Below are 72089 nucleotides of genomic sequence, written 5' to 3' on the forward strand. Positions count from 1 at the left end.
TGAGTTAAATTTTCTTGTACCTTTGGACTATATCATGTTGTGCTTATGTACTTAAAATAAGTAGCAACTCATTATCTGTTGAATATGCCTTAGAGGCTGTTTTAAAAGGAAAATGAAATTGAAGTGCTATGCATAGGGTATCTAATCAATTGCAAAATAACTATATTTTCTAATGTTCTCGTCAAGATTTTAAAATTTAACTTTAGGTTGAATCTTTGGTCTTCCACATATTTGAGACATGCATGCTATAGTAAACGAATGCAAAAACATTTCATTCTGTTTCTTTCCCATCTGCATCTTCAGTTGTGGATCTCTTAGTCTTATGCATGCATAGGTTATACAAAGGAAAGAAGTTTATTTATATGTTTTCTTTTGTTTAAATTCGTGGTTTGTGAGAGGGGATGGTGGTTCTTAGGAGGGGGAGGGGGATAGCTAGCTAATCACTTAAGTAATGAACTTGGGGCATTTAAGTGAATCTTCTAATTCGATTTTTGAGCTTAGATTTTCCTTTTTTTTCTCTTTAAAAGGGGTGGAAAACAATGATTATGGCAAAAGAAAGTGGTAGAATTATAACCAAAATTTTACATGCTGAGTTTCTGCCTATTTTACAATGAAACAGACAGAACCTTAACAGAAACTAAAAGTCACAAGCAAATCAACTTAACTTTTGAATGCAATTACTGAGTATTTGAAGGACTTCAGAAATTGTAATTATTTATCCATTCATGGTAGTTGCCATTTCGATGGAAAGTAATAGAGGGGCCAACAATGACAAGAAACAAAAGGTCGGTTTAAACCTAAGATGATGGTAAAGGAAGAGGATTGTAATAATTTGTGAAAGATGAGCAGATATGTTAATTAGCTTGATCATCTAATCAAAAGAAGGAATATTACTATATAGTTGGGCTTTGAAGGAAATATTAATATAAAAACAAGAAGGGAAATATCCATGGACATGCTAATAATGGCAAAGAGGCATTAGAGATAGTTGATTGTATGATGTGATCAATGTTTTTCAGGCACTATGTCTGGTGCCGCTTTTCTACACTATATGATCTTATTCTATATTATGCTTTGTTATTTTATATTATATTATAATATATCAATAATATCATAAATTTGGCTAGTGCCTAGCTTTGTTAGGTCTCCTAGGTGCATACCTGGTTGCCCAGGTGCTCTCCTTGAAGCTCTTATTTAAGTGCTTCCAGAAATTGTGTATATTTGAATTTTGAAAAATGGTAACAGCTAACTAAAGGGATTAGAAGTGACTTGCCTAAATATGTGCATCAGAATTTCCAAATTTTCATACATTCCAATTTCCAGGTTAACTCAATTCTAGATGGAGAATGGTGTTAAAGTCGTGTAGATGCAAAATATCCCCCCCAACTATACTCTGACTTTTTTTCAGTCAAGTTTTTCATTTCTGAGATCCTTTGTCTTTGACTGAGCCTCATACGAAGTAGTGGTACGGGTAGACTTAATAAACTAATGTTATTACACTAGCAAGAAGTGAATTATGAAAAGAATGGTGCTTTACTCCTGTTACTGATTTATTTCTGCAAGCCTATGCGAAAACTTAAGGTACTTAAACCACATTGAAAATGGTATTGAGTTTGTCCAATAATCATCAGTAGCACTAGAAAGAATACTGGACTCCCTACCTTAAGGTATCCATATAAGGTATTATTGATATATTTGTTTTGGATAGGTCCAGCTGTCCAGTGCACTGTTATGATGACAGAAAATTCTGATGCGGAGCAGGGCCCAGCTTTTCTTTGTAAGCGGGTTTATAGTGTGTATTATTATGTCTATGGTTATTTGTTTATCTCTGTACTATTGTAGCTGTAGCGTCCATTTATATTTAGAAAAAGTACTAGGATCCTTTTCTGTTTGATCAGTAATCAATGACTTTATTCCAAATAGCTGAAGCATAAAAAAAGTACATTCAGATTAAGTCTTCTCTGTGAAGGGGAAGATAAGAACACCCTTTGATGGGTATTTTAGCCATAGGAGGAATTGGGAGATCAGAGCTCTAATTGGTGCTACTCTACCTGGATATTGTGCTCATTCTCATAGAAGCCTTGGGTTGCATCTTTGTTGATGTCCATCTTGCTAGTCATTTTATCAAATGTATGTTGGATCCATTTGTTTGTTCATCATAAAAATTGAAAACGAGAACTTCTTAGCCATTGTTTGTATTGAGGATAGACTAATTCTTCATTCTAACACTAATGACTGAACTAGAGAGACCGATGGAAACTAGTTATGGGATTCATTTTTTTCTTTTCTTTAAATGTTTTAACTGTTTGTTTATGTGTTAACATGTGATGTCATGTTATCTCTTGTTTTTCAATATTCTTTGTCCTACTTTCCTCTTTATATTCTTCTCTATTCATTCTCTCTCCTGTCTCTATGCTGGTCTGCTGTTGGGCACTCTCAGGATACACAGCCCAATCGAATTCTCTTAGTTACAATCCATCATATGCTCTATCCTATAACAGTGGAAGTGCTGCATCAAGTGTTTTCTCCTCATGGATTTGTGGAGAAGATCGTCACATTTCAGAAGTCAGCTGGTTAGCTTCTTCAAGTCTTCTCTTCTCTCTCTTAAATTTCAACTCTGTTGACTTAGGAAGATTGGTTGGATGGACTTTGCATTGAAAAGGCCCTTAATGATTTTTTTCTTGGTGAATGTTGTTTCTAACATTTCTAATTTCTGACTAGGATATTTTTGTGCTCTAAAGATGGTCTTTCTTTTTCTCTTGAACTGTATCGGAAGATATTTAGATTGCTATCTTTCTAATTATGCTAGATTGCATGTATGTTTAGAAGAAACTGTACAAAAACTTATGCTTTTCTTCTCTGTTTTCCATTCTTTGCAAAATGCCTAGGTTTTCAAGCCCTTGTCCAGTATCAATCACGCCAGAATGCTGTTTCAGCAAGAAGTGCTCTTCAAGTATGTAAATCTTTACCCATTCAAATCTTAAACTGCTCACCAGTTGTTATAAGAAGATATTTAACTTCTTCCAACTTCTTTCCAGGGACGCAATATTTATGATGGTTGCTGTCAACTGGATATTCAGTTTTCAAAGTAGGTTTTGAAGACTTTTATAGCAGTCTCATGGTTTATTGGTGCATTTCTTTTTTCTTTTTGTTTGTTTTAGCTGCTGAGAATGAATCTCATTATCTGTTGCACCCTTTTTACAATCCAGCCTTAGTGAGCTACAAGTGAACTACAATAATGAGAGGTCAAGGTATGTATACAGTTCATACTTAGAGTCTTAGATTCATATGATATTAAATTGTGCTGCTTTAAAACCATCTTGTTTCTTTTTTTTTTTTGGTTATGTGACTGCTCCTAAATTAGTTTTCCATCCTCTTACAGGGATTTCACAAATCCATCTCTGCCATCAGAACAGAAGGGCAGATCTTCACAAGTATGTTTCTAAGTTATTAATTATATTACATTACATTGTATTTTGTTCTTATTAGTCTATTCTTATGGGAGTTTGCATGTTTGAATTCCACATTTAATGTCATTCTTTTCCACTTGTGCTACAGCCTGGGTATGGTGATGCAGGGGGTATGTATGCACTTCAACCTGGAGGCAGGACAGGTGCTAATTGTATTCCTCTACTGCATCTATTTGCCTTCTTTCACTTTCCTTTCTGATTTCTTACAAATGCATTCCTTCTTTGTTTCAGTTGCGTTTCCACAGGTGGGTGGTCCCCAGGTTATGTTTTGAGCTGTCAAGATGGTCTTATCCTGAGCTGTGGGTTTACTACCTGGTTGCTTGGTTTGGGAAACGCTTTCTTATGTCTGCACACACTACCTCTTTTTTTTTTTTTAATTTGCATGTCCTTTACATGTGATGGACTTGTGCTAAGCCAGAAAGTGGTCCTGATATTGATTTTAGTCTATCATATGTTATGGAGACTTATAAAACAAAATTAAGAAATTGGCAGTCTGAGAAATTCAACTGTTAAAGACACTTGAAATGGGTTGAGAATCTTGAGATTTTCTATGACTGCTATATGTGGAACCTACCAGATGGTAGGCCCTGATTGCTGTCTGTGCTCCAGGAGCACAGAGCACAGAGAACAGCAGAGGTAGTCAGTGAAGGCAAAGTGTTGACTCCATGGTTTAATTAGTTACATTATATTTTATTCTTGGTGGAAAATCATCTCAAATATGCATATTGAATTGGTTATTTATTTTCCTTGTGCTGTTTCATTCTAGATGGGGAATGCTGCAGCAATAGCAGCTGCATTTGGTGGAGGATTGCCTCCTGGGATAAGTGGCACTAATGACAGGTGCACTGTCCTGGTCTCTAACCTAAATCCTGATGTAAGTCATGCTATTATCTTTGTTTTGCTCTCCTTCTTTTGTCAGTTTGCATCACACTTTTTAACTTTTACTTTCAGAAAATTGATGAGGATAAACTTTTCAACCTATTCTCCATCTACGGGAACATTGTAAGGATCAAACTTCTTCGTAATAAACCAGATCATGCACTTGTTCAGATGGGAGACGGTTTCCAGGCTGAATTGGCTGTGCACTTTTTGAAGGTATGGCTTCATTCTGTCCTTTCTTTCTGTTTAATTATAATAATTTATACATGTTGCTATAGTGTTATTTGGATGTGTGATTGCATCTGCATGCGTCAAGTTGCCATTATCACTACATTTCGGATGCAAGATTCTGATGAAGCAGAAAATATGTTTCCTTTTTCTTCTTCAGCACCTTTGTATTTTTTGCAACACCATTTGTTATTTATGTTGGTCATCATCATCATCATCTAAGCCTTATGAGGTCAGCTATATGAATCTTGTTTTACCATTCATTTCTATTTATGTTGGTATAGGAAAAAGTATTGTTGGTTAACCAGATTTGTTCTGGACCTTAAACCACATGCAGGATGAGGGGCTATACTTTCTTCAATTTGTCCTAGCTAATAGTAGAGCTAGTTTTACATTCTTTCTTGTATTCTTTGATGCAGTGATTTTAAAATATTGGGCAGCATGTTGGTATAATATTGTTTAATGATCCTATACCCACTGATTGCCAGAAGCATTCTGGCCACTGGTTTCTGTGTTGATGGTTCGACCATCCTGTTTGAACAGACAGCCTGTTCCAAATGAAAAATTAAAAAAATAATTAAAACAATTAAAATAAAAAATGACCAAAAACCATTGAACGGGTCAACGGTTTAACTGCCTGGGTCAGCAGGTTGCTGACCAATTCAATGGTTTTTGGACAAGGAACGGGTTTGGGGGAAAACGGAACCGGTTACGTGAATGGTTCCCAGGCCGAACAGTCCGACCATCTGGGTCAACGGTGGTTCAAAAACACTGTTTCGTACTGATATCCAGTCACACTAACCGTAATTCTCCAAGAATTGATTTTTATAAATCATTAGTTTCTTCCCCTTTTTATGTATTCCAAGGGTCACTTGCCTGTTTTTCTATTGAATCTGATGGTCTTGATGGGTTCAAACTTAATTTTTCTGTGATATAGGGTGCTATGCTATTTGGGAAGCGATTAGAGGTGAACTTCTCTAAGCATCTGAACATTACAGCAGCACCAGACACACATGAGTACTTGAATTCAAACCTTAACCGCTTCAACCGCAATGCTGCAAAGAACTACCGCTACTGCTGCTCCCCAACCAAGATGATCCACCTGTCCACTCTTCCTCAGGACATCACAGAAGAGGAGATTATTACTCACCTGGAAGAGCATGGAACCATTGTCAATACTAAGCTCTTTGAGGTAAATGGGAAGAAACAGGCCCTTGTGTTGTTTGAGACGGAGGAGCAGGCCACTGAGGCTCTTGTGTGCAAGCATGCCAGCACCATTGATAGATCAGTTATCCGGATCTCCTTCTCCCAGCTGCAAACCATCTAAAAAGATTGACCTTGTAGCAAGGAAGATGAATGTTCACATGTATGGGAGGATATTTATGAGTGGGCAACAGGTCTTCTCTCTTTTCCTCAAATCTCAATGTGCTAACGGATGTGTTTACTTTTTTTTACATTGTCTATCTTCTGTTGCCTTAGACTTCTATTTTTAGGTTTTTCCAATGTCAGGAGACAGATTGTTGCCATAAATTAGAGGGCTATATAAGATGGATTGTGAAGAGAAGTGGCTTTGTGGGTTTCCATTTCTTTCTTTACTTGTAGTATATGCTTTTGGATACCAGATCAGTAGATCACGAGCCAAGCCTTTCATATTTTAATTACTCTTAAATTTCTTTTGGATTATTATTAGGGTAAATTGCAGATTAGCATCCTGTACTTTGGGGCTAGACTCACTTTAGTATTACGTCCAACTGCAGTATCTGAATTCCTGAAAACCGCCAGTTTAGTCCAAAATCTCAACAGATGTTAGCGAAAGGGCACACACCTTTTTGGGTGTCATCTAATTTTCTTTGTCAACTAATCATATTGAAGACCTTATCTTAACTTTAATCTTTCCCTAATACAAAGTCCCTCTTGATGATACTGCCGCTCATCCCGCTCATCTTTTTAGAATCTCATACCTAGAAAAAACCGGGAGATAGTTGACGGATAACAACATGAACGGGGAGAAGAGGGTAGTATTTAATGTACAAACCTCACCGCACATCTCTCTTTGCACGAGTTTCATAAGCGAAAGACTTCGCATTTCCTCTAATTGAATCTAAATAGCACTTTTTTCCCATTTCCACTAATTGAATTTAAATAGAATTTTTTTAGTTGTTGAATGTCATTAAACAAGATGGCTTCACCAATAGCTTATCCAAAACCAATTTTTTTCGAATTGCCATCGACTTCGATGGTTGGACCATTTAGGCAACCGGTTCCGTTTTACCCTTAACTTGGTCTTTGACAAAAAATTGTTGACTTAGCCAGTGACCTGTTGGATTGTATGATCAAATTTACCAATTTGTTTGACCTAAGGTTCAAAATATTGATACGCCCGATTCGATACTCCTTTTGGTGGTTTTTTTAATTTTTTTCACCAGCTGGTTCAGGAGAGCCGGTTTAGGTTTTTGCCACACCTTAAACTGGTCAGACCAATGATACACCCACTGTAGGGGTGTAGGAGTGTATTGGTGGGGTGCTGGAACGATACATGTCGATATTTTGACTTTTTTATTTTATTTTATTTTTTATTTTTTTAAGTTGGAATGGGTTGTCTATTCAAACAGGGATGGTCAAGTTGCTGACTGGAAAACTGGTGGCTAAAGTGGTTCTGATTCTAGGTCGTTTTTTAAAACCTTGTCCAAAACAGCCGTAACTTGCTATTTCTAAACTCTTTGCACCAAAATTGACATGACCTCATCAGGGGATGGGAATCAATGTTTTCAAAACCGGACTGTATCGGACAGTGGGACTGGAAAAACCGGTCCCGTTTTATGCCAAAACCGTAGTTTGGCCAAAAATTGTTAATTTGGTCAGCGAACCACTGACCTAGGCGGTTGAACCATCGAACCGTTCAACCTGGGAATGGTTTTTGGCCTTTTTTTTTAATTTAAATTTTGTTAATTTTTTGTCAGAGTGGGCTGTCTGTTCAGACCGAACAGTCAAACCGTTTAACCCAGGAACCGGACCTAGAATGGTTCCCTGTCCGGTCTGGTTTTAAAAACTTTAATGGGAATACAGCCATTATCTGTGATTTCTTTGTGGAATGAGGAAAGCTCACGAGCAACATTAGTAGGACTAACTTGTGAGCCATGGTCACCAAGAACCAACCTAGCTTCCTTATTCATCATCTTCGCACCAATAAACATCAGTTAAGTTGAGTTGCCACAATGTTCCATAGCACCTGTACCCCTATTGAACTGCGATTAAATTTTAGCAGATTCACCCATCGTTGATAATTATCTCCTCTGTGATCAAGTCGAGCCAACATATTGTTCTCCAGCTCGCTGCAATAGTCTTGAAGATTTGCAACCGCAACTTCTATACCTCTGCTTGCAGTTGCATTTCCCATCACTGATGGTACAGTAATGCCATGTCTTCGAATATCTTCCTCAGCAAATGCCCTTAGTTTTTCTGCAACTGAAGCAGTTTCAGCAACACGATTGTCGTCATAGAAAAGAGGTAAAATTTCCATCTGATCTCCCAGGCTGCCATTGAACTCCATCAAGTACTTTATGAGCTCTAATCCCCCCAAAAAAAGTACTTTATGAGCTCTATTATTTGACCAGCACTTTCTCTCTGAGAATCTGCACTCTGAAGATGATCTCCAATCTTTGCAGCAGTCTGTCCAACACTTGAGATGCAACAATCCAGCCTTGCAAAGCTATCCAATAGGCCATCCACACCTTTCTCCAACTCGGCAGGTGTCTTGCGGTGCTTGGAGTCTTGGACAAAAACCCTCTTTGAGATTGTTCAATCTAGCATCAATCTGCTGTCTCAGATCAACCAACTCCCTGCGAGAGAACTTTGAACATGGATAAGAGAGCATCCACTTCTGGAAATAGAGGAGTGGAGAGTCCTGAGCTGATTTTGCTGCAACGGATGGAGCCTGCAGATGCCATTGGGTAAAACATAAATTCCTCCAACACTGTTATGAACATCCGATAGCCAAAATTCATCCAAAACATATAACCTACCACAGTCTATTCCTCTCTATCCAACAGCATTCTCTCTTCTCACATGAAAACACCCAAACTTTTTTAAGGTTTTGAGAAAAGGGTAAAATGATCTCAAAATTACTAAAAGGGTAGTTTTGATATTTTAAAATATTTAAATTGCACATGTCTACAAATAATTGGCAGACTTTTAACGGATACTAAACTGATAGTTTTCGAGAGTTCAGATATACTAGCACGTTTGGAAATTCGGCTACTAAAATGAAACTAACCCCAAAATAGAGGATACTAATCTGTAATTTAAACTTATTATTATGTTTTTCTTTTGCTATACAGTCATGGGCATGTCCATGTGGGTTGAGCTACTACCCTTACCCATCATCCACTTAAAACTCCACAAGTGAGTTTTTAAAAACAAAAAACACAACTGGTTGGTTTGTTTTTAAGGGGGTGTTCAACAATATGGTTAGCATTGTTTTTAAAAACAAAAAAACAATCATGTTGTCCAACACCCCTTTAACTGGGTGCGTTGGGATCAGAAATTGTCACCCCACAGTGACCGAAGAGCTGCTTTAGTGTCTGTGTCTGTTGGACAAATTATTTTGTTTCACATCAGTTAAATGCAAGTGAGAAATTGGTGATTGTGAGCCACATGTATTTTATGGATGGTGTGGAGCAAAATCATTGACGATGATCCAGCCAGTAAAACAAAGTTATCAAATTTGGCAATATCTGTTATGTTGCTTTAGGTAAACGTTTTTTTCTGATCTTTGACTAGGATGGAGTAAGCCGTAAGAACGTTATTCTGTTTAGCATCCATTGGCACCAAAACTGTGTAAGGCCCATGATTTGGCTTTTGATGGAACCGTGATATGGCTAGTCATTCTTGCAAGATTAAAGCTAAAAATCATGGTTTTTAAAATCAGATCAGACCGGATCGGACAGTTGGACCCAAAAAACCAGGGTTCTGTTTTACCCCAAAACTGTTTTTTGACCAAAAATTGGTAATTCGGTTAGTGAATTGCTGACCCTGGTGGTCAACCTGTTGATCCGGATAATGTTTTTTTGCCGTTTTTTGTTTATTTTTTATTCTTTCTTTCAGAGCGGGCCATCTGTTCCGACAGAACAGTTGGACCATTCAACTTGGAAACCGGACCCAAAATGATTTCCTGTCCAGTCTGGTTTTAAAAACCATGTTAAAAATTGTCAATTTGACAAAATAAAACGATGGCTAGAGACAAAGAAGAAAGACAAAGTGACGAAATGGACTCAACCCCACTTTTTCTGAATAATTGGGAATTATACCAAATTGTGCAACACTGGAGTTTTATATATAGATATTAACAGAGGGAGTCATGCCATGCACGGATTTTGTTAAGAGAAAGTTAAACAATAGAAACACATAAGAATAGGCCATTGTTTTATATTTTAAATTTTTAAATGATTAATAACGATTTATATTTTATATATTTTAATAATTTTTTTGTAACACAAAAATGTTGTTCGTCAAACCGATGAAACTGAACAACCCAAACCAACTCAACTAGAGTTAGTTGGTTTTCTAGTATTTTCGGTCAACTACGGTGCAATAACTCCCCAACTGATCAGGTTGGGCTAATTTCGGTTTGGCCATTTGTAAATAAACCAAAATCGAACAGACCCAATAATCTTTAATATGGGGAAGTGGAAAAATTCCCATATTTCTTACTCTAAATATTTTATATTATAAATTAAAATTTTCAATGTATTTTTTAATAATAGTACTATATTATTTTTAAACATAAATTTAATTTTTAAGTTTAAATCTTTTGAACCAACCGGCTAAACTGAAAACCGACCATACAACCAAAGCTGGCCGGTTTTCACTAATGGTCGGTGGGTTCCAAGTGACCAATTCCCCAACCCAACCCGTGAACACTCTTAATTTCAACTAAATTAATAGTCTAATCTTCAATAAATAACAATAGTTTAATCTCCAATAATTATTGATAATTTATAGTGAGAATGCACAATTATTGGAAATAAATTTATAATGAAAATGCAATAAATACAATAATTACGAAATAAATATAATAAAATATTAAAAATTTTCACTATTTAAATTGTATTTATTTGAATAATTGAAAATTTTATAATTTAATTTTCTACTTAAATTACCAAATTCAGTAAATTTTAGTAAGAAATTTGAAAAAATATTAAAGATCATTAATATGAATAAAGTAATTTTCAAAAAAATTCTGTATTTATGAATAATTAGTTACTGAAAATGTTAGAATAAATTGATGGTTTAATTATTGCAATTGAAATAATTTTCTAAAAATAATTATTGTCAATTTTAGATAATAATAGTAAAACTTAATTAATTTCATATATAAATTAAAATTTAATATTAAAATATTGAAAATTTTCATTAATATCAGTAAATTACCGGTATCAACAATTTTATTAGTAATTGTTAGGAATGGCAACGCGGTGGGGAAGGGATGGGGATGAGCCTCTCCTCATCCCCGTCCCGCTGGGAAAAAATCATTCCCATCCTTGCCCCATTTGGGGTGGATCCCCACAGGGTCAAGGAAATGGGAAAAATTGCCATCCCTAGTAATTGTTACTTCTTTATGCCTTTTCAGTGTTTTTAATAGTTTCCAATTCATTTATAAAATCATTTTGCATTTTTGGTAATTTTCAGTATTGTTTCATTAATTTTCATCAACATTTGGGAAATTTATAGTAACTTTTTGCATTTCAGTAATTATTCAACAATTTTCAGTTATTTTTCAATAATTTTCACATGAAAAGTTAATCAAAATTTTTAATAATTCCCAGTTTATCAATAATTACTGAAAATTAATTAAAACTACTTTTCAGTATTTTTTTCATTAATTCCATTTTTCAGAATTAATTTGAAATTAATGTTTATTTTCATAATTATTGTGGATTTCCATATTTTTTTAATTAAGCTTCAACAATTTTATTATTCCTTCATTAATTTTTAGCAAAAATAATACTGAATTTATTAACCATATATATTAATCAGTAATTAATTTATGGAATACTAAATTAATATTAATTATTAAATAATAAATAGTAATTAATAATTATAATCATTAATTATCAATTATAATAATAGTTATTAATATTTAAGTAATCAATAAACTGAATTGATTTAATTAATAAACATTAATTACAAATTATTAATAGTGATTATTAATTAACATGGTGTTTGGAAGTGTGGGTGCTTTTTGGGACCGATTTTCAAGAAAAAATGCCTATGCTTCCAAGACCCGTTTTTCACAAAAAAATGCTTCTGTCACCTAGGCAATGAGCAACAATATGTTGTTTGGTATGGTGATTTTCATCACCATTTTTCATGTATGCACAGATAGGTAAGCACCATATAGTATACATATCAGTCAACCGTTGGGGGAAACGGTTTATCGATGCATGCCCGATTTTTTAATAATTAGCTAAACCAAACAATGAGATACATGGGCGTTTATTGAAAGGCCTATGTGGATCCGACGTGGCACCATTTTTTTGAAAAACGACCACGGTTCCAAACATCCTCTAATTAATTAGTAAATTGAATCGATTAAATTAATATATATTTGGTGGTAGTAACTTGGCTCTCTTTATATGGCGTGAGACCTTATCATTGATCTACACATCAACCACATGGGTTCAGTCTAGCCTTTGTTACAAGGCTTGGCCAAATTCACTGCTAAAAACAATGAATCCTTGAGTCCATCACTATGGGCTCTTAATGAGCCCAACATTTACACTAAATGGTTCTTGGGTCTAGCCATCTTATAAAGGCCCAAGGACTGTGGGCAGATGCAAGATTAGCCCTTCAAGTATAACCATCAATGGTCTTACACTTAACCTTTCAGCCCTTAATGATCAAACACTACCCGACAAGAGAGGACCTCTCCCTCGGCTACAAGGTACAGTGCTGCACTCTCTACTCACATGGATCCCGGGAATTAAAACCTTTTGTAAATAATTTGAAACCATAACAAATAAGTATGTCTCTATATAAATATATTTTGCAAAACCAAATTTCAAACACATTTGAAATCCACTGCCAGCAGTTTAGGTTTCCATCAGAGAGAGTGCATTTCCCCGATCATTCACTTTGTCCGACAAAGGGGCTGATTTTGTCACTATGATCACCCACTTAGATGAATTCTCGGACCGTCCTAACATACCTAGGTTTTGAACCCTGCTAAGGATCTCACTTATTGGCATATCAAAGATAACCCAGTCCGACACTAAGTGCAGTACCATAATCGAGTCTAGGGGTCAGGTGTAACATTCCAGTTTTGCCCATCTATCTCCAAGGTCCAGGGCAATATTGGAATTTGGTCCAGTTCAGGGTTTCAAGAAAACCCACACTACATGTACCTCAGGTCTCACCCTGGCAACTGAGACAAGCCACCCCAACTAACTTGGTGGCACATAAGTATCAGCCTTGGCAGGATGAATCTCCCTAGATATATCCAACGACTGTGAAGATTCTAAACTAACACAAGTTTCATATGTGTCTAGTTTAAGGGTATTACACAGAAACACACCACAATAACATGAATCAAATATATACTTTATTCATTTACAATAAATGTCAAAAGATACATCAATCTGATTGGAGCTAAGGGCATAATTGTCTAACAGCTCCCACTTGCACTTAGGTCCAACCGGGTACAAGCCCTAGTCCCAAATTGTCCATGTGTTTCTTAAACACTTTCTGTGTCATTGGCTCAGTCAATGGGGCTGCCACATTTTCTGCTGATGCTACATTTTAACATCACTCTCCTGTAGATCCATTATTATTACACAACAGTGGAATGGGTGATGTGTTGAATTCCAAATTCTAGAATGAACGCCTTCATTCATCAGGCAACCTCACTTACGGCAATGTAATCGGCTTGGGTTGCGGACTGTTATTCTTACTACTCAAGACCCCATCATGAAGATGTAACCAAACGTAGACATTTTACCATCCGGATCCGACTGACAGTCGGTATCAGTATACCCGACGATCTATAGTGAACTACCATCGAATACCAGACAAAACTCCTTTTGTCCTTTGAAGGTATTTCAGTATGTTTTTCACAATTGTCTAATGCTCCTGACTTGGGTTAGATTGGTATCAACTTACCCCACTCACAGCCTAAGCAATGTCTGGCCGAGTGCACAACATGGCAGACATGATGCTCCATATGGCTGAGGCATAGGGAATTTCTCTCATGCCCTCAATCTCTTCGGGAGTCTTGGGAGACAAGCCCTTGGAGAGAGTGACTTCGTGCCTGAATGGAACATTTCCTTTCTTGGAGTTCTCCATACTGTATCTCTTGACTATTTTGTCAATATAAGTAGACTGTGATAATCCTATTATCCTATTTGATCTATCTCTATGAAGTCGAAGTCCCAAGATATAAGAGACTTCTCCAAGATCTTTCATGGAGAATTACTGTGAATACCATACTTTCACCGTAGTCAACATTCCTACATCATTCCCAATGAGTAGAATGTCGTCTACATACAAAACCAATAACGTAACCTTATCTTCACTGGTCTTCCTATACACACAGGGTTCATCCGGATTCTGCTCAAAGTCAAACTGTTTGATAGTAGAGTCAAACCGGATGTTCCAGCTCCTAGAAGTTTTCTTAAGTCCATATATGGATCGATTAAGTTTACATACCATGTGTTTCTGACCTGCAGCTTATGAAACCTTGCGGTTGCTGCGTATAGATATCTTCAGTAATATCTCCATTCAGGAAGGCACTTTTGACATCCATTTGCCAAATCTCGTAATCATGGTATGCTGCTACAGCTAGCAGGATTCTAATGGATTTAAGCATGGCCACGGGCGAAAAGGTTTCCTCATATTCAATTTCCTCTTTCTGAGTGTACCCTTTTGCCACAAGACGAGCCTTATAGGTCACAACCTTACCACTGGTGTCCTTCTTCCTCTTATAGATCCATTTGCAACCAATTGCTTTTACCCTAGGGGAAAAATCTACAAGTGTCCAGACTCCATTGGTCCCCATTGAGTCCATCTCAGCTCTCATGCCATCTACCAACTTCAAGGAATCTATGTCCAACATATCTTTCGTATAAGTCACGGGATCCTTCTCACTTGTCGTAGATTCCACCAAGTAACTTTCTTGGTCATAGCCATAACGAACTAGGGGCCTGAAAACCTGGGTAGATCTTCTAGGTTGGTTATTATCTAGAACTTATGGGACATCTCCCACTACCCCTGAGCTCTCCTCATCAAGAACAACTTCCTGACGATGATTGTTCAGGATGTAATCTTTCTCCAAGAAATGGGCATTTCAACTATAGAACACTTTCTGCTCTCCTAGGTTATAGAATAAATACCCTATTGAGCCTTTGGGGTAAACTACAAATAGGCAATGATTGGTCTTAGATTCCAATTTGTCAGTACTTATTCTTTTAACATGTGTTGAACAACCCCAAATCTTTAAGTGTCTTACACTTGGTTTCTTGCCGGTCCAAAGCTCATAAGGAGTCTTCGGAACGGATTTGGTTGGAACCCTATTCAGCATGTATATCGTAGTCTCTAATGTGTATCCCCAAAAGGATGTAGATAAGTCCGAATGAACGAGAAGTGATTGAACCATATCCAATAAAGTCTGGTTCCTCCTCTCTGACACACCATTTAACTATGGTGTAGCAGGAGGAGCCAGTTGTGATACTATTGCCCTTTAAGTAAATGTGTTGGTTACGTGTCCTAACATTCATGGGACCACATACATCAGTATGTATCAGGTCAAGTGTGCCTGTAGATCTTTTAGGCTTACCGGTAAATGGTCGTTTCTTCATCTTACCCTGAAGGCAAGGTTCACAGGTTGAAAGATCTTCTATAGTTAGAAAATCCAAAGGACTATCCTTTACCAACCTTTTGATATAATCTATGTTAATGTGGCCAAATGGGTAATGCCACAAGCACATAGGACTAAATGTATCACGGATTCTTTTCTTGGGGATTATTTTTGGCACAGTTTCGGTAATGTTGGTTTCCAGAGAGGAATGGAGAACATAGAGACCTATCTCAATTTCCCCATATGCTAGGAATTTGTTATTCCGTTTAATAGTAATCACATTACTAAACAAAATAGAATAACCATCCATGCACAATTTTGAGACAAAAATCAAATTTCTTCTTAAATTAGGTAAGAAAAGACAACCTTTTAGTACAATAATCCCTTCTCTAAAAACTAATTCTGCAATGCCTATGGCCGTAGCTGCAACAGTTGCAGAAGTCCCCAAGTAAAGTGTCACTTCTCCATCACTCAGTCTTCTGCTTATCTTGAACCCCTGCAGTGAGTTACACGCATGGGTTGAAGCCCTGGAGTCAATACACCAAGAAGCAAAAGTGACCAATAGATTGGTCTCTATGATGAAAGAATCGAACATCTCTTATTTCTTAGTCTCTAGGTATTGAGGACAATTCCTCTTCCAGTGGTCAGTCTGCTTGTAGAAGTGACAGGCATCCAATGCCTTGTCTTTCTTCTGCTTTTTGGTTTTGCTACCCTTCTTCTGAGCCTTCCTTTTAGCCTTCTACTTTTTCTTGCCCGATTTTCCACCTTCAACAAGCATAGTTATCAGTTTATCCTTCTTAATCAGTTTTTCAGCCCTCTACAACATATTGTTGAGTTTCTGAAGGCTGACGTTTAACTTATTCATGTTGTAATTCATGATAAACTGATTGAAGGACAGAGGCAAGGAATTGAGAACAACATCAATTTTGGTGTCATGATCTACCCCTGACCCGAGAGCCTCTAGTTCATTGATATAACCCATCATCTTTAGACAATGATCGTGAACCTGTCGATTATCGGTCATTTGTGCGGTCATAAACAATTTTAAGACTTTCTGTCGAGTAGAACGATTTTGCTCTTCGTATATAGTCTTCAGACTATCCAATATATCCTTAGACACTTCGATCTTATCGAATTGTCTAAAGAGGCTATAATATAACACCGGGCAAGCGAATTTTTCTCTTCCCATTCTTGATACTCTCTCATTCGAGCCTCAGAAGCCCTATCACCCGGACGATCTGGAGCAGGGTTCTTAACAATTTTGTCCAATTTCTCAGACGTCAAAACCAGCATAAGGTTTCAGAACTAGTCAGCATAATTAGGGCCCTTGAGTTTATTATCATCCAACAACTTGGTGAAGTTTTCGTTTGCCATTTCTGATAAATGGCTTTTAATCTATGTTCATGTCATCACATAGAAATGGCTTTTAATCTATGTTCCATTTCCATTTGTTCATCTCTGAGATTTCCCTCCTATCTCAGTAACGAAGACTACGAAATATGTCTCTAGAAATGTGGGAAATCACATAAAGTGCATGGAGCCAACTGTTTCAGCTACATAACCCCATCACCTTCTATGAAGAATCATATCCATTCATCTTATGAACTTTCCATTTGGCCTTTGTCAAACAAGGTTCATTGCCATTTTAGGTTAAACCTTTCTATCCAGTAAGTGCTTACCCATCATATTCGTGAACACCAAGGTACCGTGAGAGAGTTCCATTTTAGGATAGGCCCCTCCCACATCAGTCTATGACGCCCCTATTATATTGTGAAACAATCCAACAGATCCAACATCAAATGGATATCCCAATTTTATGGTGCATCTCCTCATTTCTGAATAACCCATCTTCATGCTAATTATGAAAGGCCTTTAGAGAGTTCATCATATGAATCTCCCTATCACATGCACTTATATTTCACTGGAGGGAACGGATAATTACACCTTAGTTTTATTTAGGTCAAACCAAAGTGGCTCCCATTGACTTTCTTAAAGTCAGATTTAAATGAGCCCTAAACGGCTAGGGTTCCGCACGGTTCCTCTTGGGGAGGAAACTGATGTGGGGCCCATCAAACAGGGAGATCATCCAATGATCTTATGGACACCATGGCAATGATGTGCATTTAGCCATGGTGTGTGAAGGAGCCACTATCGAATTAACATGGGCCAAGTGCTTATGGCCCATGTACGTATCACACATCCATACATCTCATGCAAGAAACAAATTGATCATATCAATTAAAATATCTATAAAACCCTAAATTAATTAGGTTAAATCAATATCATCCCAAAAGAGCCCATAATATTATCAAATAACATTATCTAGGTATATGGGCTGAATTGCAAAAGTAGTTTGGCCCATATAACGGAATCAGGGCTAGCGCAGTTTTAACATATTAAAACTGGGTTTTACAGAGATGGACCAAATTAAAAACTTGAAGTGGGCCATCAACCCTCTGACCAAAATCGAATTTGGGTCAGAAACACCAACCCCATCAAACCAAGAATTCGGCTCAACTAGTTTGGACCAAATCTGGTACAAATCGGCCCAAGTTTTGGTGTCCAGTTCAAGATTTAATTCAAGAATAATGATCTGAAGTAAATTAAATCTAGATAATCAAATTATCAAGAAAACAAAATCAGAGGGCTGCATTGTGAATTTCTTGGACATCCTGCAAACCTACAAAGAAAAATTAATCATAGATTGCAGAATCGGTATCTGCAAAATCGCAGGTCGCATATCTTCTTTCTGCGAAATCTTCTTCTCCTCTACTGCACACTCCAACAATCTCCAGATGAAAATAAAATAAAATAACTTAATTTTTCTATTATTACATCACATCGAATTCCTATACAATTTTTCTAAAAATAAAAAAAAAAATATTTACAGACCAAATTGAATAGAAAAGAAATAGCAGGGTGCGCCAATCTTGGCACTAGAAAGATTCGATCTCCATCACACGTGCAACCCAAATATTCAAGAAATATTCACAAAACAATTCAATAAATATAACAAAATAATAAAGATTTGTTTTCCAGATCATCCGCCCAAAATCTAGGAACCAATTTCTAGAAAAAACGCTAACTACGCAAATTGGGTAGAACGCCTTCAGCCCATTTGCACAGATACTGATCTTATCTAATTTGGTTCAAGAATTGAACCTGGCTCTGATACCATTGAAGGGATGGGAGATCCATCATATGGATGGCCGAACCTTGCAGGAATGTTGGGCGAAATTTCAAAAATTTCTTTACTCCCATTCGGGAATCGTATTCCCAATTTAGAAAATTGTATTTTCAAGGTTCGTTCTTGTAACCAAACTAGACTAAATATGAAACCAAGATTAGGGAGAGATATGCATGATGGAATCCATGAAAAATTGCTCTTCCCAACGCAGGTGTTCACGCCCAAAGAGTGTACCAAATCCTCCCTCCACTGAAAATGACACAGCTTAGGATGAGGCAGGATCAACAGGTAGTTCTTCACCAAGAACCTTTGATTCTTCAGCAAAAATCGAATAAGATAGTGAGTACAACTTTAGAATTGTTTCTTCTACCAAGAAACAATATCAAGATCAAATCTTGATCAGTTCCAAGAAATGAAGACCGAACAAGGTAAGGCAGCAAGAGTAGAGAGAAAAAGAACTGAGTTGTCTTCTCTGTTGTAGGTATTTTTCAGATCCGCCCTGCTCTCTTTTTATAGCCTTAAAGAGATGACCTCCTAATCTGATTAGGAGTCTTTTGATCCAAATCTTTATTTGGATCTAAACTCTTAAAGTGATAATGATAATCCCTTATCTTATTTGGATCTAAATTAGGAATTCCCTGATCCAAATCTCTATTTGGATCTGGACTCTTTAAGTGGATAAGAGTTAACCTCTTATCCTTATCTGCTGATCCATACCTAGATTCGCCCTTATTTATATAATCCAATTAACCCAGTTTGAAATGGGCTTTAGGCCCGTTAAGCTTTCAAGCTCACTTCCTTTTAATGCTGGCTAGCTTGAATCTCTTAGTATGGCGTGGGACCCTATCATTGATCTACACATCAACCACATGGGTTTAACCTAGCCTCTGTTATAAGGCCTGGCTGAATTCACTACTGAATACAGTGAACCCCTGAGTCCATCACTATGGGCTCTTAATGGGCCCAATATTTACGCTAAATGGTCTTTGGGTCCAGCCATCTTATAAAGGCCCAAGGACTGTGGGCAGATGCAAGATTAGCCCATCAGGTATAACCCTCAATGGTCTTATACTTAACCTCTCAGCCCTTAATGATCAAACACTACCCGACAAGAGAGGGCCTCTCCCTCGGCTGCAAGGTAGAGTGTTGCACTCTCTACTCACATGGATCCCGGGAATTAAAACTTTTTGCAAACAATTTGAAACCATAATATATAAGTATATCTCTATATAAATATATTTTGCAAAACCAAATTTCAAACACATTTGAAATCCATTGCCAGCAGTTTAGGTTTCCATCAGAGAGAGTGCATTTCCCCAATCATTCACTTTGTCCGATAAAGGGGCTGATCCTGTCACTATGATCACCCACTTAGATGAATTCTCGGACAGTCCTAACATACCCAGATTTTGACCCCTGCTAAGGATCTCACTGGTTGGCATATCAAAAATAGCCTAATCCGATATCTAGTGCAGTACCAAAATCGAGTCTAAGGGTCAAGTCTCACCCTAGCAACTGAGACAAGCCACCCAACCAACTTGGCGGCACATCAGTGTCAGCCTTGGCAGGATAAATCTCCCCAGATTTATCCAACGGTTGTGAAGATTCTAAACTAACACAAGTTTCATACATGTCCAGTTTAAGGGTATTACACAGAAACACACCACAATAACATGAATCAAATATGTACTTTATTCATTTACAATAAATGTCAAAAGATACATCAATCTGATTGGAGCTAAGGGCATAACTGTCTAACACAATCAGCTTGGATGCTTAGAATCCATTTATCCACAAAAGCATTTACAACCCATCTTGACCCTATTCACATCGTTCACTTGAAAGAGCGACGATGACAGTATACTAGGGGCAATTGAAACAAAAAGTAAATAAATAAACTAGTTTCTACCCCATCTTAATGAGTACATAGGTGAAACAACGATAACGTTTCAAATAAATGGAGAAAAATAAATGAAAAACAAAGAAACATACCTAGTTACTATTAGTAAATCAAAACAGTCAATCAGTGGAGTTGAACGGCATAGTGTGTGTCCAAGCATGATGAGAGTGGAGAGTTCACTTTAAGCAGTCTACACACCTCCAAACTGGTGATGAGACCAAAAATAAAACAACTGGTCAAAAGAAAAAACAGGAGAAAAAAACAAAGGAACCAATAAACGCCATGAGCAACATGAGCAAAAAAAAAACAGGAGAGAAAAAACAAAATATAATGAGCGGCATGAGAAAAAAATAAAGGGAAAATTTCCCATTAGTACCTTGTTCTTTGGGCCTAGTGCCACTTTGGTCCCCCAAACTTTAAAATGCAACAATTTAGTACTCGAACTTTCAAAGCATGACAATCCAGTACCTGCCGTTAACTTACTGTTAACCAGCCGTTAAGTGGCATTTGACAAAGACTTACATGCCATTTGAGTGTCATCTAATTTTCTTTATCAACCATCCAAACATTGACAAAAAAATTAACAGTCCCAAATCCTTGCCTCTTCTATTCAAGAAAGTTGGGATCACCAGAATGTCCACCCAAATGTGACCCCAACTTTCTTGAATAGAAGAGGCAAGGATTTGGGATTGTTAATTTTTTGTCAACGTTTATATGGTTGATAAACAAAATTAAATGACACTTAAAGGGCATTTGTGTCTTTTTCAAATACCACTTAACGGCTGGTTAACAACTAATTAACGGTAGGTACTGGATTGTCATGTTTCGAAAATTCGGGTACTGAATTGTTGCATTTTAAAGTTCAGGGACCAAAGTGGAACTAGGCCCAGAGTACAGGGTACTAATTGGGAATTTTCCCAAAAATAAATCGCAAATAGACAAACCTGTATGAACTCTGTCTATACCTCTCTCAATCTCTCTATGATTGTCTACATCTCTCTCGATCTCTCTGTAGTTTCTTACTGTTTTGAGTTAATGGTCATAGGGAGAGATCATTGCAAAACCATAGTTCGTGGCTGTTGAGGTTGAGAAGCGTAAACAAACAAATAACTGAGAGTTTAGGCAACTATCTCATCGATTATGACATGGGCAAGTACCGTGTATGGGTGGGAGAGGAATGAGAGGGGAGGAAAGAGTGAGAGTGAATGAGAGAACTGGAAAGAGCTGGGAAAAAGTAGAGAGGTTTAAGGAAAGAAGAGAGATGAGGGAATGGGATAAGGAGAGGGGTGTTGACGTGGAACCTAATCACTATATATATATATAACTAAAGAATTGAACCGAAACTGATCAACAGGTTAATTAGCTGATGGTACTAGTTTGGTTTCAACCAGGGTTTCAAAAATAGCCCATGGTTCGATTAACCAAACCATAAGCACCTCTAACCGGAATACATGAAACAATGGATAGAATTAGAAACATACCTGAATACATGTTTTTCATGTTTTCTCCTACTTGTTAACTTTATGCTTGGTAAACCTTTCCTGCTAAAAGACATCAATGAAAGGAAACCTATATCTCCTTAGCTCTTCAAATCTTCCCAATGAGAAGAACTTAGTTCTTCTATACCCTCCTTCAAGAAGTTCTACAAGTTCTTCTCCAAAAAGACTATTGGGAGGTTTAAAAAACTGAAATGAAGGCAAAACCCATGTAGTCCACTGTTGGGAATTGGTTCTACTATAGGGGATTGGGTTTTTGATTGAAATTATTGTAACCTTGTTACATATTTAAATATTTCAATCTGTTCTTTTTTTTTTTTTGAGAAAGGTTACTTGGATCTTTCAATCTGTTTGTAGGAGGAAAAAGAAGTTGATCCCTCAGCTTCTTCTAAACATAGGATTCCTCTCATTGCTGGAAGCACAGATATAAAGGCCAATGTTGGTCGTAGCTACTTGGGGTTAGCAGACTAGGTATGGTCCTGGATGACCAGGGTTCAAACCTTTGGAAACATCCTTTCTATAAGGCTGAGTATATCTGTCCCTCCCTAGTCCCTACATTGGCAAGAGCCTCGTGCATTGGGGCGCCCTTTTTTTTATTGGGTATGGTCCTAACCTTTGGCATTCTTTTTTTGCATAAAGTGATTACACTCAGACTCAAACCTGTATTCTAACACTTGGCAGCCCAAGATTTTACTATTCCACCAAGTAATGGCCCTTGCTAGAAGCGTAGACGCTATCTCCTAATATTAACAATGAAACTTATAACTCTGTTGGCAGTGGGGCCAACATGACTTGGCAAGGGCGAGGTAATGGTTTCCATCCTTTCTTCTTCTTCTTCTTCTTCTTCTTCTTCTTCTTCTTCTTCTTCTTGCCTTGTGCAGTCAATACATGAGGACTTCATGTTGTGGCTAATAGGAACTAGGGGTGGCAACGAGCGGAGCTTTTCGCGAGTTGCTCGAGCTCGGCTCGTGAAAAGCTCTGCTCGGCTCGGTTTCAACCGAGCTCGAGCTTGAACCCAATTCAATGGCTCAATTATTAAACGAGCCGAGCTCGAACCTATTAGAGCTCAGCTCGTGAGGCTTGTGAACCGGCTCGAATATATATATATATATATATATAAAATAAAATTATAGAAAATAATATATATAATAAAAATATTATAATTATTAATTATTATAATTATTAACTTTTTAAATTTAAAATAAAATTTTTTTATATTTTATTTTTATTTTAATAAAATATTTTTTTTCTCAAAATCGAGTTCGAGCTCGAGTTTGAGCCTTACAGAATAGTCTCGAGTCGAGCTCGAGCCTTGTACTATTCAGCTCGGCTCGGCTCGGCTCGATCCACCCCTAGTATGAACACACTTATAATTGTTATTGTATAAAAGTTCACCATCTCTCTGGTATGATATATAAAGATGCTAGGTGTCTGAAGAAATGCTACATATAATGGAATATGTTGATTTCTTGCCTAAGAACACCATCCACTAGACTATTCAACAACAAAATAGATCAGAAAGTGTTCTAGCAACTGGGTGCATACAAGGACAAGATATGAGTTAGCCAAATGTTGTGGAGAGACACAAAAATTTCATCAGTGTGACTGGATGGATTTGAGTCGAGCCAAGCTGAATATCTAGCTATTCTAGCTCAGCATGCCAATATAAACCATCAGGCTTGAACTTGAGGTCGAACTCAATTTGAGCTAGTGACTTGAGTTCAAAATCGGCTTGAGTCAAAAGCTCGTAAGTTTGAGCTCAGCTTGGCTTGAGCTCGACTATGAGCCAAACATTTAATAAAAAATAAAAAATATACATATAATTTTTTATTTTATATATAAAAAATTAAGAATTATAAAAGTTAGTTATTATTATATATAATATTTTTATATTTTTTATATGTATAATATAAATATATAATATTATATGTATGTATGTATGTATACACATCTCCATATATATGTAAAAGCTCGATTAGGCTCGTGAGCCTCACAAGCCAAGTTTTATTGGGCTCGAGTTCAATTCTATTAAGCAAACGAGCCTATATATTAGGATCTATCTCGTCTCGAAGCCCGATTTAGACCAAGTTGAACCAAACTTTTCACGAGCTGAACTCGACTATCTCGTGAAAAACTCAGCTCGTGGCCACCCCTAAGTGAGAGTATCAATGAATACCAAATCCATGTTTGTTACTCATGCATGCATGTAGGTTGAGAGCAAAATCACAGATGCAAGAACTAGTGCCTTGTTCAGCTTGGGAAATATAAGCAGCATGTAAATTCATCCAACGTGACCTTCCTGAATTTAGAGGAGGTAGAGAACAACGAATGTTCAATGGTTTATTTGTATACATGACAGTGCATTTTATTCCATTGGTTCTAGTGAAAGACCACATTTTGACGTTGAAATAGCTATTCCTACTACTAAGAAATGTAAATAAGGAGCACATTGCAAACCTTCTTTCTCTTGGAGGGGGAAAAAACTGTTGCAACTGTGCAAGCTGATTTTTCCTCTTTCTCTTGGGTAAAGAAAAGATCACTGCTGAAGTTTTAACGGAAAATGTTCAGGCCATCCTTGATTACTTACTAGTATCATCATATGTTATTTGTATAAATGTTTGAGAAAACCCTGTGGAGTAGCATACAATGCAAAATTATATATAACCGATGTTTTAAAATGCGGAGGCGTGACACGAATCGTTCCACTACCTGAAGGCATGAAGTATAAATCATAATGTAAAGGCATAAGCCTTCTTAAGAGGAAAATGATCAAGATGAAAGACGGGGAAAAGAAAGAAGAGGAAGGGAGATCTCATTTCTTTATTTTTAATAAAAATCATTTATATTAAGAAAAATGAAGATGTATAATACTATCTGAACGGGAGGGTCTTGTCAAAACAGAGGCGAGCGAGTGGAGCGAGAACATTCTACGTAACAACCTATGCCCTACCATGAGTTGATCACATTTTCTGCTCAGTAATAGGCCTTTGAAATTTTAGTTCCATTAACCATTGAAGACACTCTCCTAATTTCAACTGTAGACACAGCAATACATGGTTCTAATAAAAATGTGAGAAGAACAAAGACCAGCCATATCTGTAAAACTGTTAGCATAGAAAAAGAAAAAGAATGCCAGACCAATCACATCTGTACAACTTCAAGAAGATAACACGTAAGGATAGTTCTTTGTCCATTAGATAGATATCAGTAGAGTAAGTGCAGTAAACCCGACAGGGGACTAGTTAAAACAAGCCAGCAAGAAATTAGCTTATACAAGATTTAACACCAAAGGACTTGGGTATTTTAAATATACTAGGTCATTTCTTGACTGGTTACTGTCCTCCTCCCCAACCCATAAATGGCTGAATCCATGACACTAATTTATTGTTAAAAGCACACACACAATTGATGAGGGGTACACATTATTTAAAATAACTATAATTGTGGTAATCTTTACAGATATAGTCAAATTATCACTGTTACTACAAGATTTTCTTGGTAGAAAAAAAACAGATGAGAGGAGAATTCCCAAATCTAGTCTTAGAACCAAACAATAAATCAAAGAGCATTTCTTTCTCCTAGAAACACATCTATCTATTGCTATAAATGATGCAGTGATGACTCACTAGCAAATTAGCTGACACCTTCATCCACAATTAATAGCAAAACGATTTTTGGGATTAGTTGTTAAACTGTCAGAATCATATAATGTTGCTCTCGGGTTCGTTTGTTAAGACTTGCATGGAGTGCATCCAAGCAAGGTTTTAAAAACCAACTCGGAACCAAAACCGCTCTGTCCACCGATTTCTAGGTTGACAGTTTGATCGTTCGATTCAAACGGATAATCTGTTTCAACGAAATAATATAAGGTTTTTAAAATTAGACTGAACATGGAACCGTTTTGAGGTCCGGTTCTTGGGTCAAACAGTCCGATCATCCGGTCTGAACAGGCAGTCCACTCTGACAAAAAAAATAAAAAATTTAAAAAGCCCAAAAATGGCCAAAAACTGTTCTTGGGTCAAACGGTTCGACGATTTTATCGCCCAGGTCAATAGTTTGCTAACCAAATCAGCAGTTTTTGGCCAAACAACGGCTTTAGGGTAAAATGGAATTAGTCATGTGACTGGTTCCTGATTTTTCTGATCCGACCGTCCAGTCCAATCCGATTTTGAAAACATTGAAAAAATTAAAAAAAAAATGGCCAAAATTATTGAACGGTTCGACCACCTAAGTCAGCGGGTCACTGAGCAATTCAATGGTTTTTGGAGGACTGGATTTGTGGTAAAATGGAACCAATTGCCTAGACAGTTCCCGAGCCAAATAGACCAACCATCTGGGTCAACGGCAGGTCAAAAATATTGATTGTTTTGCTTTGATTTAAATCATTAGTTTTCCCAAAAAAATAAATTAATAAAAACAAAAATTTATAATAATTTCGATTTTGACAAACTCTCAAAAAACAATTTTTGACAAACACTTGAAACTATTCAAATAATCCAACCCTTCTCCATCATATTAGTGATCCTGAAAACCAAGAGCCGGTCACAAGTGAAAAGAGAACCATAGGGTTTAAGGCTTCTTAGCAAAGGACTAAAGAATGGTCGTAGAAGTCAAATTATATTGGTAAGAATGGAAGTCAAATGATCCAAATGGTCAGACCATTTACATGAAAACCAATCAGGAGACCAGTTCACTTCAACCCCAAACCGTTTTTTCTTCCCCAAAAAATACTAAACTGATCAATAACCTGTTGACCTGGACAGTCAAATCATCAACCCATTTGACCAGGAGATACACTTTTTGGGCCATTTTCATTTTTATTTCTTTTTTAATTTTTTTTAGATATATAGAGCTGTCAATGGGTCAGGTCTGACCCAACGGGCACAAACCATTCGCGCCAGTTTTGGTTTCAGGATCTGGTATCAATGAGACAGTTCAGGTTTCTAATATATTATTGATTTGGAACCAGTTCTATCCAGTCCCAAACTGATTGAGACCCAATACGGTCCTTAATTATAATCGGATCCATCAGGTGTCAATTGTTTCAAGAATCAATCAGTTCAGTTTTCGGTCTAAAATTGCATATCCTATCCAGTTTGATTCAGTTCCAATTCCTTTATATTTCTTTTCAACTCGGTTCTGGGTCCGGCCTGACCCAACCCATTGACAGCCCTACCAAGGGTCAAAGTATCGACACATATCGGCCCATATTGACCAATACGTATCATTCCAGTACCCCTCTGATACGCCCCTACAGTGAGTGTATCAGGGGTCTGACCGGTTCAGGAGGTAGAGCCCTAAACCGGCCCCCCTGAACCGGTTGCAAAAAAAATAATATTATAAGCATCAAAAACTGTATCAGTTTGCCCGATACGTCAGTATGGGCGTAACCGGCATATCAAAATTTTGAACCTTTGAGCCCTAATCACATGTCAATCAATTCAGACCAAACAGTCAAACCCCTGACCCAGAAGCCGATGGCCAAATTGGTTCTGGTTCTGGGTCTGATTTTAAAACATTGGGTTTATGCCAGAAAGATAGGCAGTCAAGATGCATGTTACGGGTCCACCGGATCTGCACCCTGCACTAATAAACATTAGTCGAACAAAAGCAAATCAACCGTTTGACTAGGACAAACTCCAAATTGTATTTCAATTGTCCATTCTACATGTCTTTTAAGGCTGCATTTGGCATTATTTTAAGGATGTATGATGTCTCTCCTTTTTGCTGTTAAAAACTGTCATTAGGGAATTTTAACTGCATAAAGGAGGTAAATCGTTAAAATAAGGAATGCCAAATGCAGCCTCAAAGTGTCCCAATACTAATTCTATTTTTAAGGTCAACAAAAGTTCTGTGAAAAGAGAGGAAAAAGGGAACTAGGGGGAATGTTTACATGAGAGAGGGATATCATATTAACGTGGGTCAGTTGTGGCCATACCCAGATAGGGATATCATATTATCCTCACGTTTTTTTATTATTTAGTACATTAATTTGAGCGCATAACAATGTCACAAAACCGTATTACAACATACTGATATTTCCCTTTAGCTGGGCCTCGAGGTTGTAAGCAGTAAATAGGGAGTCATAGAATTCAACGATGTCTCATGCCTCATTCTATGTTCCCTACAAACTACAAAGCCTGGTTATATCATCAAAACAAAGTAATAAACTAACAACAATACAGGAAACAGAAAATCTTATAGTAATACAACTGTCGACATGTAACCAAATTTGAACAGCAAAATACAGGACGCCCATCATAAGAGAAACAAGCACTAATGTTACCTCAAGTTGGCCTCCCTTAAGAATTTCTATTTGTACAGTTAACTGTATAAATGAAAGGATGTCTAAACGATTCTACAAAGCCAGCCAGCCAGTAGACAATCAAAAACCAACCTAATTCAAAGAAATTCCCTAATAAATCGGCATTAGATGCTGCCTCTGAACTTTGCTTCATATTCGTGGGGTGGCTGCAAGAAAGAATATAATATTATAAACACATGTCCAGAAAAGAGATTGCTACAGATCAAATGACAGTATCAATGAATCATAAATGCACAAGAGTGAATTCGCTTGCATTGTCCAGTGAGAGAAATGAGTACTATAATTTTCAACATGGAACAAAACATCAACACTGATTGATGTGAACTTGGGGGTTTTTCCATAAATTAATTCCATCCTCGTGTCTGGCAAGTGCACTCAATAACACATCATACCAATCAAGACAGGTCTTAACAGGAAAGTGGGAGGGTCAGATCTTTTCTCATTTTTTATGGTTGTGAACTATATATAAACCACAGCATCATTTTTTAAAATGTAGGTTTTAGAGATCTCCACAGCTCAATGGGACAACCCCTCGTACGCTTCTCTAGGCCTATTAGAGAAGGCAACATTGATAGCAGAGTTGCATACACTGAAAAAGTCTGAAGCAATGATCTTCAGATGGGAATGGATTGATAGCTGAAGGGGAACTTCGAGGTGGCAAGCCCTTAGCTTCTCATATTTGTCAATAGAGAAGCAAGACCCTTAGTAGCTGCATTCTTGAATAGTTCGGCTAAAGGAGGGGTTACAATATCAAAACAACTATGGGGTTCCAAATCCACAAATTAGAATAAGCCTTTTCAAACATCAAATTATGAATTCAGTGCCATTAGACATTCAGGTTCTGAGAAGAGGTTCTCATGAACCTAGTGGCATTTTATTGTGATTATTTTCAAAGAATAAGTAATTTGAACATGGATAAATTACTTAAGAAAAAAAAAACAAAAAAAAAACTTGAAGGAAACAAAGAAAATGAACAAGCAAAATTAGCAAGCACGGACTTAAGCACATTACCATAAAAACAGCCGAGATTAACCTACGCGCAAACCATCGCATATGCATTGCCCGTTGAGTACTAGCTGCAGCTGCAACAGTTTCAAACCGCAAGTAGACATAACCAGCACTATTCCTGCAAAATAAAACAACTTGAATAATGAGAGACGATTCAGCACACAATAGGAAGGCATCAATGTGATGTATGCTCACATGCAGATAAGGTTTAAAGTATCAATATGATATTCTGATACGAGGTGTATATCCTATCCGTATCCATGGCCATGGATACAGGTTACACCATGACTGGATATGTATCCCACGAGTCATGCACATAGGCACAATATGCCTCTGCATCAGGCTTTATTGCACCATATTGGGGGATGCGATCCAATATGCACCGATATTGATTATGGAAGAATATCAGTGCCTAGTTTGATGAAATTGTATATTGACCGCTTTTGGAGTGCTTTTGAATTTCAATAAAAATCGAATATTATAATTATAAAAAAAAAATTATTTTATCTATTGAAATGATTTGCATGTTTTATTTTACATATTAATTATATGTTAGAAATAAATACATATTTATTATTTGAAAAAAAATGGAGTTATTATTTATATAAAAATGCTAAATTAATAATTTTTTTTCTAAAAATTTAATAAAAATTTGAAGTAGAGTGAGAATTATTGCATGATGTATACAGTATACATGTTCTAGAGTCTTGGTAGTGTTGATTGTAATGTTTCTCTTCATATAACATATTAAAGTATGCATTTCTCATGTGTTTATACTTTATTCATAGAGAATTCAGCTTTAGATTTAGTGTTATTAATGTATTTATGTAATTTGCATGCATTTCCCTAGCATTACCATATCCATATCTGAGCAGTCCGATAAGATACTAGATACCAATACTTTAATCCTTAGTCTAAATGTTTTATAGAGGGCTTCTAAAATTGGGCTCTAACTCTAGGGCTGTCTTTATCAAATAAGCAAAAAGATAGTAGAGGCCAAAGAAGGGGGAAGGATTCCCTAGTGTTAATTGTTTTTATTTTTTTTTTATGAATCCCTAGTGTTAATTGTTTCTCTTTCCCTAGTTCTAATTGTGGACTATTTTTCTAATAAAATTTTCATTTATATCTATTTACTTAGAATAATAAAATATTTAGGATTTTTAATAATTAAAAAAAAAAACAGTAGACATATGAGTCTAAACAAAAAAAAGCAAAAAATCCACAGGTTTCCTTTTGTGATTTCCAAAAGGTGCTGCTTTTTTGAGAAGAGGTCAGGTATAATGAATTGTTTTTAAAAATAAAAAACAAAGGGCCATCAGAACAGGCCCAGAACCAGGAGACCCACAAACAGCAAAGGTTGGGTTGTATTCAAAACAAGCCCACATATCAGAGACACCAACCATCAGGACCCAATAGACCAAGCAAAACACAGTATCACAAAACAATGAAAGTACATCAGCATATCACTACAGGAACTAATCCGCAACCTTCTTCACTGCCATGTCTCTTTCCTCTAGTACTGCTACAGCTATAACCTCTGCCATGAGATTTCACCACCATGCCTTTGTAAAGTCGGATCCTTACCTTTTCTACAACCCAGCCAACATTCCAGGTTGTCAATAGACCAATCTGAATCCAAAGTCCAAACTAACCTCAGCTGCCCGATCTAACCTACTTGAATTCATTGTGCACATTTCATGGTCCTTTAACACCCTAGACTTGTACAGCTCATGCCATTATCTTCACCATTGAGAATGAAATGCCAAGAAATTTCCCAACCCCATGCCTATGTCTATACTTAGCTTGATAGAATTGAGATCAAAAGGGCCTCATGAGTTGTAGGGATAGAAGTATGATAATAGTTAAAAGGTAATATAAAGCAATCAATTGTTTTGGGCTCAGTTCTAATATGAACATACAAGGGATAGGAGTACAATAACATACTCTGAAAGGGTGAATGAAAAGTTGTACACATCCTTTACTGTTAATATTTAATAGAAATTCAGTCTTAATTATCAAATAAAAACTATTTTAATCCATATTCATAAAAATAATTGCACATAGATAATGAAGTAAACACCAGATCAAGATGTAAATGAATGGTTAACACTTACTTGTCAACATAGATATGCTTGACAGGGCCAAGTTTAGAACATTCTTCTTGAACTTCCTCTTTAATGTCCAAATCAAAGTCAGGATCCGTCTGCACAGTAAATATGAAGTTCAATATTTCCACAAATAGAACAAACAAATAAAACAAGTAAATTACAAACCTCAGTGGCTGGATCAAACATGTTCTTCAACAATAAGCACTCGCTAGGATTCCCAATGGGTTCAGTAACTGGAGATGTGACAACTAATGCTGGAAGAGATGAAGCAAGACCTGCAGTTTGTCCATTCATGGGTACACCAGAAGATTGTAGATTTGGGGTTGCACCATTAAGTAAAGGCACTCCAAGTGACCCTGCAATGCTGCTGCATCTCTGCAAGCTTAGTTCGTGTATGAAGACACTTAACTTCTAGAAAAGAAAAAGCTAGAAATGAGAAAAAAATACAAACCTTGTGGCAATGCCTGTTCGATCCAATTTCTGCATAAGCATTGCTCTAGATTGAGCATTTAAAGCCTGCATTGAAATGATCAACCAACATCATTACTTGGAATTACATCTACTCAATGTTGAAATATGTGTGAATGATTGATAAGTGGCTTTTTCCTGTTCCTCGCTCTTTTTCATGATTGATTGTTATTGGTAGTAATATGAAGATTTAATGAACATATTTTTCAATTCAGCACATCACTGGAGCATAAAGATATTGGAACACAAAAGAAATGGAAACCCTGACAATGCAGTTCTGGGATCCACTGAAACAAGGATCTAACTATTGGAACATCACATTTCCAATTTTAAGCCAATGGTTGGTGAATCCTTATAATGGAGTTAAGTTTAAAATTTAAATATATTCCTTGGTCATAATAATACAAATTAAATTATATGCTCCTGCAGCATTTAAGTCCTTGTAACCTACTTTTTTTAAAAGTAAATAGGAAATATATATTAACAGCAAAATAAAGAGTTTACAACCTGTTCAATACATTTAGGAGGCAAATCCCACCAATAACAACTATTATAAAAAGATTTAGCCCCGTGAAAAGCTGAAGTATACTTCCTAGAGATATATACAATCCTAATGGAATCTAAATTTTTAACAATCTGTTCAGAACCCAGTTCCTCTCCACTTCCGAGAATATGATCAAACAACTCTTTTTGGTAAAACTAGTTGAACCAGGTTGAACCACAAAATTTTTTATTTATTACTTTTATACTTAAACTTAATTTATGATGTGCTGCCAAATCAGTTGAACCATGACCCACTCAATGACCATTCCAGAAGAAAAGATACGGAGGATACATCAAAAATCCATCAGAAGGAATGTAGAAACCATCCATTAATGAACAAGGCTAAAAACTCTATAGGTCAGAATGTAGAAACCTCAGTGCAACCTATTCCTTACTACCTCAGTCCCCTGCTGCCAAAAATCTAGTTTCTGTTATGCAATGGTGATACATCAATGGACACTCTCCTCTATCTCTTGTACAGCCTTATATAATATGAGAGTCCCCCTATTTCTTAAGCTCATACCACCCAAAATCCTATCAAGAATGGCAGTAGCTCAATCCATATAAACACCATCATCATCCAAACCTTATCCCAACCATATGAGATGGTCTGCTATGTCACTACTTCCACCCAAGTCCTTTTTGGTCTACCCCCAGCCCTTCTAGCCACTTCAAATTGCAACAGATTACTTCTTCCAACGGGTACCGTTGGTGGTTTTCTATGCACCTGACCAAACCATCTTAGTCTATTTTCTCTCATTTTATGAATCTAAGTAGTATCCATCTATCGCACAAGACTCCAGATGGACCCCCTCCATTTTGTCCATCCTGCTCTAATTCTATGGGCAACATCCTCCTTAATCTCCCTTTTTTGTTATCAGAAAAGAAAATCATTAAGCATTAGAATAAATAAATAAATTCTATTGATAAAAAAGCATTAAAATAAATTCAATTTGTTACAATAAGTTGGAATATCCCAACAAATCCCTACTACATTGTTCTATATCTCCCTTAAAGCATGCCCGTAAATCCAATGAGCTGAATTGATTTTGCTTGTCCAAGATATAACCAGTTTTGAATCCTCTTCCACTTCCAGCTCTCAGAGTCCAAGTTGTATTGATAATCTTAATCCTTGCAGCAGTGCCTTCAGTTCAGCTCTTACCCAATGTTCTGAAAACCGTAATTGTAGAAAAGTTGAATTGAATCGAATCGAATCACGAATCGTATCATAGATCGTAAGATTATTTCTACTTTTTACAAACTTGTCAAAAATTAAATATAGTATGCTAAAAGACTAAATATATATAGAAAAATGTTATTTTAAGTCATATCTACCATGTATGGACTTGAAACAATAGAACTTACAATACAACAGAAGTCTAAGATGATATAATTGAGTTTCGCTTAAAAGTCAAATAATCCACATATAATGGCTCTTTATCTAACACATGACAGAAAATAAACTCAATATATAGTCTTAAATAATGTAAATAAACCAATTTCTAGTAATATCTTTAAGACAAGTCACCCTCGACAAAACTAAATATAAACAAAACAAAACACAAAGTAGAGACCTAATTCTTAATTGAATTGATTTGAATCACACAAATCATCTAAATCGTAATATTTATGAACAAATCGTAGGATTCAAACAAAAATCTTTAGATTTTTTGCAGAAAAGGATTCAGACATAAGATTCGAACCAAAACCCATGGGATTCATGATCGTGAATCATATTTTAAATCATAAGATTTTAGTGACTGAGTCATTGCTTTTCTTTTTATAATTGAATGAATTTTATTGATCACCAAAGATAAGAAAGTACAAGCTTCCCAAGGAGAGGCATGAGATGTGAAGTCCTCCAGAAGGTGTCTAGTATAGTCATTGTCTTAAAACTTCTTATTTCTAAGGTAGACCATAAACTTAATTTTGCATTTACTCCTTCATTAGTTCCGACAATTGAGACAATGTCATCAGCAAAACATACACCATGGACCTCTTGAATATGTCTCATCAATTGTTTTATGATCAATGCAAATAAATAGGGCTTGGGGTTGAACCTTGGTGAAGACTCATCGTAACTACAAAATCTGATGTCTCTCCCAAAATCTGACAATAGTTATTGCACCCTCATATATATCCTTAATTAGGTCTATATACCAATGTTTTAAAACATGGAGGCATGAGGCGAAGCATTCCACTACCTAGAGGTGTGACACGAGGCGTCCCACTATCTAGAGGCATGAATCCATGTTGTGGACGCATATTGGGAGCAGCAGCAGCAATGATCCGGTGTTCTCATCCTATCCAATTCGGCAGCAACAGTCTTATCCATTCAGCAGATTAGATTAGACTATCTTGTTATTCTTATCTTATTAAGTTAGTAGATTAGATTATCTTATCTTATTAGATTAGGATTAAGAGAGACTTATCTTATGAGATTAGGATTAAGAGAGACTTATCTTATCAGTCTTACCCTATCAAGATAGAGTTGGAGGTCTCCCTATTCAGCAAGGAGTCTCCCTAAGAGCAGGACTCTTGTAATCTCCTATTTAAGGAGCCACTATTATTGAATAAAATCATCCAAGAACTTCAGTTAAGAAAAGAGTTGAGGAGAGTTAGGTGATCTCTTGGACAAATAACCCCTTAGGTTGCCACGATAGGGTCAGAACACAAAGGGAGGGGCAAGGGGAAACTAGAGGTTCTCCCCGTGGACCGACCCGTGACGAGATCCTACGCCCGGGCCCATAACATTTTTGTATCAGAATCGAACGTCATGGGCGATATGGAGCAGCTGTCATCCAGGGTCCACGAACTGGAGCACCAGCTCGTGGAGAACCGCGCAAAAATACGAGAAGTCAAGGATGATGTCTGGGAGCTTCGTCGCTTGCTAGAGTCGTATTTCTCCAACAGAGAGAGGAGCCCCGAAGGGACGACTACCACCAACAGTCACCGACCAGATTTGGCGGAATCATCCGACGAACGACAGATCGTCGCCCTAGCAGCAGCAGTCATTCCCAAGTATAGTAGGCTGGAGTTCCCTTCGTACAACGGCAGCGGAGACCCACTGGGATGGCTATACCGTTGTGAACAATTCTTTCGCAATCAGCGTACAGAGGAAAGAGATAAGGTTAGTCTGGTCGCGTTCCATCTAACGGAGGAAGCACAACTCTGGTTCTACCGAGTGGAGCAGGAGGAACCAGAACTCAGCTGGGACCAATTCAAGTCCTACTGCCTCCTCAGGTTCAGGCCCCCATTGACGAGCAACCCACTAGGTGAGTTAATCAACCTCAAACAAACAAGCACTGTGGCTGAATACCAGCGCCAATTTCAGACCCTTCTCGCCAAAGTCACCTCGGTACGCCCAGATCAACAGGTGGATATGTTCACCGCGGGATTGGTTGAGCCCCTGAGGGTAGATGTGGAGATGCAGCATCCTCCCAACCTGGTCACCGCCATGAACCTAGCTCGTGCTTTCGAACGTAAGCTACAGATCAGCCGAGGGCCTCCATCAGCATGGGCATCCTGGGACCACTCGGAATGGCTCCATATTCAGCAGCCAACCAAGAACAGAAGCCACAGATGAGCAACAATTCCAGATCAGCATCCGATGTGGGGAGCAGCGTCGTTGCACCCCCTATTAAGCACTTGTCCAGGGCTGAGATGGCAGAACGCAGGGCAAGGGGATAATGTTTTAATTGCGATGAACTCTACTCAGCAGAGCACAAGTGCAAGAGACTTTTTTGCCTCCTGGTGAAACAAGAGGAAGATGAGGATGAACCCTCTTCATTGGAACCCGATCCAGGAGGGCAAAGCCATTCCACCTATCCGAGATTCCTTTAACTGTGTTTCCAGACACCCATCCTGAATTCGAGCTTGAGGACAAGCTCGTAGTCCAAGAGGGGAGTAATGTTGTGGACGCATATTGGGAGCAACAACAGCAATGATCTGGTGTTCTCATCCTATCCAATTCGGCAGCAACAGTCATCCATTCAGCATATTAGATTAGACTATCTTGTTATTCTTATCTTATTAAGTTAGTAGATTAGATTATCTTATCTTATTAGATTAGGATTAAGAGAGACTTATCTTATCAGTCTTACCCTATCAAGATAGAGTTGGAGGTCTCCCTATTCAGCAAGGAGTCTCCCTAAGAGTAGGACTCTTGTAATCTCCTAATTAAGGAGCCACTATTATTGAATAAAATCATCCAAGAATTTCAGTTAAGAAAAGAGTTGAGGAGAGTTAGGTGATCTCTTGGACAAATCACCCCTTAGGTCGCCACAATAGGGTCAGCACGCAAAGGGAGGGGCAAGGGGAAACTAGAGGTTCTCCCCGTGAACCAACCCGTGACGAGATCCTACGCCCGGGCCCATAACAGTCCACCCTCATATATATCCTTAATTAGATCTATATACTAATGTTTTAAAACGTGGAGGCGTGAAATGAGGCATTCCACTACCTAGAGGCATGACACGAGGCCTAGTTCAAAACGTAAGAGACGTATGCCTCCCAAACACAAAGAGGTGTAAGCCTACTTAAGAGGAGGGGGGATGAGGAGAAAGGAGGAGGGAAAAGAGGAAGGAGGATCTCATTTTTCTTTATTTTTAATAAAAATCTTTTATATTAAGAAGAATGAAGATGCGTATCACTAGTTTGGGTAGTGCTGTAATGTTTGATGTTTATTGGATCAACCTTTTCTAATAAGGGTTGAATTCTGTATTTCAGGTTAATTTATCTCTAATGAAAGTTATCATTTCTGATAAAAAAAAAAAAGATGCATATCACTAGTTAAAAGGGGGGATCTTTCCCACTATCTTTTCTTTCCTGCCCTTTCCTTTTCTTTCCCTTCCATTTCCTTCCTTTCCTTTTTTTTTCTTTTTTCTTTGTTTTTTCTATCTTTTTACATGGGGTGTGCATGTGGCGCATGAGTATGCCTCTAGCACGCCTCATGAAAAAACTGTATGAGGCGTACGCCTCAGAGGTGGCAACACCTCTGCCATATGCCTCCCACACCTTTTAAAACACTGCTATATAGAAAACATAGATCCTAGGGTAGTTCCCTAAGTACCATAGCCATATTTCCTTAATAATTATTCATAATTTTCATAAGAAGAGTAGAGTTCATTTTAAGTATAGAAAATCAACATATTCATGAAAAGAAAAAAAAAAGAACGAAAAGAAAATTCAAAAAAATATAGGGGCTGAACCCTTACTTTTGTTATATGAAAAGAAGAAAAGAAAAAGTAGTAGTAGTAGTAGTAAATGTGTTGATTAGAAAAAATTTTAAGTTCTTACTTATTGGTTCAGGTTTTGAAGTCTTTGAGATTCAACACAGCATTTAGCAATGTTAGTATTGATTAAATCCTAACAAATAAGAAAATAATTAAAAGAAATTAGTATATAAACACACAAAATGAATATTTTAGTTCAATAGTGCCTATTTTATAATTATAATGTCAAAAAAAATAAATAATAAAAAAGTATTTTACAATACATAGTACAAAACTGCTTGGCAATTAGGCGAGGCGAGCCTCAAAGGGTGCCTACACACCTGCCTAGGCGTCGCCTTGACAACTATGCTATATACCTATTCTGACTCCTTTCTTTTCCAAGACCCAAAACATTATTTATCTGGGGACTTATAATATGCCTTTTCTAGGTCGATGAACATCACATGGAGATCTCTCATCTTCTCTCCACACTTTTCTATCAATTGTCTCAAAAGTATAGCTTCCATAGTTGATCTCCCTGATTAACATAATTAATGCTTATGCACCTCAAGTGGAGAAGACTATTTTAGGAAAACTTACAAGGATAAATCTAAGAATACCAAATGAAGAGAAGATTTTTACAAGTGGAGGCCTAAATGGACATGTGGGGAAGAGAAGTGCAGAATATTATATGGTGCATGGTGGATTTGGGCTTGCATAGAGGAATGAAACATGAGATACAATCTTATAATTTGCGATAGGCCAATAACTAATGATATGGTAATTGTAAACACATTTTTCCAAAAGAAGGATGAAAACTTAGTAACATTTAAAAGTGAATCAAACATAAGTGAAATAGATTTTTTTTTGTAACTAGGAGAACAAAATGAATGATGCGTAAGCATTGCAAAGTTTCCCAAGGGAAAGCTTAACCACATAAGAGAGATTAGCTCAGCCACTATGAACTAATATTTTTTTCTATGTTTTTGATTGATTATATGTTTTATCGATTTTAATGAGCTACACCAAGCATATGATTCATATACAACATGAACATGACAACTAAAACAAAAGGAAAAAATTCCAGGAAGAAGCATGAATCCCAAGTTATTTGAAGTGATTTATAACATAGTTACAAAAAATTCCACATATCATATAAAAACATGGATTTTCCTACGTCAATCCAAGCAATTTGATGAAAACCATGCCCAGATTCTGCCCTACCTTCAACAAAAAAGTAGCAATTCTAAAAAGTAATATGTCTTCTGCAACTGCAAGCTTATTAACACTATTATCATTTGCTGAAAATAATAAAACATAGCTTTCTATTGACAATTTATTTGATTTAAGCACCACAATTATAAAATTTGCATCAGATATTATTTGTTTCACTAACTGAGAATCATCCTGATTTAGACAAGGATAATCAAGTTTAAATCTTAAGAGTCTACCATAACATTAACCGCTTCCAATATACAAAATTTAAAACACTGACAGATTTGACTTACCAAACCACCCCCATCATCATCATCAAAATCAGCAGCATTTGCACCAACATCCTGCACTGCAACATGTTCTGTGACAGATGAAACCTGTAGACATGGACACATGAGATCCCAGACCAGATACAATCCTAGACAGCACCATATATGCCACTCATAGAATTCAAATTAAGATAGACAAGAATTACTGAATACTAGCATATCCATAAAGGTTAAACCCATACTTCCAAACAACTATACACCAACCTTGATTGTTCGACCAGCAATCTCCAATTTCCCATTCAAACTTTGAGCTGCCTTTGAATGTTCAATCTGAGCAAACTGGAAAAATAAATAAATAAATAAGTAAATAAATTCATAAATAAGTTGGGATGAAAAATTTTTAATCATAAAAACATCAACTTGAAATCAAAACTTACTTGAACAAACCCGAAACCTTTACAATGTCCTGTCTCGGGATCCAGGGGTAGTTGCACAAGCTCAACAGGACCAAATGGTTCAAAAACCTGAGGAAATGCATCATCAAAAAATGTACGACACACTGAAGAAATTAGCACCACATACATTTATCAAAAAAAAATTAGCAACAGATAATATTATGAAGAGAAAAGTGAAAAGAAAATAAATTCCAACATTAAACTTGCACAAAGGATTGTGCATGAACATAGAAATGTGACAAGGTCCTTCCTCTATGACACCAATACAACTAGTATAAAGGAGGGGGAAGTTAAAGGCCTGCTTCCAATGTCCAAATGATGCTATTGATCTATTTACTTGGCAATGCCCTGAACCTAGACCAAGATAATCTTTCAACTTCAAGTGATGGGTCATTCTATATAGCTCTCCTTTGAATGTGTTATTGATTAAAAAAATGCTCATGAGCAATGAACATGGCATATGAATGGAATGGGCTTAATCTTGGTACTCAGGTACTTCAGCAGAATTGCAGGCTCTCTGTACATCTCTTACTTATGTACTAAAACTTGGGGCCACAAGGTCCTTAACTCTCACTATTTCTCAGCAAGTTTCAGCACGGAAGCTCTCCCTCTTCATGTTTTTTTTTTTTGATTGAAGAAAGCTTTCACTCGTATTAATAGAATTTACTCCACCTTTCAAAAAAAAAGTCAGGCTTTCAGCCTGGAAGCCCCTTGCAGATGACCATAGTAATCCCCATTTTGGGAATCTCTGAGATTTATTGGGAGAAGCTCCAGTAAATGGAGAGCTATAAAGCTGATTATGGAGTTTGGTAAATGGTCATCCCAAAGGGTCACACAAATGGATGGCCTTGATTGGCCTCATCATCCATCCATACAGTAGAAATGGGTGTTGCTGAGAGAAACTTAATGGCCCATATAGAAAAGCTTTTTTGTGGAGATCCACATGCATGCTTCCTACCAAAGAGAAACATTGGGACATAGTAATTGACATGTTTTGGAAGTGACAGGAAGAACAAAAGGATACATCAATCCAACTAGAACTTAGCCATGGTTCATAAAGAAGGTAAGATGCAAACAACAAACCATTTTAACAGAAGTATCACATCTATGTTATCAATTCAAACATCTGATTGGGAATTGTCAATTGATACTGTGCAGCTCGTTCTTCACCAACAGCCATAAGTAAGCCATTTCCACAGCATTACTGGTTGGTTACTTCTGGATATTTGCTTCCTATCAAAATTTCTTTTATTCCCCTCATCCCAAATTATCCAACAAATTCATACACTAGCCAGCTATGCACAGTCTCATGTAATGTTTGGGGAAACACCATATGATGTTAAGCCCTTTAAAATTTTCCACACCTTTACACTAAAAGGGCTTTATATGAATAGATGGTCCACCCACTCTGCCTCCTTGTAACATTACACAGTTACACGAGGTTAAATCAATACCTCTTGTTAAAAGTGAATCTCTGGTTAGGCATATGTACAGCATTGTTGAGTGACGCCACAACACAAAGGCTCCTTTCGATGGTAAAGGCACCTTCCACACTTTTCTTGCATGATAATGATACAGATACAGGATAAAGTGCAAGTAGAGAAATTCCAAACATATGTTTTCCAACATATCCTCACGAACCATCTTTAGATTGTCTTCTCATTTTTCAAGTAAAAGGAAGTTATGAAAAATCAAAGAATGCAATTTTACCAGTATCAAAAACAAATTAACAAAATTGAATGATCCAATCAGTGTACCTGTCGAAGCTGATCTTCTGTCATATTGAAGTGCAGGTTTCCAACATAAAGTTTTCTTGCACCTGCTCCACCAGCAAGACCCCCTGCTCCTCCAGCAGTTGACTGAACAAGATTCTTTTCAGCTTCAGAAGGTTTAACCATAACGGGTTGACCAAGAAGCAACTGACCAGAAAGAGCAATTGCCATTGGCACGGACATTGCATCATAAAATTCAATGTAACTGCAACATCAACATGTGACAACAATAAAATTATGAGGAAAATATAGGAAAAGGAAAGCACCAAAAGGAATGCAAAGAAAACAATCTTCTAAGAACCAAAAAAATAACGTTGATATTTTATTTTTTCAGAGGCATCAAAAACTTCACATGAATAAGTAGCTTATAAGATCTTTCTGGAGGAGCCAGTGGTAGGTAATGACAATTATGATAATATCAATATTAAAGTAGCAAGAAATGGTTAAGACAAAAACTCCTTAACGGCTTGAACATGACAATCAACATCAACAAATCTTAAAAGGTCTAAAGTAGAGTTCACATAAGGATCTTGGGAGAATGTATAGACCCAAGAGATATTTATAAATCCTATTAGTGTGGTCACTCATCTGAACTAGTCCAAAAACTAAATCAAATTGGTGATCCGGAATGGAAGGACATTCAATGCGAAGAGCTGATCCGGAATGGAAGTCTTGAACACTAAAAATAAAAGTTGTGCACTGGGTTAAGACTCTGAAAGACTTTCTAGTCTTCTCACTGAGTGGCATTTTGAGAACTTAGAAGGAAGTGGCACTTTCAGCTCAAGAAAAGGTAAGAATAATCATGGAGTGGAGACCTCCAGCATCCAACTTTATAATTCTTAACTTTGATGGAAGCTTTATAGGCAACCAAGGTGTGGCTCGGTTGGGAGGGGTCTTCCATGATTCAGGGGGCAAGGTAATAATAGCTTTCAGGACCTCTTGAGCACGGTGATTCACTGACAGCAGAATTGGTGGCCTTACTCCATGGTGTAAAGCATGCAAAGCAGGTTGGGTCGCATCAGTTGGAGGTGGAAGGGGACTCCCAGGTGATCATTTCCTGGACAAGATGTAATACCCAAATCCCTTGGGTCTATAGACACGCCTTTTGGGAGATCAAAAGTATAACAAGGGAGCCAACTGTCAATTTTAAATGGATGAGAACAGCTAATGGGATGGCGGATACCCTAGCTAAACAAGTGGGTTTTAGACATCAAATGTTTTGGGCAAATTTGTAAGCTTCTGTTTGTTTAGGGTGGAGAATTTTTCCACCATAATGTATCTTTAAAATTTCCTTAAATAAAATTCCTTTTGCCGATTAAAATATATGAGAAAAGTGTAGAACTAGCTAGGTGATTAGTTTGCACTAAAACATGAAAACTGAAAATATATAAAGCATTGAGTATAATTTAATCCAATACAGCATCTAAATCCAATGACGTCAAAAGCCTCTCCCCTAAATCTTCGCTTCACACATCTTTGAAATCTTGATGCACAAGAACCCATTCAGCAACCATTGGCAAGAAATCAAGTAATCAACCACCAGTTTGAATAAGAAAGGAATTTTCACTAATTATGCAGTCCGAATAATGAAATTATGCATGAGTTGAACCCCACCAAATAGGAGATTAAATTGTCTCAGCTGATGCTCCATGTACAAGTAATATTTACTCAAAGCAATGGAGAGAATCGAAATTTCCTCTTAAGATTTAGAAAACCAGTTAATTGCAACACTGATATTTAGCATCCATAACCATCTGATGGATCAATATGGCAAGATCAAAATGCAAACATCCAAACAATTGACAGTCCTAGTAGAAGTTAGCTGGTTGATAAATGCCAAGGATTTGGAAGGAGGATATTATTGCAGTTCCCTGTAAGACCAGTGACCATAAGTCTAGAGACAAAAATTTTTATAGTGCTGGAAGCCTGGAAATCTTCTTAATGTTGGCATTTTCTCAACTAAGCCTTGCCCCAACCATATGGATTATCTAATGTGAATCTTGTTCCACTATTCCATCATGTTTGGTGTCATGGCAATTGTTAAATTATAGGAACATCTTTTCGTCTCTTTTCTTTGCTAACTACCTGCATTTATTCTCTTGAAAAAGAGGTTTAGGCCTGTATGTTGTAACATAATGGGAGAACAATAAGATGGTACTTAAGTCCACTATAAATAGATCCTCAGGGAAATTGTGGGCTTAATGGGAAAAATAAGTAATTTAAGTTCCATGTTCTTCTACCTTGAACATGCTTCATGAATTGACTAAACAAGAGTGCAAGGCATTTCACATGCCCCATCATAGATTCCTTATCACAGTACTATTACATCTAAGGTAAATGTAATCATCAAAGGAAGAAAAAATAGATCCAGCAACAGATAGTTCCCTACAAACTACAAAGCATGCATGTACAGATATAATAAGGAAACAAGAAAGTAACATACCCAACCCCCTTTGAACGCCTTGAATTCCGGTCCATTATCAACCGGACATCCCTCACCTGAAAACAAGCATGGCAGGAAGCAATTATCAAACTCCAGTAGACAGCATACATAATGACAACACAGACCATAATGGAAATATTAAGTACCATTCAGTGATCATATAAGAATGCCATAAGAATAATGCAATAAAATCATATATAGGAAAACAAAATGAACCAACATCATGGTCCAACAGAACGTAGGAGGGGAAAAAGTATCAACCAACTAACCTTGCCTGCTTTTGAGAAAAATTCATAAACATCTCTCTCAGTAGCCTTCAGAGGCATCTGCAATATTTTCCATACAATTAATGAGAGTTTGCAAAAGAAATGCAATGAAAACAGAAGAAAAAACAGAGAACAAGGCTAAGAAACAAAAAAAGAGTATGCTTACACCCACCTGGTAAGCAAAAACAGTCCTCTGATCCCTTTCTGGATCAGCTTCAGGCTCCACAACTTCCTTCTTTTCTTTAAACCTCCTGCATGAATTACGGCTCAGAACTAAATGAACAGATATTCAAGAAAGGAAAATCTCATAAAATTGATTAAAACCTTTTAATTGGAACAACTAATTATAAATAACAAGAAATATGTTTTGTTGTTAGATGAAAGTTCAATTTTATCTCTTATAAGTTATTTATATAATTTTTCAATGCTAGTTACTTTTTCTGTTTTCTATCACTGCTTTATTTCAATACCATAAGAAAAAAACAATAACATAGGGAAGACCTTTTTGTAGGAAATTGTTAAATAAACATATGCATGTCTCCATCATTGCTTAGACGTATATATGTGGCAATGTGCATATGGCACATAATCATCCAAATTCTTTTGCTTCCAAATATTTATGTGTAATTGTTTGCTCCCTTTCTTCTGTGGGATGGTTTTCTGTGAGTGTGGGTGGGTAGGGATTGGGGATCGGGAATAAGATAAAGATATATATACATTTATATAAAAGCAATGGGATAAGAGAAGCCCCTCAGTAATAAAAAAGTGCCAATAACATTCCAACACAACAAAAAGCTCCCTGTATGATATATACAATGGATATGTCTAAATTGCCATGTTAGACACCAAGAAGGCTTGCTAGTCCCCCCTCTCACTAAGCTGTCAGAAATCAAAACAAAGGATCTCAGAACCAAAGTGAACAAACAGTTAAGCTAGTACAATTAATTGCAAGATTGAGAAGTGGGATACCACCAACTCAGTAGTGCATCATGCATGCAGGTGTAAAAATCAACTAGACCTGGTTTATCAAACGAGGTTTTATAGGTCAGACTTCGCAACATTTTCCCCTTCCTATTATAATTGTAGGCTGCACCCTATCATTAACTAAGACAAGGAAATACAAGGAAAGTCTGTTGCGTTAACATTTTCTAGTACCAATATCTTTTATCAACCTTTTTCAAGCGCAGTTCTAAGAATTAACCAGGGCAATGACTATTTGAGTCATTTGACTATAATTCATAATATAACCCTAAATTACATGACCTAACTACCTTTTTTTCAAATGAAACATGCTCGATTATCACAAGCATCAGAGCAAGCCTGCTAGCCCCATCTGAAAACTACAGAGGGGAAAACAACAACCTAAAACCTAGCCCAAATGGATCATACTCAAGTATTCCCCAAACCAGTTTTTAAAAGTGCAAGGCACAAGCGAGGCGCACGCCTTTTTAAGCAAGGCACAAAATTACAAAAAAAAAATCTGAAAAATCAAAAAAAGTCAGAAAATTCAAAAACAAATGCAAAAAATATTAAACATAATGTTAATAAAAAATAAAAACTTAAATTTTAAAATAAATGTTTTAAAAACCTATTATCTAAAATTAAAATACATAAGCATAACACATAAAGTGTATTCAAATGAAAATTTAAAAATAAAAGCAAACATATAAAGCGTTTTCAAGCATGTAAAACCCACAATCTCTTTTTCTCCTTAATTACATTGCTTCAAGTAGCTAATGTGATGTAAAACATATTGCATTCTTGATCCTATAAGTCGTCTTTCTACCACACCCCTTGAGGCAAGCCCGAAGAAGTCTATGTTAGGGTGTGAAATTCTTATTTCTCACATAAATAAACAATGATTTTATAAATTTCATTGCCTTTTAAGAAGATATTTTATTGCAATGAATGAATGAACAACATTAGCAAATAGGGGGTTCTTGGCCGTTAGACTCAAAAAAAAAAGCAAAAAATACAATTTTAAAAAGGTGCACGCCTGGGCTGAGGCGCAAGGTGCATCAGGCGCACACCTAGGTGCACCAAGCGTGTGCCTTTTGAAAGGGGTGTGCCTAGGACCTGGGCAAGGTGCAAACCCCAAAATGCGCCTCGCCTGTGCACCTAGGCGCATCTTTTAAATCACTGCCCCAAACAGAGAAGCAATCTAAGAAACCTCCTAATGTCATTAAAATAAAAGAACCCAATACCAAAAGGATCCATGAACAGTAACTAAAAGAACTGGTGAACTCTATGCAATTTAGTAGTAAGTACAGACAACTAATGAGTTTCTTTTAATTCCAATTAGTTGTTCTAACATTCAAACTTAAAGTGGACCTAACACATTGCATTTTCTATTTAAAATATTAATGGAAGTCTTCATGTGTCTCCAACAATTTTCATGCATTTCTCAATTGATACGCAGTCTACGAAATATGAGGAAAGTAAGTCCCCTGCATACCATGTTGGACCCTACAATTAAGAAAAAAGTATGGTTTAGAATTGTAGCAGTTGACGTTGAACCATTAAAAAGAAAACAAGTGCAGATTCAAGTTTACGGTGTAACTTTAACAAAAATCAGTAAATAGAAGCAACTGAATAAAGCATCTACACATGAACAAACAATCAATAATACTTATCCAATTATTTGGAGTTGGTTACAGATCCCATCTGCCATGCCACTCTATTCTGGGGCTGTGACCTCCAGAAATGAAAAATAGTAGCAGCATACAAAATAACAATGGCAATGGACAGTAGTTAGAAGAAATAAATCTTAGAAGCACGACTCAGATGAGGAGCAAGATTTGAAATGGGAATAGCACTCCAATCAAAATTTTCCAGTAAGAAAAGAACTAAATCTTGATTTGTCAACTTTCATTTTGCACAATAAAAAATTATAGAAGATCACCAACATCCAAAAGAAACCAAGTTATAAGTTCTCATGAATAACCCCACAGTAGACATTATCAAGGGAATCATCATATCATCATATATAACTGAACTGGCTTACTCAAGAAGTCCAATGCTACTTGGTTGACTTCAAAGCGATTGCTTTAACAAAGGGGAAAATGCTTTATGAACTCCTGCTAGTTGTCATTGCTATTAAATTTCAGCCTTCAAAATTACCAGAAAGTGACTAGAATTTTCTTTTCTGTTGTTGGGTAATGCACTCCAAAATCTCACTAGTTCACATGTTTCATGCCACTCACATTTCTGTACTCAAGATTCCTATAACAATGCCAAGAAACTCAAAAATGTTTAAAAAGAAAGGTTTTCTTAGGGATTGGTAAAGTGGAAGAAAGTTTTTGTGCCAGCATAGGAAGGTGAGTATAACAAAGGTTTTCTTAAGAAAGTTTTGCATCATTCCTTGCTTCTATTCCAACTCAGCTCCTAGAAGCAGGATGCCCCTGAGATAAGGGAGTTTTGCAAATGAGATGGTACCTCCACCCACAAACTTTACCTGGAAATATTATGCAGCAGAATCCAACCTTTCTACCTATTAACAATCAGACTACAGTTTTGTGCAAGCTCTAAAAGGAACCAAGGGTCCAACTGGTATGAGTTGCATCTTCCTCAAATCGGACATGAGTATATTGTGTGCTTATATGGACCTATAGGGAATACAAGCTGCAAAAAAACTGAGGTAGCCCTTCATCTGGAAGTCTGCATATTGTAAAAAAGAATAGAGCAACACATTTTATAATTGAAGTGTGCTTGAATGAGTGTTACCATAAAGAGTGGCACATGGCAGCACACCTACTCAATGAAATAAGGGAATTTAGAAGACATGCATGTCCAAATCAAATGGATTGGGAGGCTTGACGACACCAAGACTTTAGATGCATTCACATTGTGGCATAAGCCTCAAGGTGATGCTCATGAGTTACCATTTTTCTAAGAAACAAAAGAAACTAAAATGAAAAAAAAATGCATAAATATGCAAAAAAGGAGCACATTTTACAAATGAAGGTCAAAATAAATAGCTGATCACATAATAAAACTTCAAAAAGCCATTGCATTCTTATAAACCATTTAATAACTATTTTTTATTCAGAAACATCAAATGGCTTGTTAGGAGGATGGAAACTGCTCCATAAACATAGATTGCAGTGTCCAAAATCTACAGAGATAGCCCATTCCAGGTGAGTTTCTTTGATATATTTTCATTTGACTAATGGCTTTTTTTTGTAGATTTCTCTTGAAAAAGTTTTCACAGAAATGTACAGTCCCTACCTCATAGTGGTGCTGAGCGTTTCACTTGTTTAAATGTTTGAGGCATCTTTATTGAAATTACCTTACCTCTAGAAAAATAAAAAGGAGCAACATCAAATGTAAAGATTTTATTAATGTAAATAGAAATAAAATCCTTTGTTCCAATAAATAAGAAATTTGGGATGAAGGCCGGTACAGTCGTACAAAACAGCCAAAGGTTAACAAGCACTTGCATCATACAGTCCTATACAAGTGAAATGTTCTATTCCAGGCACAGTGCCCCACAAACCAATTCTTGGCTATTCACCCCTGCTTTTGATAGAGAATCTGCAGTTGTATTGGAAGTTCTATGGGTCCAATTAAATAAGCAGTAAGTGTTGGTTGCTAAAGCCTTGCTTCCCATATCAAATACCTAAGGAGACATGGTCCCTAAAATCTTGAAGATAGACATCCTTACCCTAGCAATCTCCTTCAACAATCAAATCTGTCCATCCCTTCAAATAGGCCTAGCTTTAAGCCCTACAGGAGAGTAATCATTTCAGATCTCAATGAAATTCCTTAACTTCCTGGACTCAAGTGGCTAAGTATGAATTTTCCAGTGTGGTTTCTAAACACCTCCAACTGTGCCCCCGTTACCAAGATAGCATTCATCAAAATCAAGTATTATAGCCTGCTGTAAGGGCATAGCCAGCCACCTTAGGCCATTCTCTCAAGAAAAAAAAACATTGAAACCTGTTAGAATTCTTTCCTAGACAGCACAATATATGCCACTCTGTCCTCTTAAGGGCATAGTTCTATGAAGATGTTAATATCTTTCTTCTTCTTAAAAATCCTATTGTTCCTTTTACACCAAATGCTCCAAAGAAAGGCTGCTACGGTACAGTGCCACAAGATCTTCCTTCAGAGGGAAAAAGCAGTTCCACACCTTATATGTCAAGAAGCAAGAAAGAAATATAGTTATTTGCATTCTCACCAACTTTAAGGCAAAAGACTCACATAAGGGGAAAGGCACCAAGTTGGTTGTCTTTGTTGAAGCATCTCATCAGTGAGAATAATCTCCTTTGAAGCTTCCGAACAAAATGCTTTGAATTAGGAATGGGGACTTTCCCAAATGGCTATGATCGAAAAAGGATGAAGGATGGCAAGGATTCATCAAGGACTTTAAATTCCATTCTCTGCCATCTTTTTTATTTTCATCATCTTATTAAATAGTTCAGTCAGATATAATAAGCATACCTCTCTCACACTTTACCAAACTTCTATTGGGATACTATCTAATCCTAATGTTTTTCCGTTCATCTTAATTAACTCCACTTCCACTTTGAAAACTCTAAATTTATGAAGGCACATATTATTTTTAGTAAATTAGAGTTACCGATCCCTCCCCCACTAAGATCCTCTATACTAAACACACTAAAACAAAAAAAAAACAAGTAAAAAGCATATCAAGACATGAGAAGTATACTTTAATATGTTCAAGCATGAACCCCAAGGAGAAGGGTTGTAACTCACAACCCTTGTCTTAAGGTATAAGCCCTGTATGCTTTTTTCTGACACTGCACGCTACCAAACAAGTTATTTCTAATGCACCAAAGAAGAATGCATGCCCACCTTTATGCATCATTTTACATTTTGCTGCTTTCAATGCAATACAATTGTCATCCTTCTTAAAAAATGACTTTGCTTAATAATTAGCAAATGTCATAGAGATCCATTGTTTGGTCTCACAAATTTCACCACTCCAATCCACATATGGGTCTTGACCCAATGGTTCAATTCCAACTTTGCACCTCAAATCGACTTTTTAAATCATTCACCTCAAATTGGCTTCAACTATTCATGGAAACCCTTTAAATAGCCTCCAATCCATTATTTATTTCAGCAGACTCCACATGTTTCCAGCAATAGATTTAGGGGCGATCCAAAACAGGAAGCTAATAATGAAATAGGTTGTTCTGACAATACATACTACATATATCCAGAACACATTCATTTATGACTCTTAAGCATCTTGATGGTTAGTAGTTCTTGAATTTTTAACTTCCCTTGAGAACACTTCACAAATAGATGAACACAGAAAGTCTTTCCCCTTCTAGGTCTCCAAAAGGATTTCTTCATATTTCCCCATTAGTCCAGCTCCAGCAATTGAATTTGTTTTTCAAGTCATATTGGCTCCCTTCCCCAAATAATTTCTCTCCAAAGGATTTTCCTTGCAAGTTACAAGATCTTGGTTCCATGATTTCAGTTCAATTATGGAGTGCCACCCACTCTTTAACAATGTTTGGCTCTTGATAATGGGAAGCTTTTTGGCAAATAGGCTTCATTAAAAAATATCACATGGTTAGGTAGGGGAAATGGTTGTGGAGGGTACCCTCCCTCTCTCCCTCTCTCTGAATTCATTGTTAAATCAGCTTCTGTTAAAGCCTCAAAGATTTTGATTGGTACTTTTGGGTTTAGAAGGAATCTTAGGGAGCCAGAAACATCCAGTGACTAAACTTCTTAATATCCTTGATGAGGTCTTCCATGATCCTATGAATGAGGACAGCCGTGATATCCTCCAACCAAGAAGACATGATTGGTATATTTCCTCTCACCGGTGTTCATTATGCGGGTGAAATGGTGAGTCTTGCTTTCACTTAATAATCTCCTGCCCAATTTGTTCTAAACATTTGGGGTAGGTTTTTTACTTGTCCTTCATCCTTGACCAGTTTGTTTGATTCAACTACTTTTAGATGACCTAGAAAAAGGAAGTAAATAATGTGGAGATGCACAAGGGCTACATTGATACGGACAAATTGGAAGGGGAGGAAATCTAGAGTGTTTGAAGACAAGGAGGGAAGTAAAGAAACCATTATAGAGAGAGTACTTTGTTCAAGGTGGCACATTAGGTAAAGACTATGGAGTTATTTTCACCATTCTATTTTGATGATGTTTAAGAAATGGGCTAAACCGCTAAAGTGGTAGGGTCTAGTTCAAAGAAGGCAAAGGTGATGAGAAATTGGATTGCACCGGAAAGGGAATTTATAAAATTTGACATTGATGGCAGTAGTTTCAGGAATCCAGGGCCTTCGGGGATAAGAGGGGCTCTAGACTTTTAGGGATGAAGATTGTAATATTATAGCTATGTATTTAGATCCAGTTGGAGTAGGTGGTGACTCAATAAGAACCAGTGTTTTAAAAGCACAAGGCAAGGCATGCACGCTTTTTGGGCCTGCCTTGAGTGGCTTGGTTGGGGCCGGGGTGAAATTTGCACCCAGCCGCTAGGTTGATAAAAATGCAAAAACAACACAAAAATAAAAAAGGGCACATGCCTGGGCTGAAAGTACTGTGCCTAGGGCCTAGATGAGGCACATAGCTTAAAATGTGCCTCATCTAAGCACCTAGGCACACCTGAGGCGTGCACCTTTTAAATCACTGATAAGTTACTGACGGTGATCCAAAGGTGGTGATAAATTGGTTGCTGAATAAAGAGAGAGCTTTGTGGATTTTTAAGAATGAGATCAAATGGTTTAAGTGGCTATCAACAAATATTTAAATGAAAATTAGATGAGTAGAGAGATCAGCAAATTCCTTGGCTGATATGTTGGCCAAGAAAGGGGTTAACAGAGATCATGATGTTTGGGCCCAACTGTAATGCAATGTTTCTATAATGTACAGGGTAAAAAAGTTATAGATTAACAATGGAGAAATTAGATACTGAAGGTGATCCAGAGGTGGTGATAAGTTGGTTGCTGAATAAGGAGAGAGCTGTGGATTTTTAAGAACGAGATCAAACAGTTTAAGTGGCTGTCAACAAATATGCAATTGAAAATTTGATGGGTAGAGAGATCTGCAAATTCCTTGGCTGATATGTTGGCCAAGAAAGGGGTCAACAGAGATCATGATGTTTGGCCCAATTGTAATGCAATGTTTCTACAATGTAATTGGGGAGTGATAGAAGGGGCTATGCTCTCAGTCTGTTATGTATTTGTAATTGTAAAGGGTTTTGTACATTACTGCTTTCTTTTTAATAAAATTTCCTTTCATAAAAAAAAAGATGCCTCTTTGTGCTTGATTACTTGGTTGACCTCCTCTACTAGGGTCAACTTTGTGATTGTACAGCTTCTAGACTGTAGAAAATACCATATAGAAAATTATCCATTTTATATACCATGTGATTTCTCTTGTATGTAATAAATCTTCCCAAACCTTTCTTTACTCTCATATATTTTCTTTTTCTTCTTTTTAAATAAAAAGAACACTGCAAAGCCTTCAGTGAGACAGGCATATCGTGTGCACTGAAACTAAACTGAAGAAAAAAAGTTGCATAATATGGATAAACACAATATCCTTCACAGGCACATCTACAAAATATCATCCAAATCATAATTCATTGTGAGTTTATGATATTGTTTAGGGTAATAAAACTATAACAGACCTTATCATAATTCAATTTGTGGAAAAGCCGATATCTTCTTCGAAGCTTTGGAGAAGTTTCCGCTTGTTAATCCCATTAGCAATGTGGGGGTAATCGATCTACGTTTTCAACCCAAGTTAGAGTTCGTATAATTGTGTAATGTACATCTATCTCTTTTCTTGACTCTTTTCAACAGAGTAAGTCTTCATTTGTACAAGTTTCAATCATAAAATAAGCATACCGCTTAATTCAAATAGCCCAAAAATTCTTCTATAAATAGATAAAAACAGAACAGGTGCTTACATCATATTTAAGGATCAATACATTCTATAAGACAATGAGCAAATAAAAGACATAGATATTACCTGCTCTCCCTATCTCTTATGTCATTCTCGTATTCTCTTTCTCTTTCCCTGTCTCTACTCCTTCCCCTGAAAAATTCTTTGTCGTCGTCCCTATCGTAATGCCTTCTTGAGCGGCTACTGCTTCTTCGCGACCTCTCCTTCTCCTTCTCCTTCTCCTTCTCCTTCTCCTTCTCCTTCTCCTTCTCCTTCTCCTTCTCTCTTTCTTTCTCCCTATCCCTCTCCCTCTCTCGTTCCCTCTCCCTCTCTTTAGCCCTTTCTCTCTCCCTTTCCCTCTCCCTCTCCCTCTCTTTTTCCCTCTCCTTCTCCCTATCTTTATCCCTCCTCTCGCGGTCCCTCTCTCGGTCACGATCCCTATCCCTCTCATACTCTCTATCCCCGTCTCGGCTACTTCTGTGCCTATCTCTATCGCGCCTTTCCAAACGAGAAGACCTCTCCCGTTCATCCCGTTCCCTTCTTTCCCCATTCTGATCATCCCCTTTCGACTTTTTACTCCTACTCTCCTCAATTCGATCTACGTCCTCGTCGTCTTCCCTCCGACGAGAACTTCTCTGGACCTTCTCACCTGAGCCCTTCTTCCCCGAATCATTACGGCTTCCGGGGTCTTCCACTGCTTTCTCCAGATAATCGTACTCGTCGAAATCCATTGACCGGCTGAACTCGATAGAACACAGTTAAAATTAACTCAAATTCGAAAATACATCCAAAACCCTAGAGCTGCAGATAAGATAGATACTGTATCGAGTTGAAACTGGCCCTGGAGGGAACTGCAATAAACCCTTATTATCCCTTATCCCGCTGGAACTCGAATCCTCGCTTCTTTGAACAGCAGTGAAAGCTATATATACGAGGGGTTCCAAACTAGGAATTAGGATTTAGGGAAGAGTCGTCTCGAACGCATATACACGGGACTGAGGTGGTGACAATACACGCGCGTACACCGTTCTGGCCTCGTCTTTGGCCCAGGCCCGCATCTAACATTTTTATTTTAGGGGGTGATCATTTCTAACCCGGCCAGGCCCAGGCCCAGGCCCGTATCTGCCCAGAAATTTTCAAGTCAGGCCTGGCCCAATGCATGTTACTGGTAGAAATGGTAATTTGACTCGTTCCAATGGAGCCCTGCCTCACAGGACAGGTTTTGTAACCACTGATCGAGGTTTAAGGTGGGTTTCAAGGAAACTTGAAACGCTAGGGATCAAGACAGGGCGGGGATGGTATTTCATATCTGTCCACCCTGCCCTAAACCCACCGACTCTATGTTACATTAGATACTATATATAAAAGTATAAAACTATTAATATAATATATTATATTATATTATATTATACTATATAATACAATATATTTAGAGGTAGTTTTCAAAAAAATATATATATAATCACAAATATGCAAGTAAGAATGACTAGGGATGGGGTTGGACAAATTTGAGATCCCTATTTGTGGCGGGACAAGGTTGGGGTTGAGATTTCTAACCCCCGTGGGGTTTGGAATAAGGACGGACAGCACGGGGCATCTGAATTCAGGTTAGGGACGAGGCATGCAAAACCTAGTCCCACCCTGCACCATTGCCATTCATGGTTACTGGGGATGTCAATGGGTTAGATTCAATACAAATTTGACCCAACCTTAACCTTAACCTCTAGTATCCCAGTTTGGATCAATCCATAATATGTAATTTCCTCACCCTACCTGACGCTATAGGGTTCAACCAAATATCAAACCAACCCAAATTTTACCAATTATACCTTTTATAATACATTTTGAAAATCTAAAAGCCATTAATTTGACTTGAAAATTGGTTTATAAGTTCTAAGATATCGTTTTCTCCATTATTGAAAGAAGGAAAACTGGAAAACAAAATAAGCATCAAAAGAAATCCTAAACTCTGAGGTTATGGAGTTAGAAGTCAACAAATTACAATAACACTCTACACGTGTATGGGCATCATAACCCAATGAAACAGGTCAGCCAAAAACCCAAACCTGACTTGGGTCAAATAATCAAAACACTAAACCAATTCTAGAGTCAGGTTAAACCAACTTTACCTTTTATCCCAACCCATTTACATCCCTTCATATTTTTTTAGAAGTCAGGTTTATATGTGTGTGTATTATTATGCAATGACCATACTTGCCTTAAAAGTAAAAAAGTTAATATAAAATATTTTAATATATGATGATTAAAAATAGTAGTTGTCAAATTATTTTAAGGGTAAATTTCTTAAATTACCCTTATGATTTATCTAATTGACTAAGTGTACCCTTATTGTTTGAAAATTAACTAACTCTACCTTTACTGTTTCTAACAATTGATTAACTCTACCCTTACCATTAACATCTGTTAATATTCCGTCAAAACCCATACACATGTGACATCACGTGACGTTTAAATTTTTTTAAAACCCAATGCTGCCCTTAGCCTTATCCCCTTCCTCCTGACTTGGCTCTTTCCTTTATTTTCCTCTTACAGTCATCAGAGAGAACTGCACTGTATAACAGAACAAAAAAAAACAAAAAAAAGCTATCAATCTTTTCACAGTCAATAACCTAAAAGAAAATACAGTTCTATCTTTCTCTCTGCAAAATCCAGAGAGGATGAAGGGAAACAGAATAGAGAGGATGAAAGGAATTATCCAGAAAAAAGAGGAGACGGGCAAAGATTTTTAACGTTTACTTGCGGGTCTTGATGAAAGGGAAACAAAACGAAGAAGTTCGATTTCTCTCTCTCTCCTTCCTTTGGGCTGCAGCAGCGACAACCAAACTCCCATATCTCTTTCTCCCTCTCTCTCTCTTCTTCCTTTGGGTGATGGGCGGCAATCCCTCTAAAGTCCAATCTCTTTCTCTCTCTCTTCTTCCTCTGGGCGGCGGCGGTGGCAACCCCCTCTGATGAAGTTCGATCTTTCTTCCCCTATCTCTCTTCTTCCTCTGAGCGATGGCAACGGCAACCCCCTCTGGTGAAGTCCGATCTTTCTCTCTCTTTTTCCTCTGGTCGACGGTGGTGGCAACCCCTCTAAACTCTCATCTCTCTTTCTTCTTCCTTTGGGTGAAGATGCGGTAATCCCCTTTGAACTTTCGACGGCTGTATTCTTCTTTCTCACGAACAGGGGGCTGGCTTGGGACCTTCCTCGGCTTCTATTCCCTCTGTGGCTTCTTAGAAACCTCGTTAATGGAGGTGGGAACTTATCCATTCAACATGGGCTGGAAATGGGTTTGGAAGAAAGACGCATTTAATGTTAATCAGAGAAAGACACAAAGGAAGAGATACCCGAATAGCTAGATTTCGAAGAAAGTTCTTCATTTCTTTTGCTCTGCGAATTTTGCATTTTTTAAGCCACAGGCTCTTGGACCATTGCAAAATCGAATATTTTGGATTATAAAATGGTAGTTTAGGCATTTTGCACGAGTTTTGACGGAAGTTAACGGTAAAGTTAGAGTTAGACAATTGTCAAAAACAGTAGGAGTAGAGTTAATCAATTTTCAAACAGTAAAGGTACACTTAGTCAATTAGCTAAACCATAAGGGTAGTTTAAAAAATTTACCCTTATTTTAATCTTTAATATTTAAACTTAACCACTTGGATAAAATATTTAAAAACTTACAATGAACAAATTTTGAAAATCTAAATCACTAAGACATTGGTTTCAAAAAAATCGTATAGGTTTTAAATGCCTTTTTCATATATTTTTATCCTTTTCAAATTTAAATTGCATGTGTTTAAAATCTAAATACATGTATTTAAATCTAAAACTAGACTAGTAGTTGTTGGTCTTCGATTGGATCATGCTTCTGTGTGGAGAAGAAGAGTCGTCAATAGTAAGCGTTGCCTTCTCCCCTTCCCCTTGGAATCTTAGAATCACATCTACCTACTCATATATCTTTGTTTACCGATTTTCTTTTGTAGCTTTTTAACTCTTCAGGAGATTTGAGTAAAAGTTGACCATTTTTTGATTGGACGTGCAGTTATGGTGTACTTTATTTGGCAGGTTTGGAATGACTTAATCTTTAAAAACACTTAGATGGTTAAATTGATTTTGGATTCAACCAATAGAGTTTTAGGCGGTATTTGACAGGTTTGAAATGACTTGATTTTCCAAAAAAAACTGTAGATGGTTAAATTGGTTTTGGATTCAATCAATAGAGTTTTAGGCGGTGTTCGTTACCGTGGTTATTTCGTGGATGGCCAGTTTCATACCACACCATGAATGGCCACGGCATTTGGTTTGTCGTGGATGGTACAGCTCCATAGTATATCTTGGACTGGCCCCGTCCACAACCCAAAATCTCATCCATCCATTTGTCTCATTGTTGAGTTCAGTCCCCATTGTTTTGATAATTTATCTTTCCCACTCTTTGATAAGATACATCACACATTTGTCATCCACTCATTTATGGTTGACTGTATAGATTATTTCATAAACTGTATATGAGATGCATAATATCAATAAATGTAGTGTGGTCCATACTAGACCTGTTCATGGGCCGGGCTCGGGCCGGGCTTTGACTCTTTATTAACAGAAAACTGTTAGGCCCGAGCCCGAGCCTGGCCCGACCAACGGGCCTACAACTTGGGCCCGAGCCCGGCCCTGATGAAAAGCCCGAAGCCCGACCTAATAAAAGAAATTCAAAATTTTCTGACATTTTCTATTTTAATTTAAATGTTTTTTCCCCTATTTAAATGAACAATGGGTCTACAAGTGAATCAATGACCTCAAATTAAAACATTTATTCAAATAGACATCACATAGGGTTTTTACTTAGGTTTAACTATAGGTCGGGCCGGGCTATTTTGGCAAAGCCCGAGCCCAGCTCGAATTTTATGTGGGCCGGGCTTTTTGGCCCGAGGTTAAGCCCGCGGGCCAAAAATTCTGTTCAAGCCCGTCCGGGGGTCGGGCCGGGCCGGGCCGGCCCGTCGGGCCACCCGGCCCATGAACAGGTCTAGTCCACACCACACCTATAGAACACCACTATATGTGTGGATTAGACTAGTCCACACAACTTGATCGCAGTTTAAAATACTTGTGGACTATCGTGTGGTGTGAATTGGTCCCTTTGGTTTAATTTCAATTTGGTGTTTTATTAAACCCGTTGGAACTAGTTCAATTTTTTATTAACCTAAAAGAAAAAAGTGACATTTAACTGAACCGATCATATATATATATATATATATATATATATATATATATATATATATATTAACTGTTTATTTATAATGTATTAAATATTATATATATAGTATTTAATATATATGAAAACATAAAAAACTAAAAAAATGAAGAACCGAACCAATAAAAAATTGAACCAACCTATTATTTGATTGGTTTCAATTCAATTTTAGTTCATTTTTTCTTCAAAAATCAATGAGACTAGTTTGGTTTCAAAAAAAAAAAAAAAGCTCATGCATGGTTCGATTAACCGAACCGTAAGCACCCTAGGTGCCACCCCTGGCTCAGCCCCTGGTGACAAGGGTGTTGGTCAAGATAGGATGATAAGGATGCAAGCAGATCAGATTGGATTTGAATCAAGGTATATTTGAATCTAATATGACACTATTCATGGTAGATCCGAAGATCCAATCGGATCTAATAGGCCTCAATCTGAATTCAAATCTAATCGGTAAGTTGGATCTTTGGATTTGATCCGATCTGACTTGTTTTCTTTAAAAATTAATAAATTATAAAAATAAAAATAAAATATACCAATTTAAATAAAGAAAAAACAAAAAATACAAGTATTTTTTATTTATTTTCATAACATATATACATGTTTTTTATAAAAAATAAATAACATAACAAATTTATAAAAATGCAATATAAATAATATATTTATAAAAAAATAAATAACATATATATATATATATATATATATATATTTGGATCTTCTCAAACCGGATAAGGGTGATCTGAATTTGACCAAATAGGATCAGATTGGATCATTATCTGATCCATTTACATCCCTATAGGATGATTTTCTATGTTTTTTTTTGTGTTTACAGTTCATTTAAATCATTTATTGTTGCTGCAATAGGAAGGAGGGAATTTTTTGCCAATGCAGTAGTAGCAAATCAACTTGCTATTAAATTTGCTTTAGAGCTTGCCAAGGAGAAGAATTGGTGCACAATTTTGATTTTGTCCGATGTTGGCGATTATGAATTTCATGAATTTGGGGACTCCCTCTCTCTCTCTCTCTCTCTCTCTCTCTTGTATTGTTGGTGATTGGATATACTCTATTAGGACTCTACGATTATTTTTTTTTATTGTGTACATAACTTTTATTTTCCTATAAAGCTAAATATGGTTGTTCATACTTTGGCACAAGTGGCAAAAGACCTAAGCTCGAATTCCTTGTGGTGAAAGAATCCATCTATTTGTATTGAACTTATTATTTTTTTTATGAATGAATAAGATCTTATTAAATAGAGATCAAAATGATATGTGATGGAGGGTGATTTAACCCAACCTCCTGATTAGGCGACACGTGGACATGACTCAATGTAAGTGACAGCTCAGCATGACAGCCTGGCTACAATTCGGCGTAATGAGCTTGCTAAAACCTAGCCTAACAGCTCGCCACCAAGCAGCTCGCTACAAGGCAGCTCACCACCGGGCAGCTCGCTACAAGGCAGCTCACTATAGAGTAGCTCGCTATTGAGCAATCCGAGGGTTTCAGGAAGCTTCTTATCTGACAAGACTGTGCTCGTCAGACTGCTCCCACGTCCCTTGTCTGACGGCGCAGCACCTGCCAATCCAGAGGACTACGCCCACGTCTCTCATCAGGCAGCGTCGTGCCTGCCAGCTCCAAAAATGTCTCTCGACTGACAGGGTCGTACCCTATGACAATTACCTATGCCCACCTGCTCAGCCCTGGCAAAAAACGGTTGCGGCAGAGAATCAGAGGCGGTTACACCCGATTTGACAGAGCATTAATATATAAGGGCTCCAACTCCCAAGAAAAAAGGTAATCGAAAATTGCGCATCTTCACTCTTACCCTTTATTTCTTCGCAACTCTCTCAGTTCTCTGCCGAGTTCTAACTTAAGCCTCAGAGTGTTCCCGTCGGGCGAGCTCCCCGGGAATCCTTCACCTTCTTCTTTGCAGATACCTCGTCCAACGCTAGCTAGGAGTGACCAGATCGTGCACCATCATTTGGCGCCGTCTGTGGAAAACGCTTCGAAAAGCCTTCTTCCACCAAGTTTTGCAACCTCAGTACCCATGGCTTCCTCCAGCAACGCCGGACACAACTCGGGCACGAACACTTCCCCTGAACCCCAACTCCCTACAATGTGCCTCAGATCGCGGCACTGGTGAGTGCTTCGCTCCCCTCCACAGTAGGCACCACTTTCACTGAGCCTTCTCTTCCCCCACTAGCTGGACCAAACCAGCTTGAAGATCTGATGCATTGCATGCGAGCCATGCAAGCTCAAGTGTAGCAAGTCCACAACTTCAGTTGTACCAGCAGCAAGCTCTACACCATGTATACCAGCAACAGTATCAGCAGCAGTTCCCCCTGTTACCTCTGAACCAGCCGCCAATTCCACCATGACACCCAGCCTCGCAGCAGACTAAGCCTCGCCACCGGGATGAACGCCCCTCTCGCTGGGGAGAGACCTCCCAGGGGCCAAGTCTCATCCTTTGGCCGGAGGGAGAATCCAGTCACACCCATCTCTCCATGCGCGGTCAGGTCGGGGAACTCTCAGCCTCCTAGACCCGCATCACCTCAGCTTTCCGAGTTCGTGGCCCCACTCCTTGAGAACCGATTCGAAGTCCTGGCCGCGGACTCCAGGCAAGGACTGATCCACAGTCATCATCAGTAGTCCAAACCACTCCCTGCAAGAACCGTTCCTGACAACACAAAAACAAGCAACACCAATGCAGAGCCCGCGAAGAAGCAGAGGAGACGTCGCCGAGCTCGTCGAACTGCGACACACCACTTGCCCGAACTCAAAGAAAAAGAAGAGGTAAGCTCGGACGAAGTGAAAACCACTCCGCTCCTCTCTGTACCATCCCCTCTGTCTCCTGAACTCTTGCCTGTCCTGATGCCCAAGGACTTCAAATTACCTCCCCTGGACAAGTATGACGGATCGTTTGACCCGAATGATCACGTGGACGCCTTCCAGTCGCAGATGCACCTGGCAAGGGCAAGCGAGTCCTGCATGTGCGTGGCCTTCTCTACCACTTTCAAAGGAGTAGCCCACACATGGTACAGGAACCTCGCGCCCGGGACAATAAAAAGTTGGGCGCAGTTCGTGCAGGTCTTCACCTCCCACTTCGTCACTAGCAAAAGATGCCCGAGAACCCAAGAAAGTCTCCTCGGCATAGTCCAGAGGGAAGGGAAGTCTATCCGTAGCTACATCAAGCGGTTTAATGACGCTTGTCTACAGATACCCGATTTGGACCCCGTAGTGCGCCTCACAGTAGCCAAGAGAGGCATAACACACAAGGAGTTTAAGTGGCATGTAGTTGTTAACCGGCCTAAGACTGTAACCGAGTTCCTCAAGCTCGCGGACCAGTTCATAGGAATGGAAGAGGAGATTAACCAGAAGAATGAAAGTTTGCATGAAAAGAGGAATAGAGAAGCTGAGTCCTCAATTCATGGGGACAGCAAGAAGAAGAAAGACCCAGCTCGGGGAGGAAGGCTAGGTCAGCCTTTCTGAGCTCCTCCAACAGAATGGACTGACTATACACCTCTGAATGCAAAGCGGGCTGAGATCCTCATGGCGATTAAGGACGCTCCGTACGTAAAGTGGCCACCTCGGCTAAGAGGGGACCCAAGTGTTAAAAATAAAAATTTGTATTGTAATTTTCATAAAGATCACGGTCATAGTACCGAAAGTTGTAAGAACCTCCCTGATGAGATAGAAGAGCTCACCCGTCACGGATATTTAAGAAATTTTGTACAGAATGATAATAAGACAGGACGGTAGCGGGAGCAAGGTAGAGATGCTCCCGAGTCTAGTAGCAGACAAGGTGAGCAGCCGCAGAAGCAGCCCCCCAAAGAAAGGCCAGTTCGGGGGACCATACACATGATCACCGGAGGATTCATTGTTGCGGGCTGCACTTCGGCCGCAGCTCGGACCTCAGCTTGTGAGATCGGAAGGGAAGAGCAGAACCCCCTGAAGCGGCCAAGGACAGAGGAACCGATCTTCTTCACCGAGGACGACGCGCGTAGAGTCCACTACCCTCATGATGATGCGCTTGTCATGAAGATAAGGATCAAGATTTTGAGGTGAGGCGCGTCCTCGTTGACTCCGGCAGCTCGGCAGACATCCTCTTCAAAGCCGCGTTCGACAAGCTTCAGCTCCAAGAGAGCGACCTCAAGCCCGCATGTACTCCCTTGGTGGGCTTCAGCGGAGAGGAAGTCAGGCCCTTGGGGAGAATCACTGTACCTGTGGAGGTCGGCACTTGGCCTAGCATAGTGAGACTCAGCCACGACTTTTTGTTGGTCGCAACTCCCTCCCCGTACAATGCCATAATAGGTCGGCCCATAACCCATGCTCTACGTGTGGTGGTTTCCACCTATTATTTGGTGATGAAGTTCCCCACGGACTTCGGAGTTGGGGTAGCGCGAGGCGATCAGCTCGAGTCTCACAAGTGCTACGTCGTCGCTCTCAAAGGAAAAGCCAAGGTGGCAAACAACCTCGAGCTGGAGCGACCTGCGGAGCATTGCGAAGAGCGAACTGCACCTACGGAAGAGACTGTTTCCGTGCCAACTTCAACAGAGGACCCAACTCGGACACTCCAGATCGGTGCTGGTAAGTTTCTTACTTGGAAATTTATATGTTTTTGCATGGTCCGCGGCAGAGATGCCCGACATAGACCCTAACATCATCACTCACAAACTGAACACTGATCCTGTAGTTAGGCCCGTTAGACAAAAAAAACGCAACCTAGCCTCGGAGCGTTGGAGAGCAGTTGACGAGGAGGTCGAGAAGCTCCTCGCAGTCGATTTTATCAGGGAATTCCATTACCCGAGCTAGGTGGCCAATCTTGTTATGGTAAAAAAGGCTAATGGTAAATGACGCATGTGCGTCGACTATACTGACCTGAATCGGGCATGCCCGAAGGACTACTTCCCACTCCCCAGGATCGACCGTTTGGTGGACGCGACCTCAGGGCATGAGTCGCTGAGCTTCTTGGATGCCTATTCGGGCTACAACCAGATCAGAATGGACATTGTCGATGAAGAAAAAATAGCTTTTATAACCGAGCTCGGCCTGTACTGTTACAAGGTCATGCCCTTCGGACTGAAAAACGCCGGGGCAACATTCCAAAGACTTGTAAACAAATTGTTTGAGCCATTGATCGGCAAGAAAATAGAATGCTATGTAGACGACATGGTCGTCAAAACTCAGTTTTCAAGTAATTTAATAAAGGACTTACATTCTGTCTTTAAAATCTTGCGTAAATTTAACATGAAATTAAACCCAAACGAGTGCGTTTTCGGTGTCACATTGGGTAAATTCATAGGTTACATTGTCAACCAACGTGGCAATGAGGCTAACCTTGAAAAAATTAGGGCAATCTTAGATATGAGACCACCCCGGAAGTTGAAGGAGGTTCAGAGGTTGAACGGCTGCATAGCCGCTCTGAGCCGCTTCATGTCCAGATCGGTAGATCACTACTTGCCTTTCTTCAAGGCAATTAAAAGCAAAGGCTTCGAATGGACCGAAGATTGTCAGCTCGCTTTCGACGAGCTCAAAAAGTACCTCGCCCACATCCCAACCTTGACCCGACCCGAGGTTAGAGATACTTTGGAGCTATACCTCTTCGCGAGTGACGAGGTAGTCAGCTCGGTACTAATAAGAAAGGTAGATCGGATCCAACGGCCTACCTACTATGTTAGCAAAGTGTTGCAGGGGGCAGAAACGAGGTACCCAGAGATCGAAAAGTTGGCGTATGCTCTAGTTGTTGCAGCTCGGAAGCTTTGTCCGTACTTCCAAGCTCATACTATCGTTGTTCTCACCAATAAGCCTCTGAGGCAAGTCTTGCTCAAGCCCGAGGTGTTTGGTAGGTTGATGAAGTGGGCCATCGAGCTCAGCGAGTACGACATCCAGTACAAGCCGCGAACTGTTATCAAGGCCCAAGCCTTAGCTAACTTTGTCGTAGAATGTAGTTTCGGCACCAAAGTCCCCAAGCCGAACTAGCCCGAGCACCACAAGGGAACAACCAGCGCGGCTTCTCTCCTAGTTAGATTAAACCCGAATTGGGATGAGGAGCCCTGGATCCTTCACGTGGATGGCTCGTCAAATCGGTAGGGCAGCGAAGCTGGAATCATTCTGTACGGGCCAAGCGGTGCGAAATTGGAGTACGCGCTACGCTTTGAGTTCGCTGCATCCAACAATGAAGCGGAGTACGAGGCGTTAATAGCCAGGCTGACTCTAGCAAATGAAGTGAAAGCCAAGCACATCGTCATCTGCAGTGACTCCCAACTCGTGGTCAACCAAGTCACAGGTGAATATGAAGCTCGCAAGCCAACCATGGTCGCCTACTTAGCCAAAGTAAGAGAGGCTCTGCTCAACTTTCAGTCCCACTTCATCAAGAAAATCCCGAGATCTGAGAACGTTGAGTCCAATGCCCTGTTCTGACTAGCCAGCACAAGTGATAATACCATGAGAACTTGCCTCGGCCTAGCATTTTCGGGGGGGGGGGGGGGGCAGAGGAGGTCGGTCTTGTCGTACAAGCAGAGCCGAGCTGGATCGATCCGCTTGCGAGCTTCCTGCTACACGGGACCCTCCCTGCAGACCGTAATGCTGCTAGAAGGGTAGAGCGTCAGGCAGCCAAATACGTCATGATAGACGAACGACTGTACCGAAGATCTTACACTTTCCCCTATCTATGCTGCTTGCGACCTTCCGAGGCTGAGCTCGTGCTCCGTGACACTCATGAGGGCCTGTGCGGTGGACACTTGGGGGGCAGGGCTCTCGCCCAGAAAGCGCTACGACAGGGATACTACTGGCCAACGATGAAGGCAGATGCAATCGTCAGAAAGTGCGACAAATGTTAGAAGCACGCCAACATCCATCACTAGCCCACTGCCGACCTAAAATACCTACCAGCCCGTGGCCTTTCGCACAATGGGGGATCGATATACTCGGACCATTTCCACCAGCGACAGGATAGAGGATGTTCTTAGTGGTAGTAGTTGATTATTTCACTAAGTGGGTGGAGGCCGAACCCCTTGCAACAATCATAACGCGGAATGTGCAGAACTTCTTCTGGAAGAATATAGTTTACCATTTCAAACTACCCAGAATACTCATCTCTGACAACGGCAAGCAGTTCAAGGACATTAAATTACAGAACTGGTGCAAAGATATGGGAATACAATAGAATTTTACCTCGGTGGCGCATCCTTAAGCAAATGGTCAAGCGGAGGTCACAAACAGAGCCATTCTCCGCGGACTGAAGGCGCGCCTAGACCGAGCTAAGGGACTGTGGGTAGACAAGCTACCTAGTGTACTATGGGCTTATCAAACCACGGTGAAGACCGCAACAGGCGAGACCTCCTTCAACCTCACATATGACACCGAAGCAGTCATCCCAGCCGAGATCGAGGTCCCCACGCTACGTCTGGAAGCATATGAGGACGAGACAAACGGAGATGAGCTACGCACCAACCTCAACCTACTTGATGAAGTACGGGACCTCGCATACAATAGGACCGCGACCTACCAGTAGAGAGTAGCTCGGTACTATAACGCCAGGGTCAAGAGGCGGAACCTCCACGTCGGAGACCTGATCCTTCGTAAAGTCATGGTACCTAAGCCTAGTGTTGGTAAGCTCGGGCCAAATTGGGAAGGACCCTACCGAGTAAAGCGGGTTCTCGGGGAAAGAACGTATGAGCTCGAAACCCTAGAAGGGAAGCAGGTACCTCGAGCATGGAATATTGTCAACCTAAGACAATATTACCTGTAATTACCGAACTCTAGTGGAGTGGACTATAAGTTGCTCCTCTAGCCTAAGGGCCAAAAAGCCAAGCTAAGGACCTCGACACCCAGTCGCCTCTTCAGTATGAGCGAACTTTAGGAGAATGGACTATAAGTCGCTCCCCCATCCTAAGGGCTAAAACGCCGAGCTAACGAAAGACCTCGGCGCTCTAAGTAGCTCGCGTAATTTGAGACAATTCTTCAGTTACCCTTGCTTGTTACCAGCTCGGCAGCTCGACAGCTTGGGTAAGCTATCTACGTGAATTAGATATAAAAAGGAGCCATTCTAAGCAAAAATAAATATTTCATACCAATGTTCTTATATAAAAAATCAGGCCTAACGACCCGGGAGAGTACTTCAAGAGAGAGAAAAAAGAAGAGAAAACCGGGCTCAGCCACCCGGGAATATGCACTCCAAAGTTTAGAAGGAAAGAGAACAACCCCAGCCACAAGGGTCCACCACCTCCACATCCTCGTCAGTCTCCTCCAGGGAGTCAGACTCCTCATCCTCCGCTACGTCCGCCATCTCCAGGGCCAGGTCATTCGTTGTAATGCCGTCAAGACTAAGACCGGAAAACTTTTTCTGGACCAGGTACCGGCAAAGCTTGAACCCCGAGCGGTAGGACTTCGTGTCATAGTCGACTTGGAGGTCCTGGAACTTCGGGGACTCTTTGAAGAGGTCCCCCATCTTGATCCACTCTTCCTCTACAGCAGCATCGAAGGTTCGAGTTTGTTCATGGAGCGTGGCCTCCAAAGTTTGAACCTGCTGACAAAGCCGCTCCCTTTTCTCGGCCACCCTCGAGGACTCCTCCCTATAACGGGCGCTCTCCTCGATCAACCGAGAGATCCGAGCTTCCTGGTCCTGGACAAGCATCCCCTGGGCCTCGCTTCCCTTCTGAGTCTGGAGGACCTCACCCCGGGCCTGGTCGAGCTCGCGTTGAAGCCTCCGCACCTCCTTCCTCAGGTGGTAGGCGTCCTGTGAGTGAATGGTCATCTAACAGGCCATGGCGTGGAGGGCGGAGTTCACCTGCCAATAGAAAATCGGGGTAAGTAAAAAAAAAAGAAACAAAACAACAAAAAGAGAAGGGGAAAAAGCAAGCACTTACCACCATACAGTGGGACGAGACCAGCCCCAAGAGCCGCCTAGGGTGAATCATGGACCATGCCGCGATCTCCTCGTGGAGATCGACTCCCGGGTCTTCTACGAGGCCAGTAGGAAGTTGGTGATGCTCTCATCCAGCCCCTCGGTAGGGAACGCTGGAAAGGCGGAGGGATCGGATGACGCGGCCGGAGGGTACTGCCCCGGAGGTGGGACCTCTTCTTCTTCACCGCCTTCCACGGCTACTCCCTTGTATGACGTGGGTGGAACCTCCGATGATGGAACAAAAGACGGATCCACGGCCTCGAACTTGATGACCCTAGAAGTAGACGCACGGTTCAGGCGGGACCTCTTTGTCCTACGCTTTTGGGAGCTCGACAAGAGTTGACGCGTATCCACACCTGACATTTTGGCTGCAAGAAATGAAAGGCATTAGCCCAGCGAAAAAAAAGAGAGAAAGGGGGAGAAAGACCTAAAGGTGACCTACTTGGGCTCAGGCCGGCCTGCACGAGCTTTTCCTCAGCCAAGTAATTCGAACAAAGGAAGCCGACCTCTGCCCAGGACTATAGCGTTTCCCGAACCTTCAGGTCCAAGCTAATGCCCGAATCCTGAATGGCGTCCCTCCAGTGGGTCGGAAAGGGCCACCCCTCGGGGTTACGAACTATAAAATAATCCCGCTTCCAGGCCGGAATCCTGTTAGGCAACTCATGGAGAAGCTAAAAGCTAGGACGGGGGGAGAAGTAATAAGAGCGCCTATCTGGAGGGGCTCCGGGGGAGGCATTCTTGATCGACAGAATGGAAGCAAAAGTATCGAGGGATAGAGGAAGACAATACTCAAAAAACAAAGAAATAGTCCCCACCAAGTTCCAAACGGAGTTCGGGTGCAATTGGTCTATGGTGACGTTGAAGTGGGTAAGAACCTCCACTATTAAAGGATGCTGAGGAAGTCGAAGACCAGCCACGAGCTGCTCCTCAAAGATCACGATCTCGTCATGATCGTGCTCCCAGGGATAGTTGCCAGTTGGGGGAGGCTATAAGTGAGCTCCCTAGGGAGATCGTATTGGAAGACCAGGGCCCGAAGTCTCTCCATTGACATGGAGGAAGGGCCGAAGCTATCTAGCTCCCGACTCCGGGAAGTGGAAGCCAAGTTACCGGAGGCTTTCGGAACCTCTGGAGCTTGCCCCTCGAGGAACCCCCAAGCTCCCCCCGAGCTCGAGGGGGCCTCGTCCTGATTACCATCCCGGGAAAAGACACAGTCGTACGGATACCCAGACATTGTTTGGCAAGGAAGAGGACTCACCGGAAAGAGTAAACTGAAAGAAGTGACGGGGAGAGCTCGAGCAATCAAGGTGAAGGCGCGACCTTAAAATTGAAAGTAAGGAAAGTTGGCGTAAAAACAAATGAGGCCTAGGGCCTATTTATAGCCACTATGCCAGAAAACCAACGATCTCGATTAAGGCGAATCTAACAGCTCATAATAAAACCGGCTGCACGTCCTTTGAGACCGAAGGCAGTTTAGCGCATTTTTTGGCGCCTACAGAATCTATAAGTCGCATGACATCCGCGCGTATACCTCACGCGGTTAGTCAAGGTAGTTTGGATTACGGGTCAAATCCACCCGTCGCTTCGTAAACTCCTCGCGCTAGAACAAGACCCTTAGCCCGAGGAGTGGGGGGCAATTGATGGAGGGTGATTTAACCCGACCTCCTGACTAGGCGACACGTGGACATGACTCAACGTAAGTGACAATTCAGCATGACAGCCTGGCTACAACTCAGCGTAATGAGCTCGCTAAAACCCAGCCTAACAGCTCGCCACCAAGCAGCTCGCTACAAGGCAGCTCACCACCGGGCAGCTCGCTACAAGGCAGTTTGCTACAAGGCAGCTCGCTATTGAGCAATCCGAGGGTTTCGGGAAGCTTCTTATCTAACAAGACCGTGCCCGTTAGACGGCTCCCACGTCCCTTGTCTGATGGCGCAACACCTGCCAATCCAGAGGACTGCGCCCACGTCTCTCATCAGGCGGCGTCGTGTCTACCAGCTCCAAAAATGTCTCTCGACTGATAGGGCCGTACCCTGTGACGGTTACCTGCGCCCACCTGCTCAGTCCTGGCAAATAACGGTTGCGGCAGAGAATCAGAGGCGGTTACACCCAATTTGACAAAGCATTAATATATAAGGGCTCCAATTCTCAAGGAAAAAGGTAATTGAAAATTGTGCATCTTCACTCTTAGCCTTTATTTCTTTGCAACTCTCTCAGTTCTCTGCCGAGTTCTAACTTAAGCATCGGAGTGTTCCCATTGGGCGAGCTCCCCGGGAATCCTTCACCTTCTTCTTTGCAGGTACCCCGTCCAGCGCCAGTTAGAAGCATAGCCCCTGCCAGTTAGGACTGACTAGATCGCGCACCATCAATAAGTCAATACAGGCTATCCGTGGAGAGGCACAAGTTGGTATCTCTCCTAACAACAAAATAGTATTACGTCAAACTAAAAAGCAAAAATTACAAAGTTGCCCAAAATAATTGTTCCCTAGAGGCCCCTTGCTTAGCTAACCCATCTGCTATCGTACTAGCTATCTTGACCACCCATTGTAAGGTAAAAGTCATGTTCCTTGAAAACCAATTAACTTTCCTCAAAAGGTCCTTGTAGACAAGGATTAAAGTATTGGTATCGGGTATCGGGTATCGTATTAGACAACTTGGATACGGATACGGATATGGATACACTTGGGAAACGCATGGATAAAGACGAAAAATATGAAAAATGTTGGATACGCTAAGGAAATGCATATAAATTCAATAATTATATTAATAACTTCAAGTTTAATCTCAAAATAACTATAAATAATGTATAAATACATAGGAATTGTATATTTTAATGGTATATCTGAAGAAATATATTATTATTGATATAACAGGATGCATAGATATTATAAAATTTTATTGATAATGCATCAATTTTTATTTTTATTTAAATCCAAGGCACAAAAAATATGCAACCATTATATTTGAATTATTATATCAAATTTTTTTATTTTACTATTTCAGTTTTTAACATCAACAAAAAATCAACTAAAAATTAATTTTAAAATGTAAATGAAAAATTGAAGATTCATATCATATGAAAATTCATAAATTTTAATTACAAAAATAATTATTCATTATAAACATTTTTATTTTTATGAATATTTTAAAATAAAAAATAATTTTTATTTAAATGTAGATTAGCGGATTTGATAGATTCAATTTATATTATATTCTCAAATATTTTGTAAACAATATTTTATCTTTGTAATAATAAACACATTGTTATTTAATGCAAATTGAAATATTAATTAATAATTTATAAAATAATTATTATAATTTATTAAGTCTACATAAATAATTTTAAGTATTAACATAATTATTCTATTAATAATATTTTTATTTGTATAAATATATTGAAATTAAAAATCATTTATATATATGTGGATTTGATAAATTATTTATTTTATTGGTTTATAAAATAATAATTTTTAATACTATTCTTGTTAATTTGTACTTGGAGTTATTGAATATACTATTTGTTTTGATTATATGTAATAAATAATTTTAATAAAGGATAATTTATTTCATTTGTTATCATGAAATGGAAGGTGGCTTGATGGTTAATATCCTTGTGCTATTGGATGTTGTACTACTTTGGTTTCAAGGATCGAATCACGTAAAAACCATTTTTTCTAGTGAAGGGCACTTTTCTATGTGATACGCGTTCCTAAGAACAAGGAAGAATAGATCTTCCTAGTAGAGTTGTTAGCCACAACTATCTAGTTCCTCCAAATATCATCAAAAGAGAAGGTGTGAAAGGAGTCCAAAGATCTTAACTGGATTGCCCTAATCAAAATACATTCTCCTTTATAGCCTATTTTTCTCATTCTCTTAGAATAGCCTCACATTTCTTTCTTCCCAAATTGTCCACAAAGTAGTATTTGTGATGCATCTCTACATTATTCTACCCTTTTTTGTGGGTCACACAAATAAGGAGGTTGACCTACAATTGTGTTCAAATTCCACCTGCACCCAAACAAGTCTAGACCATATCTCTTTGGTTGGAAAACCCATTTGTCTCGGGGAGGAGCAAAGGAACTTAAAAAAAGAGGCATACATTAAGTAACCTTTTGGATGAAGGGACCATAATCTCACATCAAATCCGAGGGGATCCATAAAAAACACTTCCAAGTAGTGACAGAAGGCTTGAAATACAAGAGAGTTCATGATCCTTCAAGCCCCTATGGAACCCAAAGTCCCAATTCAAAGAGGATGGTGAAACATGTATTGGAAGAAAGTGAGAGATAGCTTTTTCCTTATAGAGAGATGGAAATATTGCTTTCCAAGGAATTGCCTATGTAGCTTGACACGATACACTAGCATCCCATCAATTTTCCAATCTGCCATGTATACTAGCTATCACCTAATGCCACAACCTCTCCCTTTCTGTAGGCCACCTCCACAACCCACCCACCCTCCTCTTTCCTCCTATAAGCTATTCCTCAATTTATTAAATAATACCTTTTTCCTCCCCTAGCTCCCAAAGAAAGTTTCTACTGTTTGTATTGAAATATTTGTTGATTCTTTTTATTAGTTAATATAGTACGTGTTTGGTTTTATTGGCATTTACCGATGGGTGTTTTTGAAATAAACACTTTATTTGAAAAATGCCATTTTAAATGTTTTTTTAATTTTGGCTATTTGGCGAGGCATTTCTAGTAACACCCTATAAAGGCATTTGCCACCAAAGCAACAATAAACGTTTTTCCCTTTTTGGATGTTTGGTGGGGTGTTTCAAGAAACAACACCATAAAACAATCTAGTATGCCATGCTTGTTTTATATTGGAGTGCCACCAAGTTGATCTAGTGGTCCTAATTAATCGTACATGTTTATAATGGCTGACATTGATATCCAACGGTCAATCTTACGTGCAAATCACATCTAATGGCTCATATCATTTGATGAGCACATCTATCCTATATAAAA

The 72089-nt window shown here is 38.8% G+C and overlaps 2 protein-coding genes across 3 annotated transcripts in view; one reads left to right on the forward strand and one right to left on the reverse strand.

Moving 5' to 3' along the window:
- Nucleotides 1–6235, forward strand: part of LOC104589601 (polypyrimidine tract-binding protein homolog 3-like) — a 7953-nt gene extending 1718 nt beyond the window's left edge. Inside the window, exons 6-15 of the mRNA XM_010247963.3 lie at nucleotides 2441–2573; nucleotides 2889–2953; nucleotides 3039–3088; nucleotides 3210–3251; nucleotides 3383–3434; nucleotides 3559–3613; nucleotides 3702–3715; nucleotides 4237–4344; nucleotides 4422–4565; nucleotides 5515–6235. Coding sequence (XP_010246265.1) covers nucleotides 2441–2573; nucleotides 2889–2953; nucleotides 3039–3088; nucleotides 3210–3251; nucleotides 3383–3434; nucleotides 3559–3613; nucleotides 3702–3715; nucleotides 4237–4344; nucleotides 4422–4565; nucleotides 5515–5904 — 1053 coding nt within the window. The 3' untranslated portion in view covers nucleotides 5905–6235. The remainder of the gene's footprint in view (nucleotides 1–2440; nucleotides 2574–2888; nucleotides 2954–3038; nucleotides 3089–3209; nucleotides 3252–3382; nucleotides 3435–3558; nucleotides 3614–3701; nucleotides 3716–4236; nucleotides 4345–4421; nucleotides 4566–5514) is intronic.
- Nucleotides 6236–28189: 21954 nt separating this feature from the next.
- On the reverse strand, nucleotides 28190–53921 carry LOC104589602 (Splicing factor, CC1-like protein). 2 transcript variants are annotated; one of them, XM_010247964.3, is made up of 13 exons: nucleotides 53062–53921; nucleotides 44267–44345; nucleotides 44098–44154; nucleotides 43829–43884; nucleotides 41371–41590; nucleotides 39596–39682; nucleotides 39423–39497; nucleotides 39183–39266; nucleotides 31902–31966; nucleotides 31616–31817; nucleotides 31457–31545; nucleotides 29346–29460; nucleotides 28190–28480 (listed from the first exon to the last, which is right to left on the reverse strand). In XM_010247964.3, the coding sequence occupies exons 1-13, from the start codon at nucleotides 53703–53705 to the stop codon at nucleotides 28439–28441; spliced, it is 1815 nt and encodes a 604-aa protein (XP_010246266.1). In that variant the 5' UTR covers nucleotides 53706–53921; the 3' UTR covers nucleotides 28190–28438. The 2 variants fall into 2 exon arrangements, with proteins under 2 accessions (XP_010246266.1, XP_010246267.1); XM_010247965.3 differs by having other exon boundaries at nucleotides 31616–31814; nucleotides 53062–53919.
- Nucleotides 53922–72089: the final 18168 nt, after the last annotated feature.

The sequence above is a fragment of the Nelumbo nucifera genome, chromosome 1 (assembly GCF_055504915.1).
Source record: "Nelumbo nucifera cultivar China Antique chromosome 1, China Antique-T2T, whole genome shotgun sequence".
Lineage (NCBI taxonomy): Eukaryota > Viridiplantae > Streptophyta > Magnoliopsida > Proteales > Nelumbonaceae > Nelumbo > Nelumbo nucifera.

Bases quoted from the DNA above. Each gene is read 5' to 3' on its own strand.
- LOC104589602 (XM_010247964.3), bottom strand. From the start codon at position 53,705: ATGGATTTCGACGAGTACGATTATCTGGAGAAAGCAGTGGAAGACCCC. The intron at 39,498-39,595 runs GTAAGTTTTGAT...TTATTTTTCCAG, and splicing joins AAGGTTTCGGGTTTGTTCAA to TTTGCTCAGATTGAACATTC. The intron at 31,546-31,615 runs GTTTGTAATTTA...TTTACTGTGCAG, and splicing joins TGTTTGATCCAGCCACTGAG to ACGGATCCTGACTTTGATTT.